We start from the raw sequence: 57570 nt of genomic DNA on the forward strand, positions 1-57570 counted from the left end.
TTCTGCGGAATTTTCTAGTTATTATTCTCCTTCTTCCGCCACATTTCGTCCCGCTACTATCCCGAAGCGTTGCCAACACCGCAACACATTACAACACCGACAGTGGGTTATTGATCGGGAATGGTGTGCTATGTAGTTTCAACCAGGTTTGCCGCGTGGTTTCCGAAATCGGCAAAAATATGGCAAAAATCTCTCATTGACTTGATGGGAAATGTTCAGGAAATCTCAACATCGCTCAAAACTCCCCTCTTTGGGACCGTGCTGCATCGCCATACTTTAACGTAGAAACATGATTAAAAGTTTAAACCGACGACAAGACTTTGGCGTTTATTGGGCTGAATGGGCGTTCAGATATCAAGCACGGTTTCTCCAGAATCCCAGTTTACGTATCGTCCCGTTTTCAGACCGGCTCAGATTTTCCAATGTGTGTGTATGTGGCGGAATGTTCAGAGCTAGAGTGGGGGACAGAGTGGGGGACTGCGGTACGAATATCTGGAAGTTTCTCAAACAAATGTCTCTCTCTCCTCCAGTTTTCAATCTTTAGACTTCATTATTGGTCAAAATGTAGGGAATCTTGTTCCGGTCGCAGACATGTAACTATGGAGTCTGTCGGACTTAAATTGTTGGCTGTGGTCTACCAACTGTCGAGAGAAATCATGGGAAAACCATTCAGCTGGGGACGATTCAATGATTTATTTCCCCAAACAAATTGCTCTCTCTCCTCCAGTTTTAACTTGTTAGACATCTTAGTTGGTCAAAATGTAGGGAATCTTGTGCCGATCGCAAACATGTAACTATGGAGTCTATCGGACTAAAACTTTTTGCGCTGGGCTCACCAACTGCAGATATAGACATTGAAAGAAAGACTCTGGCCCGTACTCAAAAATCACCATAGCAACAGGTTTTGTTACTGAGAGGAGAGAGGGGGGGCTGCAGGACGATGCTCTGAACAAACAAATGTCTCTCTCTCCTCTCCAGTTTTAATTCTTCAGACATAATTTTTGGTCGAAATGTAGGAAATCTTGTTCAGGTCGCAGACGTGTAACTATGGAGTATATCAGACTTAAAGTTTTCACGCTAGGGAACCAACTGCCAATACAACACATTGAAAACGGCTCAGACACACACACCCCTATCATGACCCTGTTCCCTGGCGGCCATGTTGACCAACTGACTCCTAACTGATGTTTCCAATGTGTGTGTGTGTGTGTGGATGGGCCCCAATAGCAGGCACACTGATAAAATTTCTGCGGAATTTTCTAGTTATATATTATTATATATAATAAATATGAACGTCCTTCTCTCCTGTGGAAGGATGAGAACAGGAAACCCTCCCGCTGAGAAATGACCTCCTTCCTTTCTGTGTGTGTGTGTGTGTGTGCGTTTGTGTGTCTCTATGTGTGTGTGCGCGCTTGCGTTTGGGTGTGTGTGTGGTGTGCGCGGTGTGTGTGTCTCTATGTTGCGCTTTGCGTATGTGTGTGTGTGTGTGTTGGTGTGTGTGCATATGTGTGTATGTGTGCGTTTGTGTGCATGTGTGGTGTGTGCGTTTGTGTGTCTCTGTGTGTGTTGTGTGTGTGTTGTGTGTGCGTTTGTGTGTGGTGTGTGTGCGCGTGTGGTGTGTCTCTATGTGTGCGCTTGCGTATTGTGTGTGTGTTGTGTGTGGTGTGTGTGTTTGTGTGTGTGCATAGTGTGTGTGTGTGCGTTTGTGTTGGATGTGTGTGTGTGCGTTTGTGTGTCTCTGTGTGTGTGTGTGTGTGTGTGTGTGTGTGCGTTTGTGTGTGTGCATGTGTTGTGTGTGTGTCTCTATGTGTGCGCTTGCGTATGTGTGTGTGTGTGTGTGTGTGTTTGTGTGTGTGCATATGTGTGTTGTGTGCGTTTGGGTGCATGTGTGTGTGGTGCGTTTGTGTGTCTCTGTGTGTGTGTGTGTGTGTGTGTGTGTGTGTGTGTGCGTTTGTGTGTGTGCATGTGTTGTGTGTGTGTGCGCGCGCGCGAGCGCGTTTGTGTGTCTCTATGTGTGCGTTTTGTGTGTGTGTGCGTGCACGTGCGTGCGTGCATGTGCATGTGTGTGTGTGTGTATGTGTTGTTTTATTAATATATATACACTGTAAGCAATTGCTGTAAATTTACAGCCAATTTTCAACACTAAAACACTGTTTTCATGTTAAACAGTTTAGTACTGTAGTTAGCAATGCATTGTGGGCTGCTTAACTTGGAGCAACAGGACCGAGGCCCTAAACAGTATGCTGATGTTTTAAATTACAGGACGCTACAGTATTTTTTGGAGACTGAGCGTTGACCGGGGAATTTGGAGCCCGGTCAGAAGTTTGATGCAACGAACAGTGTGTTCTCCATCAACATTCACCGGGTCATGCTACAAATCAAACGGTAATTCAAATCTTATTCATTCCTATCATCATTGAGGTTTAGATTTGAATAGCCAGTTTATTACTTTTGGGTGTTTTGTTGTTTAATTTTGGTAACATTAGCCGAACGTCTACATCCGAGGAACAACACGTGCTAAACGGTAAGCGATGCTAATCGATAGACCGAGGCAGCAGGAAAATAGCATTAGGCTAATAAGCCTACATCTTGCCCGGTGATTGGTTTATTTCAACCAAACCTTAGGATTATTGGAACATCGGCTAATTTATGTTTGTGTGTTTTACGAAGAGTTGACAAGAAAATTAAGCTAATTGGTTCGGTTAAAGAGAGAAGCTTGAATCCTAAAGGCTTTGCATTTTTCAGTTTGAAAATGAAACATTGGTGTGAAAATATTGCCTTTTTAGACTCCTTGCGAATGCATTTTGGTTTTCTGTCTCTGTGCGCCCCACACCGCTACTTCTCCCAACTGTTTTAGCGTAGCCTAGGCTATAGGCTATTTGTCTAACCGTTTTGCATCCTCTGGGTGATCCGGTGTCACTGAAAAGCAGCCAGCAGCCGTACCTAATCAACACTAAGGCATGTTTGGCATGAAAAGGAACTTCTCTAGGTTACTCTCACCTAGTGTTTACCAATTATTAAAACTTTATAATTGTTTTCGTAAAAATCTTATTTTGGTAAGCTAATGTATTTGTTCCTACAGGTGTCTGCTACTGCAGCTGATGTTGACCCACTCTCAATCTTCCTGCAAGTCCTCCCCTGATACTGCCTGGTATACGTTTCATTTAGATTCATCGACAGACACATTATATATCATATCGGTCATTCATCTTAACTTTACAAATGTTTACACAAGGTAACATGTAGTCCCATGTTGCTATGACTTGAAGTATCAAGTGCAACAGATCATCTTTTGAGGGCCGTGTGATCTCTGAGGGCATCTCACCAACATTTGCAACAGAATTTGCCGCTGTGTTTGCAATCTACTACATATTCAACCTTCAGTATCAAGAAGAAGCAGCCTGCACTCTGGAATTCATTCAGAGGTAAAAACCCTTCAGTCCTTGTAATCATTACTCAGTACTGTACACATATGTCATTCATGTCCATTCTATTTGTGAAGAAAGACAAAAAATGTGATTTAATGTACACAAAACAGTATGTTGCTGCAACCCCACTCTGGTCTTATACAATTTGGATTTCAGGCGCTTCATTGGTATGAACCCAGAGAGAGGGACAAAGGCCAAAAGGGACAAGGTTGTCTCCAAGAAGAAAGGTGTGATCGTCCAGAAGAAGACTTCTGCAGTCCATACACACGTCGCCATGCTACTGAAAAATCTCCTTGACATTGAATGGAACTTCATGTAGATCGGTGAGCTCTTTAATCTCGCTCTCTTTGTTTTGACAGTCTGGCAATGCCAGATTAAGCCACAAGAGAACTGGTATTATTAACTTTATAAGCATTAGCTTGTATACTGTACATTCTGTACAGTTTATTTATCATTATGATTAAGCTTGTTTGTTGTTGTTTGACAGTGGCAACTCTCGAATAATGCTGCCGAGAGGAACAGCGGCCACCAAAATGATAGTCATCTCTCCTGGATCCACGAGAACTAAGACGTAAAAACCCTAACCTACCTCACCGGACTATTTTAAGAGGTAACCTGAAAATCTAGCTTGCAGTGGCACAGGTGCCTGCCTTACAGTTTCATCCCTAAATGATGCATATTATTGATGCATATTTTCCAAACGTTCAATTGTACTAGTTTCAAAATGGCCTAAATGCACATTTTTCAAAATGTTCTTAAGTTTTGTTTGTTTTCAGAATATTATGAAAGTGTATTACATTACATATGTGTTACATACTGTATGTAAATCTTTTAGGTTGAGTTTTTAGGAAATTTTGATCTAACATTAAGTTTATTGACATAGTCTAAAGCAGACACTACTAGGCTGTTTGTTTGCCACTAGAAATCTTTTTTTAACATTGTCCAACAGGGTTTATTTTATTTTCTTATTTAAAAGGAGCAGTATTCATGTTAAAATTGACATTGCTCTTTAAAATAAAGATATTTGATTTTCAAGTTTTTATTGATTATTTGGCATAATAGTCACAATAATGCACATCTTAACCAATTGTATAAAGCCCTAAGAATAATGAAGTCTATTGCAATTAATACTAATTCCAATGAAGGAAAATGCAATTTAGTTCAACAGAATAGTATTGTAATTTCCAAATAACAGAAATATGCTGCATTTATTTTACTGTATTAGACTGTGAAATCATTTAACAGTGTGAATACAGAAATATACTGTATTTCTGGTTTGCAGACTACTACTGTAAAGTCAGTTTACAGTATGGATAACGTAAAATTACGGTATATTGCTGGCGTCTTTGCTGCCAGCTCTTTACTGTAAATTATAGAAATACAGAAACATACAGTTTTTCTGGTTTACAGACAACTACCGTAAAGTCATTTTACGTATGAATACCGTAAAAATAACGCTAACCTGCTGGCGTCTCTGCTGCCAGCTCTTTACTGTTATTTTACAGGAAAATTATTTACAGTGTATTTACTCTACCATTTAGTCACTTTTTTAAGTTTTTTAAGTTTTTTTATTTCGAGTTTCTTGCAATTTTTTTCTGATTTTGATTTTTCGACAATTTTGTAAATTTTTTTTTACTTTAAAAAGTTGTTGCAGCTGTTTGTTGAATTATTTTTTATTTTTTTCATAGTGTGGTCAGGTTATTTTTAATGTTTTTATTGTTATTTTCTGATTTTTTTGTGTCATTTTTCAACAGTTTTGACACTTTTTTGGACATTTTAGTAGTTTTTATCTTTTATTTACTTTTATTAATAATATTATTATTATTAATATTAATCAATGATAAATGGTCATCACATCTTAACTTCTGGATCTTTCTATGCTTTCCCTTTCTCTGCCCCCCCACCCCCCCCAAATCATGACCCCCCCCCCATCTCCTCACAGCTCTGAAAAATCCTCGGAAATACCCCCCCCCCCCACCATACCAACCACCCCTCTGCAAATGGAAAAGTCCCCACCCCCCCGAACAGGAAACGTCAGCGTCTCCCCCTCCTCCTCCTCTCTCCTCCTCCTCTTCCTCCTCCTCTTCCTCCTCTCTCCTTAGAGTTATTAAGTGTCTTTTAAGAGACATTATGTCTCTTGGAAGACACATAGTGTCTCTTAAAAGACACCTAATGTCTCTTAAAAGACTAAAATGACCATTAAAGACAAACAATCACTTAAAACACACCTTATGTCTCGTATAAGACACATAATATCTCTTAAAAGACACATAATGTCTCTTGAAAGACACAGTGTGTCTTAGAAGACACCTTATGTCTCTTAAAGACACATAATGTCTCTTAAAAGAAACATAATGTCTATTAAAAGACACCTAATGTCTCTTAAAAGACACATAATGTCCCTTAGAATACATATTATGTCTCTTAAAAGACACATAATGTCTCTGAGAGGACACGCCCTCTGCCACGCCTTGCCTCCCAAACAGGAAGTAGATTATCGTCCGTCCTGACTGCAGAGGACACAACATCTGACAACTCCTCCAGCTCGGCTCGCAGCGTCCAACAGGTACAGACATGAAATTAATAAAATTAAATTAAATTAAATGATATCCTTATCTTTATCTCATCCATTCAAAAGTCATTCATCGTTTAAGAGACACTATGTGTCTTTTAAGAGACATTATGTGTCTTTTAAGAGACATTGTGTCTTTTAAGAGTCATTACGTGTCTTTTGAGAGACATTTGGTGTCTTTTAAGAGACATTATGTGTCTTTTAAGAGACATTATGTGTCTTTTGAGAGACAGTGTGTCTTTTAAGAGTCATTATGTGTCTTTTGAGAGACAGTGTGTCTTTTAAGAGTCATTATGTGTCTTTTAAGAGTCATTAGTTGTCTTTTAAGAGTCATTTGGTGTCTTTTAAGAGTCATTTGGTGTCTTCTGTGAGTCAAAATGTGTCTTTTAAGAGTCATTATGTGTCTTCTAAGAGTCATTAGGTGTTTTTAAGAGACATTGTGTCTTTTAAGAGACGTTATGTGTCTTTTGAAAGTAACATTGTGTCTTTTTAAGTGATTTTATGTCTTTTAAGGTAATTTTGAGTCTTTTTCTGGGTATTTATGGTCTAACATGAGGGTTAAACAGGAATAAAAGAACTGCAATCAGACATAGAAATGAAAATGAAATCTAACAATCACACAGCTGAACACAATATTTTACCAAGAGAATCATAAATACGTTAAAAAGATATTTTAAATCAAATGAAACTGGGTGAAGAAAGAACGTAATGACGCAGAGATTCACATTTAATAACATCATTACATAAGAAAGATTCCTTCTTTATATTTGAGTTATTATCGTGAGTTTTGTTCTGAGCTAACATGGATTTAATGAGAGTTATTTCTGGGGAAGTTGTTTTGTTTTCCAGGAAACGATGACACACCAGATATGCAAAAGCCTCAGCTGTGATCATTTGGTTTTAACGTTGCCTTCAGGCTCTCCTCATTAACTATTCCTACATCATCTCTGAGAGTACTGCATGGTACTTTCTATTCCACGTATTAATACTACGTCTTACATGCACACGTTATTACAGATAGTCAAATCAAGGTAAATGTCCATTTTACAGTGACAGCAGCTCTGTAGTTTCCTACCTATGTTTATTGTAGTTTCTCCTCTGTTTCAATTACCCACCATGCACCATGGCTCTATGTTTATTATTATTATTATTATTATCTGTATTTATGTTTTTCCATTACGATTACTAAAGACACATAATGTCTCTTAAAAGACACATAATGTCTCTTAAAAGACACATAATGTTTCTAAAAGACACATAATGTCTCTTATAAGACACCTAATGTCTCTTAAAAGACACATAATGTCTCTTGAAGACACCTAATGTCTCTTAGAAGACACCCAATGTCTCTTAGAAGACACCCAATGTCTCTTAAAAGACACATAATGTCTCTTAAAAGACACAATGTCTATTAGAAGACACTGAATGTCTCTTAGAAGACACATATCTCTAAAAGACACATAATGTCCCTTAAAATACATATAATGTCTCTTAGACACGCCCTCTGCCACGCCTCTCCTCCCAAACAGGAAGTAGATTATTGTCCGTCCTAACTGCAGAGGACACAACATCTGACAACTCCTCCAGCTCGGCTCGCAGCGTCCAACAGGTACAGACATGAAATTAATAAAATTAATGATATCCTTTATCTTTATCTCATCCATTCAAAGTCATTCATGGTTTAAGAGACCTATGTGTCTTTTAAGAGACATTGTGTCTTTTAAGAGTCATTATGTGTCTTTTAAGAGACATTGTGTCTTTTAAGAGTCATTATGTGTCTTTTGAAAGTAACATTGTGTCTTTTAAGGTAATTTTGAGTCTTTTTCTGGTTATTTATTGTCTAACATGAGGGTTAAACAGGAATAAAAGAACTGCAATCAGACATAGAAATGAAAATGAATCTAACAATCACACAGCTGAACACAATATTTTACCAAGAAATCATAAATACGTGGTTGAGTAAAAAATAAAGTTAAAAGATATTTAAATCAAATGAAACTGGGTGAATGAAGAACGTAATGACTCACTATGATTCACGTTTAACAACATCATTACATAAGAAAGATTCCTTCTTTATATTTGAGTTATTATTGTGAGTTTTGTTCTGAGCTAACATGGATTTAATGAGAGTTATTTCTGGGGAAGTTGTTTTGTTTTCCAGGAAACGATGACACACCAGATATGCAAAAGCCTCAGCTGTGATCATTTGGTTTTAACGTTGCCTTCAGGCTCTTCTCATTAACTATTCCTACATTCATCTCTGAGAGTACTGCATGGTACTTTCTATTCCACGTATTAATACTACGTCTTACATGCACACGTTATTACAGATAGTCAAATCAAGGTAAATGTCCATTTTACAGTGACAGCAGCTCTGTAGTTTCCTACCTATGTTTATTTGTAGTTTCTCCTCCTGTTTCAATTACCCACCATGCACCATGGCTCTATGTTTATTATTATTATTATTATTATCTGTATTTATGTTTTTCCATTACTATTACTAAAAGACACATAATGTCTCTTAAAAGACACATAATGTCTCTTAAAAGACACATAATGTTTCTTAAAAGACACATAATGTCTCTTATAAGACACCTAATGTCTCTTAAAAGACACATAATGTCTCTTAGAAGACACCTAATGTCTCTTAGAAGACACCCAATGTCTCTTAGAAGACACCCAATGTCTCTTAAAAGACACATAATGTCTCTTAAAAGACACAATGTCTATTAGAAGACACTGAATGTCTCTTAGAAGACACATATCTCTTAAAAGACACATAATGTCCCTTAAAATACATATAATGTCTCTTAGACACGCCCTCTGCCACGCCTCTCCTCCCAAACAGGAAGTAGATTATTGTCCGTCCTAACTGCAGAGGACACAACATCTGACAACTCCTCCAGCTCGGCTCGCAGCGTCCAACAGGTACAGACATGAAATTAATAAAATTAAATGATATCCTTTATCTTTATCTCATCCATTCAAAAGTCATTCATGGTTTAAGAGACACTATGTGTCTTTTAAGAGACATTGTGTCTTTTAAGAGTCATTATGTGTCTTTTAAGAGACATTGTGTCTTTTAAGAGTCATTATGTGTCTTTTGAAAGTAACATTGTGTCTTTTAAGGTAATTTTGAGTCTTTTTCTGGTTATTTATTGTCTAACATGAGGGTTAAACAGGAATAAAAGAACTGCAATCAGACATAGAAATGAAAATGAAATCTAACAATCACACAGCTGAACACAATATTTTACCAAGAGAATCATAAATACGTGGTTGAGTAAAAAATAAAGTTAAAAAGATATTTTAAATCAAATGAAACTGGGTGAATGAAGAACGTAATGACTCACTATGATTCACGTTTAACAACATCATTACATAAGAAAGATTCCTTCTTTATATTTGAGTTATTATTGTGAGTTTTGTTCTGAGCTAACATGGATTTAATGAGAGTTATTTCTGGGGAAGTTGTTTTGTTTTCCAGGAAACGATGACACACCAGATATGCAAAAGCCTCAGCTGTGATCATTTGGTTTTAACGTTGCCTTCAGGCTCTTCTCATTAACTATTCCTACATTCATCTCTGAGAGTACTGCATGGTACTTTCTATTCCACGTATTAATACTACGTCTTACATGCACACGTTATTACAGATAGTCAAATCAAGGTAAATGTCCATTTAACAGAGACAGCAGCTCTGTAGTTACCCACCTACAGAGTAGTGGGATGTCTACTTGTAGTTTCACTTCCAGTTTCAATTACCCACCATGCACCATGGCTCTATGTTTATTATTATTATCTGTATTTATATTTTTCCATTGCGAGTACTCCTACTTTTTCAATATTATTTAGCACTATATTGCCATATATAACACATAAAACAGTGCTTAACTGAGACAACCTTCTAGTTTGTCATTCAGTGTGCCCATGTGCTGCAATAGCAGCAATGTCTATTATTACACATACTTATTATTTTCATTCCACCAGATTTTTGATCCACTACTAGTCCCGGAGCGTTGCCAACACGCGCACACACAATACATCAAAACGTGTGTAATGATCGGGAATAGTGGGCTATGACTTTTCAACAAGATTTGCTGCGCGGTTTTCACGAAATTGGCGAAAAACGGTAAAAAACTTCTCATAGACTTTAATGGGAAATGTTCGACAACTGGCTCAACATCGCTCAAAACCCCCCCTCTTTGGAGCCGTGCTGTATAGCCATACTTTAACATAGAAACATACAGGGAGGAAAATAAGAATTTGAACACGCTGCTATTTTGCAAGTTCTCCCACTTAGAAATCATGGAGGGTCTGATGTCCTCGTAGGTGCATGTCCACTGTGAGTGACATGATCTAAAAAAACATCCAAAAATCACAATGTATGATTTTTTAACTTTTATTTATTTGTATGATACAGCTGCAAATAAGTATTTGAACACCTGAGAAGATCCATGTTAATATCTGGTCCAGCAGCCTTTGTTTCCAACGGTTCCTGTAGTTCTTCACCAGGTCTGACACCCTGCAGAAGGGATTCTGGCCCCCCCCTCCAAACAAATCTTCTCTAGACCAGTCTGGTTTCTGGGCTCCCTCCAAAGATTCTCTATTGGGTTTAGGTCTGGAGACTGGCTAGCCCCCCCCCAGAACCTTGATCTGGTTCTTCCAGAGCCCCCCCTTGGTTCTCCTGGATGTGGTCTTCGGGTCTTTGTCATGTTGGAAGACCCAGCCTCGACCCATCTTCAATGCTCTAACTGAGGGACGGAGGTTGGTCCCCAAAATCTCCTAATACATGACCCCGGTCTTCCTCTCCTTAATACAGTGCAGTCCCCCTGTCCCATGTGCAGAACCAACCCCCCCCCCCCCCCCCCCCAAAGCATGATGCTACCCCCCCCATGCTTCACAGTAGGGATGGTGGTCTTGGGATGGTCCTCATCATTCTTCTTCCTCCAAACACGGTTAGTTGAATTAGGACCAAAAAGTTCTATTCTGGTCTCATCAGACCACATGACGTCCTCCCATGACTCCTCTGGATCCTCCAGATGGTCGTTGGCAGACTTAAGACGGGCCTGGACATGGTCTGGTTTTAGCAGGGGAACCTTCCGGGCCATGCAGGATTTAAACCATGACGTCTTAGTGTATTACCAACAGTAACCTTGGAAACGGTGGTCCCAGCTCTTTCCAGGTCCTGGACCAGCTCCTCCCGTGTAGTTCTGGTCTGGTTTCTCACCTTTCTTAGGATCATTGAGACCCCACAAGGTGAGATCCTGCATGGAGCCCCAGTCCGAGGGAGACTGACAGTCATGTTTAGCTTCTTCCATTTTCTAATGATGTCTCCAACAGTGGACCTGTCTTCACCAAGCTGCTTGGACATGTCCCCGTAGTCCTGTCCAGCCTTGTGGAGGGGGACAGTTTAGTCTCTAGTGTCTTTGGACAGGTCTCTGGTCTTGGCCATGTTAGTAGTTGGATTCTTACTGATTGTATGGGGGGGACAGGTGTCTTTATGCAGCTAACGACCTCAAACAGGTGCATCTAATTTAGGATAATAAATGGAGTGGGGGGGGGGGACATTATGAAGACAGACTAACAGGTCTTTGAGGGACAGAATTCTAGCTGATGGACAGGTGTTCAGATACTTATTTACAGCTGTATCATACAAATAAATAGTTATACAATCATACATTGTAATTTCTGGATTTTTTTTGGGGATTATGTCTCTCACAGTGGACATGTCTCTCACAGTGGACATGCACCTACGGTGATGATTTCAGACCCTCCATGATTTCTAAGTGGGAGAACTTGCAAAATAGCACTGTGATCAAATACTTATTTTCCTCCCTGTAGATCCCTGAAAACATTTTAAGGAGAAATCGGACGTGCAGCTGCTGAATCTGTCTTCATCACACACACACACACACACACACACACACACACACACACACACACACACACACACACACACACATTTAAATATTTTCCTCAGATTTTGAGAGGTTCTCGTCTCGCTTGTCCAGCTCCTTGCTTCCGGGTTAGCTCTCCACCAATCAGATTGCTCATTTGAGTCTGGATGCCGGCAGTGCCCGCCTTCTGACCGAGCATGTCAGGTAAACCGCTGCAAACCGTGCAAACCAATATTTCCAAAGATCTCCACTCTGCCAGAGTTCTTAGAAAGAGATCTCCGTGTGAACAGGGCCGGTAAAACTACAAATCTGCTTAAATAAGGTCCCTGGGATATTTTTATGGTAAAATGTTGATTTATTCAAAATGTTGTGATTCCAAATGTCCCTTTCTATAATCTAATCTCCTTACCTACAGGTGACCCTCAGAAAACATGGATGTTATCAGAACTTCAAAGAGTGACAGAAACTTCACCACCTTTCCAACTCCAACTCCCAAATACATTCGAACGACCATTTCACCTTTAGGCTACAAACCCTTTAAGTACCCCAACCTCTTCATAGATTTCCATAGACTCACCACCATCCTCCCAGGCTCCAGAAATTACACCAACAGCATCTTCTCCAGTAATTACACCAACAGCACCTTCTCCAGTGATTTAACCAACAGCGCCTTCGGCTCCTTCGATGACACCAAAGCTGGATTCATCGTAGATGTGGTGATGTACATCATCATCTGCATCGGCCTTCCTCTGACCCTCGTCGCCATCTACGCTCTCTACTCTGTGGTGGGAACATTAGGAACGACACGTGTTTATTTACTGTGTGTATGTGTGTGTGTCTGCATGTCTGTGTGTGTCTGTGTGTGTGTGTCTGTGTGTGTGTGTGTGTCTGTGTGTGTGTATATCCTCTTCTTGTCCAGGGGGGTCACTTCCATGTACAGTTTGTAGCCCCATCAGGAGTAGAAGAACCAAACAGTCAGGAAGTAAAGTAACATCTGATTTGAACCCAAACAACATCATATGTAAGGGTAGCTTAGCATGATAGCATATGCTAGCCGGGGTTAGCATTGATGAGCATTCGGGTTGCCCAGTGTGTGTGGATGGTCATGTGATACGTGTTGTCAGACGTGATAACGTGCACGGAGATTAGGTCTACTGCTGGAGATAAGACTATTGGGTGCATGGAGATCTTTGAGAAGGATGTACACATGTACTCCAGGTTGTAGCCCCATCCCTGATCTTTCCCTAACTCTAAGTGGTTTCACCCTGCATGTTGAAAGACTACATGGTATGGGGGCTGATCGAGGGTCAGTATTTGAGGAGTTCTTGCGTATGAGAATGTGTTTCTGACAGCTCAAAAGAGTTTGATGAGAAATATGAAAGATAAAGCCGGCTGAGCAGAGAGTTGAGATTTCCTCTGATTTGTTTCAGGTACGCAGCGACCACGTCGTTCCCATCTACATCATCAACCTTCTGGTTACTGACCTCATCCAGCTCTGCTGCATGATCTGTGATGTGGTTAATCCTCACCGCCCGATGACATACGTTATCTACGTTAGTGTTTACAACTACAGTCTGATGACCAGTGTGGGCTTCATGGTGTGCATCGCCCTGGAAAGGTACCGGTCTCATTTCATAGGAACTGTTGTGCATCCAAACCTGTTGATGAGACCACGTTGGTCCAGCATGTGGAGCTCCTTCTGTGTCTGACTCTAGTGTTATTGAAGTTTGAAGATAGACAAGACTACGGGGGCGAGAGACAAGACTACAGGAAAGGGAAGAAGTTGAGTTAGTAACATGCATCAATGATGAGGTTGCATACAGATGGAGAGAAGGAGGAGAGAAGAGAGGAGCAAGAGAGACCAGACTACAGGAAAGGGAAGAAGTTGAGTTAGTAACATGTATTCTGGTCTGACAACCCTAAGGCCAGTGTTTTAATCCAGATTTGTGTGCATGGTGATTTATGATGCGGGGATCTGGGGGTACACCCCATGAAATATTTGAGCATTAAATACTTAGTTTCCTGCATTCTGGAGAATTTCTATGCACCTGGTGTGGGTGCGGGGGGGGGGGGGGGGGGGAGATGCATTTTAACAGCAGGAACAAACCGCCTTCGACGGGAGAACCGACTTTGACACAACGCTCAAAGTCACCTTTTGTCGGTTGAACTCAACTGATGCGACTGACAGTTATTGTCTAATCTTGTAAGACATCAGAGGAATTGTTGTGCATCCAAACCTGTTGATGAGACCACGTTGGTCCAGCATGTGGAGCTCCTTCTGTGTCTGACTCTAGTGTTGATGTTGTATTCCAGGTACCTGCTGATCGTCTTCCCCCTGTGGTACCGCTGCAGACGAACCATCCGGTCCACCGTGGTGATCTGTGTCCTGGCCTGGGTCCTTCCTTCTCTCTACCTTTTCACTCTATTTTTTGGTGGTAATTTCAACGTCCCCCAAATCATTGCCTTTGTCTTCCTCCTCCTTCCCCTCCCACTGCTCTTGTTCTTCTGCTGTGCGACTCTCAGAGCCCTGTCTGCCTCCGTCTCCATCCTGCCTGACGAAAAACGACGAATTGTAGGAACTTTGGTCATGGTGCTGCTAATTTACATGCTGCTGTTCCTGCCCAATGTTATTTTGATACTGGTAGTGAGATACACAAAACACCAATTACTAACTAATACTCTAGCCTACGTGTCTTCGGCGTTTCTTAAGCTGAATCCTCTCGCAGACCTGGTTCTGTATATCTTCATGAAGAAAGGGGCCTTAGACAAGATCTTGTCCTCTGTGCGTTGCTGCAGAGTAGAAGACAGAGATCTCAGGACGGTGTGAACTAGAAAAACGGACCCAGGCTCCATCCACCCTGCTACCATTTACCAGCAGCAGACCTAATCTCCGTGCATGTTATCACGTCTGACAACACGTATCACATGACCATCTACACACACTAAGCAACCCGAATGCTCATCAATGCTAACCCGGCTAGCATATGCTATCATGCTAAGATATCCTTACACATGACGTTGTTTTGGTTTAAATCAGACGTTACTTTACTTCCTGACTGTTTGGTTCTTGCTTCTTGTCTTTTCTGCATCGACTGTTGTCTCTGCTGCTTCTTCTACTTCTGCTTGTAGTTCTGTTCTCTTCTGTAGTTCTCTTCCTAGTTTTCAGATACATCTACCAACCCTGATACTGGCTCAGGTTTGCCTTGCACCAGTTCTTAATTATCTGCTACGTCCTGCATACCCTGCAGTGTCCTGCTATGTCCCACAGGGATCCGTGATTTCTTTTCTTCCAAAACCATGGCCTTCATGTTGCTCGTGGAGACGTGGCAGCGGGAGTTGGACTACTATCACCTGAAGGAGCTCCGTCCTGTGGACTGGACGTAGATCAGCACACCGAGACCCACGGGCCGAGGTGGAGGTCTCGCTGTGGTTTTTAAAAACATTTCATCTGCCACGTACTCTTCTTCTGAACTACAGACTACTAAAGTTGGTCCTTCAAGTACATTTTGTTGTATTTCAGGGCCAGCGACCTCTTTTCTTACTGATTGTTCTGATTTTTTATCATTCATTATAAAGCTGGACAGAGTTATTACTGTTGATTTTAATATTCATGCTTCTGAATTTGTAAATATCACTGAATCTTTTAATTGTACTCAGCATGTCTCTGGTCCTACTCACAGCAAAGGATGTACGCTTCCTCTTGTTTTGTGGTATAAACTTACTTTAATTATAATGTAATAATTTCAAAAATGTATTTGTTAGTGATCACAGATGCATCTTATTGGATCTTGTTTGTAATGAGGATCCTCTGCCTGCTCACGTTGAAAAAAGTTCAGCCGCATTAGACTCAAGCTCGGTTTTTATGTCGGACGCTCGTACGCGGCGTTTAACGATCATTGCACCCTGCTGTTGGACAACATGGCGTCTCCTAACATCAGAGAAACTCCCTCTGTTAATACCCCCCCCGTGGATGAATGACACCATTTTGCAGCTTGAGACGTGTCCGTCGGAGAACCGAGCGTCCATCGTCTGCATCTTAAAGAGCTCTTAATAAACCTGAATGAAGTGATCAAGGATGCCAGAGCCTCTTATTTTACTAATCCGATATCTTCCTGTAGAACAATCCTAAAGCTCTGTTGGAGACTCTCAACAACATTGGTGTCCTGCTGAATGTGTCCCTCTATTTTCAAATGTTGACTGCATCCACTTTCTGTCTCATTTTGAGGACAAGGTTAGAGCTGTCTGGGGGGGCGTTGTACCATCAGCAAACTCACATACAGCTACTCATCAGAGACCTTCAACGCTGGACTCCTTCTGCCCCATGTCCCTGAACAACATCATTAAGCTGGTGGGCTCGATGAAACCCTCCCAGAGCCCTGTTAAAACTGTCCCTACGTCTTTGCTTTTAGAAACCAGACATCTTCTTGGCCCATGTTTGGTTTCAATTCTAAATTTATCTCTTCAGCTGGGCCCTGGCTGTTTTAAGAATGCTCTTGTTCAGCCGATCTTGAAAAATAAGAACAATCTAGATGCAGTGTTATGGTTTGGGGTTTGGGTTGGGATTATTTTTCCCTTTTTTGCCTCCTTGTGTTTGTTTCTTAGTTTGCTCCCTGGTCTTGTGTTGGTGACCCTGTCTCGTGTTCTTTGGTAAGTGTCTGTTCTTCTTCCTGTTTTATTTTGGTAGTCTGGTTTCCTGTTCTGTCTCGTCTTGCCCAGCTTTGCTTTTTGTCAGCCTGATTGTCCCGCCCCGCCCTAATGTGTTTCACCTGATGTATCACCTGTTCCCAGTTACCTCATTACCTCACGTATTTAACCCCTGTGTTCCCTTTGTCTCTGGTTAGATCCTTGTGTCTTGTGAAGACGTCCAGCCGTTCTCCCTATATTCCCCGTGAGTTGTCCCCTGTGTTGTTAACCTGTTTTTTGACTTTTGTCTTCCCCTAGACCTTTTGTGCTTTCAGACCTTGCCTGTTCCCTGTGTTTTGCCTGGACTGTTAAAATAAACCCGTTTGCCCCTGCCCTTGCCTGCCTCCTGGTTCTCTGCGTTTGGGTCCTCCATTTTGCAGAACCATAACATGCAGCTTTGTTTAAAAACTGAAGGCCTATTTCTAAATTTTAGAAAAGGTTTTTGCAAACCAGCTAAATAATGTTTTGGGTTCTCCTAATATCTTTGATCAGTTTCAGTCTGGCTTTCGGAAAAACCATTTAACTGAGACTACTCTCCTTAAGGTCTCTGAAGATATTGTGATGGCTGCTGATGGGGGTAACTGGTGCTGGTCCTGGCCCTACTAGATCTCAGTGCGGCATTTGATACCGTTGACCACCGCACTCTGATTGATGGACTGAAAACAACTGTAGGCATCACTGGATCAGCTCTGGATTGGTTTTCTTCCTATCTTTCAGACAGGGGTGTTCCTGTGTCCATAGGAAGGAATGTCAGACTCCTCTGTCTTGTGGTGTGCCCCAAGGTTCTGTGATCGGCCCCCTATTGTTCAGTCTGTATTTCCTTCCTCTTGGAAAGATTATTGGTAGTTTTGAGGAAATATCTTACTGTTATGCTGATGACATCCAGTTATATTTCTCTTTTAGCCCTGAAACTGTCCTGCTGTACACGTGTTGATCCTCCATTAAAGCTTCAGTAGGTAACTTTAGTAAAAATGTATTTTTTACATATTTTTAATTTGGCTTTTTTTATAAGCTGTACGCCATAATCATCAAAATTATATCAAATAAAGGCTTGAAATATCTCACTTTGCATGTAATGAATCTATATAATATATTAGTTTCACCTTGTAAGTTGAATTACTGAAATGAATGAACTTTTGCACCATATGCTAATTTTTTGAGTTTCACCTATATTTCTGCTTGATTTGTTTCATTTAAGAACTACACAACTAAGATAGCGATGGTTAAAGTATCACTGGTGATGGCGCAAATCTCATTTTACTCTGTAGCTTGTTGCTAAGTCTAAGAGGACTGCTCACAACATTAGCATTTAGCCTGCTGTGTCGGCTGTTTTGTAAACCGAAGGTATTCAGAAATATGGGACTTGCAACAGCGATGTCTAGCCCCAGCAGCTGTGGACACTTCCACTATGTGAAATGACAAAACAATCCAATAAAAAAATCATTCTGGCTTTCTGGAACCATGCTGGGCGATGCTTCTCTTACATTCTGTCTGTAAATCATCTTTGCAGAGCGACATGTTGGGAGTATACAGCTTAGTTACATTTGTCTAGAATTTAAAACAGGCCTAACAAATCATGGATGGCACGGTTGCTTGTAGATGTCAGGGTGGAGCTTCGGCCATAACATCAACACCAACCAAACGTCACATGACCACACATCCTGTCCTGTCCCTGCCCTTTCCAGTATCGTTAGCGACTCATCCTCAGATTGGTAAGAAAAGGACTATGAAAGGCTATATTACTAAATTCACTGTGTTGGTTCAGGCTTTAGCAGCATCCATGGCGTGTTATTAGATGTTTGGTCTGACGGATTAGGATGTGATACATCGTAGAAACATAAGGGCAATTGAAAATTAGAGGTAAGTTGGTTGAGACGCAGCATGTAAAGTAAACTTCAACGCATGATAAATGTGTAAAAACCACCTGATTATGGTTTGACCGCCATTATTTGATTTTCTACAGAGATGATGACTTTGGGGAGGGTCTGGGCTGCAGTGAAGTTGGGGAGACTCCTATTCAGGTTTTGGAAACCAGGTGAGTCATGAAAGACTCTTTCTTTATGTCAGGATGAATTCTGGTTTGGAATAGGACAATTTAAAAAGATGTTCTTGTTGTTAGTATGTCATCGCTGGAGATTCATGATGACATAGATGAAGATGACTTCAATCACATTCAAAGCTCTGTGTAAGTAGTATTTTTACATTTTTAATCTGAGATTTGATGTGTTGAGTGTAATTGACTAATATTTTGAGCCCTCTACATGGTATTGACTGGGCTGAGGACAAGACATGGGCTCCACATGAGGATAACACAATAATAATATTAATAATCATGTCATCACAACAACAACAACAACAACACAAGTCTTTTGCATATGTCCAATAAATACTCGTTGTTCCAGTCCGAGGGGAAGTAGAAGAAGTATTTTGCATCTGTATTTGCATCTCCGTGTGTTATTATCACACGCCGACGAGTCCAAACAGCTACAGGAAGATGAAGAAAAGCACGGAGCGATGCAGAATTACCCTAAAAACCTCAATAAGACCACAAAGAAACAGAGAACAATTCAAAATGGCGACCGTTAACATGAGTCAGGTGAACCGTCCCTGGCACTCAGCCAGCGATTGGCTCTTATTATGCTTTTTTCAAATGTTTTTGTGGCATTGTTTGACGTTGTCTGTGAATCTGGAATTTGCACCGGCCCTCGAGTCGCCCACATATTGAATGTACATTTGTCTTTTAATTGTTTTTAACCCCGTGCTGATCGTTGTCTGTAACTCTTGCAGCAAAGTAAGTTGCTCAGTGTCCAAAGAAAATTTCTCCTTAGGGAGACCAATAAAAGTACTTTGACTTTGACTTAAAAGACACATAATGACTCTTAAAACACCTTATGTCTCTTAAAAGACAACTAATGTCTCTTAGAAGACACCTAATGTCTCTTAAAAGACACATAATGTCTCCAAAAAGACACGTCTCTTAGAAGACACATAATGACTCTTAAAAGACCCCTAATGTCTCTTAGAAGACCCCTAATGTCTCTTAAAAGACACCTTATGTCTCTTAAAAGACAGTCTCTTTAAAGACCCCTTATGACTCTTAAAAGACACATGACTCTTAAAAGACACATAATGACTCTTAAAAGACCCCTAATGTCTCTTAAAAGACACATAAGGACTCTTAAAAGACACATAATGTCTCTCAGAAGACACATAATGTCTCTTAAAAGACACCTAATGTCTCTTAAAAGACACCTGACTCTTAAAAGACACATAATGTCTCTTAAAAGACCACTAATGTAACTTAAAAGACAGATAATGTCTCTTAGAAGACACAAAATGTCTCTTAAAAGACCCTTGTCACAAAAGACAAATAATGTCGCTGAAAAGACACATATTGTCTCTTAAAAGACCCCTAATTTCTCTTAAAAGGAACAATGTCTCTTAAAAGACACAATGTCTCTTAAAAGACACCTAATCACTCTTAGAAAACACATAATGTCTCTTAAAAGACACTTAATCACTCTTAGAAAACACATAATGACTCTTAAAATACATATTATGTCTCTTAGAAGACACGCCCTCTGCCACGCCTCTCCTACCAAACAGGAAGTAGATTATTGTCCGTCCTGACTGCAGAGGACACAACATCTGACAACTCCTCCAGCTCGGCTCGCAGCGTTCAACAGGTACAGACATTAAATTAAATTAACTCATTTGTCATTAACCCATTTATCTTTAAATCCTTTATCTTTAACTCATTTATTTTTAAATCATTTATCTTTAAATAATTTATCTTTAAATCATTTTCTTATAACGAGAGGATATTCTGGTTGAAAGGAACTCATCTTTATGTTTTTGTTCCTTATTTTGTTGTTTTTTCAAAGGTTTTTGTCTCTTTTTAACGTGTTTTTGTAGCAACGTTTGTCGTTTTCTGCGGTTTACCCCCCCCCCACACTACTCATAAAATACTCAAAATGACCTTAAAAAACTAATAAGGACCTTAAATTACTCATGACTCTTAAAATACTCAAAATTACTTTTAAAAGACCCAAAATTTATAATTTATATAATATATATATATATATATAATATTTAATTTATAAGAACATCCACACATTAGAAAGATTCCCTGTTTTAGACATTTCTTGCACACGTTCTTCTTTTTATTTGTCTTATTGTGTCTTTTGTTCTGAGCTAACATGAATTTAATGAGGATTATTTCTGGGGATGTTGCTTTGTTTTCAGGAAACGATGACACACCAGATATGCAAAATCCTTTGTTGTGATAATTTGGTTTTAATGACCCCTTCAGGCTCTTCTCATTAACTATTCCTACATTCATCTCTGAAAAGTACAGCATGGTATTTTCCATTCTATGTACCCGTACTTCGTGTTACATGCACATAACACTGCGTGTTTTGCCATGAGTACAGAATCAATGGAAATGTACATTTTACAGTGACAGCAGCTCTGTATTTTCCTGCAGAGTAGTGGTGCAATGGCAGCAATGTCTATTATTGCCCATACTTATTATTCTTACTCCGCCAGATTTTCGTCCCGCTACTAGTCCCGGAGCGTTGCCAACACACACACACACAATACATCGAAACGTGTGTAATGATCGGGAATGGTGGGCTATGACTTTTCTAAGAGATTTGCCGCGCGGTTTTCACGAAATCGGCAAAAAACGGCGAAAGATTTCTCATAGACTTGAATGGGAAATGTTTGGGAAATCTCTCAACATCGCTCCAAACCCCCCCTCTTTGGGACCGTGCTGTATCGCCATACTTTAACGTAGAAACATGATTAAAAGTTTAAACCGAAGAGAAGACTTTGGTGTATATTGGGCTGAATGGGCGTTCAGATATCAAGCACGGTTACTCCAGAATCCCAGTTTACGTATCGTCCCGTTTTCAGACCGTCTCAGATTTTCCAATGTGTGTGTATGTGGTGAATGTTGAGAGCTAGAGTGGAGGACAGAGTGGGGAGATTAAAAAATCATCTTGGTTCTCTCTCTATAACTTGCTCCCACGCCAACAATTCTTACTTGTCATGAACAATTTATAAATCTAAATGCAGGTATTCTTGTCTAGTTTCAGCTAATGTGCGATATGAGATATGAATTATACTTTTCGCTCAGCAACCTTTCAAATGACAAGAGTTTCAAATCTTCTTCCATTAACTGCCATGTTAAACATTGTCCACATTTCTGAGCAAAATGCAGAGCAAACCACTAATTTAAATCGATGATACGCCCACATTTTTGAGTTTATCCACATCAATTTGATATCAGGACGTTCACAATGGCCTTCTGGTGCCCAGGAAAATGTTATCCTATTGATATCTTGCATCCTGTTAGTGATATGACCATTTGTTTGAGAGCTTGTTCAGTGTCTGAATAGCTGGTGACACAGCTGACAGGTACAGCAGGTGCTCCGGTCGTTAACTGATTACAGATCAAAGAGATGACATCACAGAGATCAAAGGCTTCCTAACTGTGTTTGCAAACATGGCCACTGATAGTTTGTATCCATTAGCAACCATTTCAGTCTCTGTCCTTTGCTTTGCTGTTGTCTCCACGACTCATTTTAAAACAGACAGAGAGAAAAAAGAAATTTGAGCTGTGTCACTGTGTGTGTAACAAACATAGTGTGTCCCTGTGTGTGTAACTAGTATATTGTGTGTGTGTGTGTGTGTGCGTGTGTGTGTGCGCGCATGCAAGGAATGCACACTCATGCATATCTATTATTATTATAATGCATCAAAGTTCCCTAAAACATTTTCATGCTAACATGTGGATTTCTTCTGTAACCTGCAGGTTTCCCTCTGAAGAATGGACGTCAACAACATGTCATACAACAACACGACACACAACAACATGTCATACAACAACACGTCATACAACAACCCATCACACAACAACACGTCGTTCAACAGCAGCAGCAGCGTCCTAGAAGTAGCAGAAGACGAATATGAAGAAGCACCTGGAGATCTCTTCTTCTGGGGTGATTACAGCAGCTTACACTCAGCCTCCTCTAATGTCGCCGCCCCCCCAGGCTCCTTTGCGTTAAGCGGCGTCCCCTCCGACTCCGATCATCTCCCTAACAGCACCATCAGCTTCCTTCATAGCTTCCCATCCAATAATGTAACGGTCGGCCTCCTCGGGTACCTCGATGACACGGAGGCTGGACTCATCGACAACGTGGCGACGTGCATCATCATCATCATCAGCCTTCCTCTCATCCTCATCGCCATCCACTCCCTCTACTCGCTGGTAGGAACATCACATGGGCTCATTTACTGCATATCTGTGTATATCTGTGTATATCTTTGTGTATCTGTCTATATATCTGTGTATCTGTGTGTAAAGGCTCTTCATCTGGGTTGCTCTTCTCGTCCTGGAAGACTTCAGACCCCCTGGGATTAGTTTTAGGTATGAAGTGACCACGTTGCTCCATCTACTGATTTGTTTCCCTGCAGGTACGCAGTGACCACGTTGCCCCCATCTACGTCATCAACCTTCTGACCTCTGACCTCATCCAGCTCTGCTGCATGATCTGTGAAGTCGCCCGTCCTCGGAGCCCGATGATATTCATCATCAACAAATGTATTCACAACTACAGTCTGATGACCAGTGTTGTCTTCATGGTGTGCATCGCCCTGGAAAGGTACCTGTCTATCCAGCCCCTCACCCCGTCTATTCCCCCCCCCCCATCATACCCACCCATCCAGCCAGGCAGTTCTCAGGAACCATTTGTACATATAGCTCTGAAAAGTAGAGCTCTGTAACTGACTGCACAAGACTACGGGAAAGGGAAGAAGTCGAGTTAGTAACATGCCTTAATGGGATGAGGTTACATACAGATGGAGAGGAGGAGGAGAGAGGAGAGGGGCAAGAGAGCACAAGACTACGGGGGAAATGCATTTTAACAGAAGGAAAACAGTTCTCGACGGGAGAACAGACTTTGACACGACAAGTCACCTTTTGTCGGTTGAACTCAACTGATGTGACTGACGTTTTTTGTCTAGTTTTTTGAGATATCATAGGAATTGCTGTGCATCCATTTTGGTCCAACGTCACCCAAACCTGTTGATGAGACCACGTTGGTCCAGCATGTGGAGCTCCTTCTGTGTCTGACTCTAGTGTTGATGTTGTATTCCAGGTACCTGCTGATCGTCTTCCCCCTGTGGTACCACTGCAGACAAACCATCCGGTCCACCGTGGTGATCTGTGCCCTGGCCTGGGTCCTTCCTTCTCTCTACCTTTTCACTTTATTTTTTGGTGGTAACTTCAACGTCCCCCAAATGATTGCCGTTGTCTTCCTGCTCCTTCCCCTCCCACTGCTCTTGTTCTTCTGCTGTGCGACTCTCAGAGCCCTGTCTGCCTCCGTCTCCATCCTGCCTGACGAAAAACGACGAATTGTAGGAACTTTGGTCGTGGTGCTGCTAATTTACATGCTGCTGTTCCTGCCCAATGTTATTTTGATACTGGTTGCGAGATACACAAAAGACCAATCGCTTGTTGCAACTCTCGTCTACGTGTCTGCGGTGTTTCTTAAGCTGAATCCTCTCGCAGACCTGGTTCTGTATATCTTCACGAAAAAAGGGTTCCTAGACAAGATCTTGGCCTCTGTGCGTTGCTGCAGAGTAGAAGACAGAGGTCTCAGCAGTCTGGAAACAACATTAACAGTGTAAGATTAATGTAGTCCCACAAGGGGAAATTACAATTTACACTCCGTTGTTGTTGCACATTACACACAGGCCTGAACTACACACACATGCTCAGGTCCTATACATGACCTAACCTGGCTAAGTTGACGCAGGCTACATCCACACGGCTACGTTTTGGTTTTTAATCGAATTTGAGACTAAAACGATCTCCATGCACTCAGTAGTTTTAGCTCCATTCACACACACTGGGCGTGTGTTGTTAACGCTCATCAAAGCTATCCCATGCTAACATATGCTAATATGCTAAAATACCTTTCTTTGAGCCATCATGCTAGCATATGCTGATGTGAAGGTTCTACTGGGTTTTCTATCAGTACATTTTTTTTTATCTGTATTAGTAGTAAGGTTGCTAACATATGCCAACATGCTAGCATGCATATGCTAACATATGCTAAGATAACATTTGCTAACACATTAATTCATGAAATCGTACGCTAGCATATGTTAGCATATGCTCACATTTTAACACATGCTTACATATGCTAACTTAGCATATGTTGTACACTATCATCTTATGTTAGCATATGCTAACATTCTAACCCATGCTAACATAACTTGTGCTAACATGATAACGTATGCTAACATATGTCAACAGGCTAGCATATGTTAACTTGCTCACACATGCTAACATATGCTAACGTATGCTAACATAACCAATGCTAACATACAGTGGTATGTTTTGTTTTTGTTGATTTTTAGACACTTTTGGTTGTGATGTTTTTCTATTTTTCCAAACGCCATAAAATTGAATTAAAGACCCAAATTTAAAGAAAATAAAGAACAGATCATTTAATTTACTTTTAAAGAGTAACGGTTGCAAATGGAACTGTCCCCGTTATGTTTTTGGACATTATAATAGAAAAACAAAAACAAATTTGTGATATAGAAAAATTCTGAAAATGGGTCAAATTTGACCCGAGAACAACAAGACGGTTAAAACCAGAAAAATTATCTAACACTTATAAATATTTTTTTTTTGGTAAGAACCAAATAATTTGCAGTGTACTGAGTTAAGTTGGAACCCAACCCCCCCCTCCCCCCAACCTGCCTCATTTGGGGCTCTTCTACTTCCTCCACTTACTTCCTATGGCCACTAGAGACCTAAATATGAGCTGTTATTATATAATATATTGTAGCTTCTTCTCTGTTTCAACTGATATTAATTAGATGTTTTATTAGTAAGTAGCTGTCCGTTTAGGTCTCGTTATCATCTAGAAGTAGAGCAGATATATTTTATATTCATTGAGCAGCATTTTCTAACAAATGTTTCTTTTTTTGTGTCTTATACACATTTTAATTTAGTTTTCTCCCAGTCATAACTAAAGCATCTACGTCTCAACTGGGTTCGTTTTGCTTTGGTGTTATTTTTTAAAGATAATAAATTAAAAGACAAACTGCTCGTTTGTGTTTCTTTGATAGGACTAATTTGGGGGTTTTAGTGGGAGGCGGAAGGCGGGGGGGGGGGGAACTCCTTAAAGCTGCATTATATCTGATCTCCAGCGGGGGGGGGACAGACAGACAGTGAGGAGATGTTTTTTACAGTGTGTTCTTAGTCCACTTTTACAGGAACATGTTAAAAAGACTTCCTGTTAGAACAGAAATGTTCTGGTTTTGCTCCTTTTAGATCAGATTATACTTTATTCATCCCACAACGGGGAATGTTTTTAAAAAATTTTATAGTTTACAAGTCAGAATGTTTCTCTGACCAAAGGTTATGAGGATATAAACTGTACATATCACATATCAATATAAATAACCCAGCCTCAAATGCATTTGGACATCTTTATTATATATTATTACTCCTCACCACAGTTTAAACATCATCTCAAAACACTGGGTGACCCTCTCAAAACACTGGGTGACCCATATCAAAACACTGGATTTGATTGGTTTTAGTTCTTAAAAACACGTTTTTGCCTCCAGATTATGAAACGTCCCATTTGTGCTTTGAGACGTAACGGGACGACGTGTCCATCTTCTGACCGTGTGACGCTGGCGTGTTGAAGCCAAACGTGGAGCTCATCTTCAGGAGAAGGAACAAACATTATCTGTGTCCTTTGGAAAGAGGTTGTCATGTCTTTTTCACTTTATTATTATCTCACGCAGCTTTAAAAGCATTTGAGCATGAACTCTTTAATACGTATATGAATATATATCACCTTAGTTAAAACATCCATCCCAAAACACCTGTTGTCCTAATTAAAAACACAGGATTTACCCCCTAACCTCCAGGTGGTCTCCTCAGATTACGTCTCCTAAAAACACCGTTAAAGTTCATCTTTAGAGGAACAAGGAGCAGTAAATGGGTCTTTTGGGAGGATGTGGTCTGCAGGTTTTAGTTCTCTTCACAGGAAGCCGCCGACTCCCCGGACTGGTCCGCAGACCCGTCTGAAACACAACACACATTAGTAGAGAGTAGTATGTAGAGAGACAACAGTAGAGAGACAACAGTAGAGAGTAGTATGTAGGGACATCAGTAGAGAGACAACAGTAGAGAGACATCAGTAGAGAGACATCAGTAGAGAGTACTATGTAGAGACATCAGTAGAGAGACATCAGTAGAGAGACACCAGTATCCTGCATGTTCTGCAGCGTACATGCTTGTGATTGGTTTAGAAAGACTTCAAATAAAGAAAAGAAGAAATGTTAGAGTTTGAGAAAACATGTACCGCAGTCAGATGAAGAGTCTCCTGCATCGTTAAAGTCGTTGTCATCGCTCAACGGAAGGAGTGTCAACACTTTGCCGAGTGTGAGGACACACTTTGAGACGACACCCGTCTTCGTGCCGTGGTCCCCTTTCTTCTTTCTGTGGCGGCGTCCTGTCTCCTTTAACTTCTGCTTCAGTTTATGCTCCACTAGCTTTTCTCCAATATGAAGCACGACCTCTAAACAAAACAAACACACACACACACACACACACACACACCCACACACACACACACACACACACACACACACACACACACACACACACACACACACACACACACACACACACACACACACACACACACACACACACACACACACACACACACACACACACACACACACACACACACACCCACACACACACACAACCCACACACACACACACACACACCACACACACACACACACACAACACACACACACACACACACACACACCACACACACCACACACACACCCACACACACACACACACACCACACACCCACACACACACACACACACACACACACACACACCACACACCACACACCACACACACACACACACACACACACACACACACACACACACACACACACACACACACACACACACACACACACAACACACACACACACCACACACACACACACACACACAGAACTTGTTCCATTTTTCTTCTTGTAAAAATGTGAAATGGGTCATTTTGACCTGATTACCATCCAGGGGTTAAGGAGGTTTTCACTTAAAAATTTGACCCAGAAAAACTGAATGTTGGTCAACAAGAGACAACACAAGATAGACAACTTAGTTTAAGTTAGCGATCAACATGGAATCACAAATCCGTGCCCCCCCCACACTCACCAAATCCTGCTTGGACCAGTTCCTCCATCTCTTTGTCTCTGTGTCTTTCTCTCTCGGTGTCTTGGTCTCTTGGTCTCTCGGTGTCTCAGTCTCTCGGTCTCTCGGTCTCTCGGTGTCTTGGTCTCTCGGTCTCTCGGTCTCTCGGTGTCTCAGTCTCTCGGTCTCTCGGTCTCTCGTGTCTTGGTCTCTGTGATGAGTCTCCAGGTGGTTCCTTCCCCAGGTGGATGTGATTTGAGGATGAAGCCTCTTCTATTTAAGTCGGCCCCTAGCCCAGGTATCTCTCTCCTGATTGGCTGTTGAAGAATGAGGTGAGTGTGCAGACAGGAACGACCTGCTCCTTCTGCTCTGCTTTTTACCCTCAGGCCCCTTTCACACCTGTTGTTTTTTTAAAGATTATGTTTTTAGGCATTTTAGGCCAAGGGAGAGAGAGGGAGAACAATATGGGTTAAAGGGTTAGGTTGTTGTGGTCTTCACTTCCCCGTTTGGTCGGACCCTGTAGTTTTAATTAATGTCGTCTTTGTTGTCATGTACTGTCTGTCAACGTCTTTGCTGCTGCAGCAAAAGGAATCTCCCCTCGAGGACAAATAAAGATCTTGAACCTGAACTTGAACTTAGAGGGTGTGTGATGAGGTGCGTTTGCTCACCACTTGTCCCAAACAGGTCATTAGTTACAGTAAGTAGACACACGGCTGTCGTTAGTTTGGTTCCATTTTATGAGGTTGCAGGTTTAAACCTGGTTTAAAGGTTTAAACCAGGTTTAAAGGTTTCCCTGTGTTGATACTTACAATCGTTTGTTCCTTGGTTCAGGTCCACCATGCAGGACAATTGTTTGGGGAGGGACTGGCCTAAGCATTTCCTTTTTTATAGGAAAAGGGGTTGTCAGGGATGACATCACCGGGCCAAACCAAGTAGAGGGGTTTTTTGTGTAATGGAATCTTTTCCTGAGAAGTCATTGTCTTTGTCTTTTGTGTGTTTACTGTCAGGGCCCAGGTCTGACAGTACTGCTCGAGCAATTGCAGGTTAAGCTTTAGTCCCTGTTCTGTAGGGGGCAACAGAACCAGGTCATCTGCATAGAGCAGGAACCTGATCTCAGAGTCATGTAGCTTGAGACCAGGTGCTGCTGATTTCTCTAGGATGGTGGCCAGTTATTGACCCTCTGAGACCGAGAGACTCGCCCACGAGCCTAAACAACACCTCAGATCCATCGTTTAATCAACAACCATAAAACATAGAAACTCACCAAAGGTTGCGGCTAAAATCTAACAAGTTACCGGTTACGGAGGTCTCTTCCGGGTCTCTCTAGCCTCTACAGGTGATTTTCTATCCAGCGTGGAACTTCCAACCTTTTTCGGGGTTGTTGAGCATTAAATCTAAACCGTTACATCCAAGATTGATCCACTTTATGTCCATAATTCATCATGTTTTCGCTCAATTATGCCGCTAGATCCCGCTGCTCTGTGTCTGCTCTCTGTTTACGGAAGTACAGGGACCAATTCAATTCAATTCAATTTTATTTATAGTATCAATTCATAACAAGAGTTATCTCAAGACACTTTACAGATAGACCACACTCCAGAATTTACAAGGACCCAACAGTTCTAGTAGTTTCCTCCAGAGCAGCAACAGGGCCACAGTGGAGAGGAAAAACTTCCTTTTAGGCAGAAACCTGGGACAGACCCAGACCCAGGCCCAGACCCAGGCTCTTGGTAGGCGGTGTCTGACGGGCCGGTTGGGGTTAGAATGAAGAGTGGAAATAACAAAAATAGAAAAAATTAGTAGTTTGTAGAAGTTCTTTGTAGTAGTTCATGGCATAGCAGGACGCTGTGCGGCATTACAAGGCACAGCAGGACGTAGCAGGACGTAGCAGGATGTAGCAGGACGTAGCAGGACGTAGCAGGACGTAGCAGGACGTAGCAGGACGTTGCAGGACGTAGCAGGACGCAGCAGGACGCAGCAGGACGTAGCAGGGCACAGCAGGACGTAGCAGGACGTAGCAGGATGTAGCAGGACGTAGCAGGACGTAGCAGGATGTAGCAGGACGTAGCAGGGCGTAGCAGGACGTAGCAGGACGTAGCAGGACGCAGCAGGACGTAGCAGGGCACTGCAGTGTAGCAGTTGAACATGGCATCACAGAACGTGTAGCGGGACCATGGCGACAGCTGCTACCCTGATTTCGGAGCCTCTCTGATCCGAGGGAACATGCTGGGGAAAAAAGAACATAAGGACTCCGGGGAATGACTCCCCAGAGCTAGGTTAGTAACTAGGTTAGTGACTAGGTTAGTAACTAGGTTAGGAACTAGGTTAGTAACTAGGTTAGTAACTAGGTTAGTAACTAGGTTAGTAACTAGGTTAGGAACTAGGTTAGTAACTAGGTTAGGAACTAGGTTAGGAACTAGGTTAGGAACTAGGTTAGTAACACGCATTTCTGGGACATGGATGCACATAAATGGAAAGATGGAAAGATAGAGGAGAGAGGAGCTCAGTGTATCAAAATAAGTCCCCAGCTGTCTAAAACTATTACAACAAAACCAAGAGAGACGAGGTAAAGAGAGCTCCAGCCCGGCCGGGCCAGAACTCTCCCCAACCGGATCGGGCTGTATGCCAAGTCTCCCTTTAGTTATATTATATTCTTGATTATATGATAGATAAATCTGAAAACTATGTGACTAACTACTACTCCCTAACAATATTCGATTCTATGCCCTAACTATAAGCTTTATCAAAAAGGAAAGTCTTAAGCCTACTCTTAAATGTGGAGAAGGTGTCTGCCTCCCGGACCCAAACTGGAACCTGGTTCCACAGGAGAGGAGCCTGATAGCTGAACGCTCTGGCTCCCGTTCTACTTTTAGAGACTCTAGGAACCACCAGTAACCCTGCATTCTGGGAGCGTAGTTCTCTCCTAGGGTTGTAAGGTACTATGAGCTCTTTAAGATAAGATGGAGCCTGACCATGAAGAGCTTTGTAGGTGAGAAGAAGGATTTTAAATTCTATTCTAAATTTTACAGGAAGCCAATGCAGAGAAGCTAAAACAGGAGAGATGTGATCTCTTTTCCTGGTTCCTGTCAGAACACGTGCTGCAGCATTCTGGATCAGCTGTAGAGTCTTTATGGATTTTTTCGAGCAGCCTGATAGTAAAGAATTGCAGTAATCCAACCTAGAAGTAACAAATGCATGGACTAGTTTTTCTGCATCATTTTTAGACAGGATATTCCTGATTTTTGCAATATTACGTAGGTAAAAAAGGCGATCCTTGAAATTTGCTTTAAGTGGGAATTAAAGGACATGTCCTGATCAAAGATGACTCCAAGATTCCTCACAGTGGTGCTGGAGGCCAGGGTGGTGCTGGAGGCCAGGGTGGGGCTGGAGGCCAGGGTGGTGCTGGAGGCCAGGGTGGTGCTGGAGGCCAGGGTGGGGCTGGAGGCAAGGGTGATGCTGGAGGCCAGGGTGATGCTGGAGGCCAGGGTGGTGCTGGAGGCCAGGGTGATGCTGGAGGCCAGGTTGGTGCTGGAGGCAAGGGTGATGCTGGAGGCCAGGGTGGTGCTGGAGGCAAGGGTGATGCTGGAGGCCAGGGTGGGGCTGGAGGCCAGGGTGATGCCGGAGGCCAGGGTGGTGCTGGAGGCCAGGGTGGGGCTGGAGGCCAGGGTGATGCCGGAGGCCAGGGTGGTGCTGGAGGCCAGGGTGGTGCTGGAGGCCAGGGGGGTGCTGGAGGCCAGGGTGGTGCTGGAGGCCAGGGTGATGCCATCCAGAGTAACTATCTCTTTGGATAGTGCGTCACGGAGGTGCTTGGGTCCGAGAGCAATAACTTCAGTTTTATCTGAGTTTAACATTAGAAAATTACAGGTCATCCAGGTTTTAATATCCTGAAGGCACGTTTGAAGTTTAGCTAACTGATTAGTTTCATCCGGCTTGATTGATAGATATAACCGAGTATCATCTGCATAACAATGAAAGTTTATGGAGTGTTTCTTAACAATACTGCCTAAAGGAAGCATATATAACCAGCATGCCCATATATGGCAGACTGCGTCAGCCAAAGAGTATGGAATGTGGACAACGTCACAAACATGGTATGGAGGGTGAATAGTGCCCTCCACCCAGTCAGAGTAGTCTAGTATGCAATCAGAGATACCATAGTGCACAAGATAGATATCTACAGAGGAAACTGGCCCCACTGGTTTGAGATTTTGCATATGTTTGGGCCTTTTTTTGAAGAAATGTAAATAGTATGGGCTTTATATGAGTTATAATGTTTATTAGGTTTATTTTAGCATTTAGGAGAACGGTTTTAGACACACAAATGCTTGTGTAGCATTGCTGTGGGTGTAATATCAATAAATGTGACATTATTATGTTGATTATTGGCATAAGTAAATGTCAGGAGGCCAAAAGCGTCTGGACTTTCTTTGAAATAATGCATGTATTTTGTCATCTGTATAAGTTATGATGATTATTTCTTCACAGTGTGACTCCCAAGACATATGAGAAGTGTTTTAGAAAGGAAAATGGCTTATTCATTACTTATCTGTCTGTGATATCAATACATATCTGGAAGATTCATGTTCCGTTTTATTTATTTATTTGTCTTTAAGGTCCTACAACCATTTCTAACATTCAAGTGACCTCACTGCAACCCAAATATTCTAATAACCCAGTTTGTCCTGAAAAAAATGATGTTGATATCTTGACTGTAGACAACAGGGTTGATGTTTTACAAGTTATTATAAAATAAATCCAGACGGAAATTAAACTGTAAATATGGCCTCAAGTCTCAGAGGGTTAATACAGATGTTGAATAGAGAGGGACTCAGCCAGCATAGAGACCAGTTGGTTAATACAGATGTTGAATAGAGGACTCAGACAGCATAGAGACCAGTTGGTTAATATAGATGATGAATAGAGGACTCAGACAGCATAGAGACCAGTTGGTTAATACAGATGTTGAATAGAGGACTCAGACAGCATAGAGACCAGTTGGTTAATACAGATGTTGAATAGAGGACTCAGACAGCATAGAGACCAGTTGGTTAATACAGATGTTGAATAGAGGACTCAGACAGCATAGAGACCAGTTGGTTAATACAGATGTTGAATAGAGGATTCAGACAGCAGCCCTGTTCTGTAGGGGACAACAGAACCAGATCGTCTGCATAGAGCAGGAAGTTCAAGTTGTCTGTCTCTCTGTGATGAGAGAGCCTCCGGCGGGTTTTCTTTCTGACAGGTTGATGTGAGTCTGACGCCTCTTTTCTTTGGGCCCTGGTATTTTTCTCCTAAGCGGCCTTTGAGGTTTGAGTTGCGTGTCGAGATGGACCGACCTGTTCCTCCTGCTCTGCTTTCTCCTCTCAGGGTACTTTCACTTTTCCTGAAGTCACGTTGGTACATTTCTCAAATCATTGCTAACTTTTGCAAACCAGTAAGTTGATTTCACTAGCATGTACCACGCCACAACCATGTGTTAGTTAAAGATTTAATAAACCTCTCAGAGTGGAGGTTCCGTCTCGTCTTTTACAGATCCCCAAAAGTGTCAGATTGTGTAGTACTGAGTTGTGCGTGGGCTTGACTGAGATTGTCGATTGTTTGTGACTGTAAGATCGGTATGCTTGGGATCATAAATAAACTGTACAATCAGGCATGTACAGTATACAAGCTAATTCTTATAAAGTTTTCAGTAGCATGCGACGTGTGTATGGACTGCAGAAGTCTTCTTCTGGACGATCACACCTTTCTTCTTGGAGACAACCTTGTCCCTTTTGGCCTTTGTCCCTCTCTCTGGGTTCATACCAATGAAGCGCCTGAAATCCAAATTGTATAAGACCAGAGTGGGGTTGCAGCAGCATACTGTTTTGTGTACATTAAATCACATTTTTTGTCTTTCTTCACAAATAGAATGGACATGAATGACATATGTGTACAGTACTGAGTAATGATTACAAGGACTGAAGGGTTTTTACCTCTGAATGAATTCCAGAGTGCAGGCTGCTTCATCTTGATACTGAAGGTTGAAGATGTAGTAGATTGCAAACACAGCGGCAAATTCTGTTGCAAATGTTGGTGAGATGCCCTCAGAGATCACACGGCCCTCAAAGCTGATCACCCAACCTCTAAATGGGACTTGCCCTGTTGCACTTGATACTTCAAGTCATAGCAACATGGGACTACATGTTACCTTGTGTAAACATTTGTAAAGTTAAGATGAATGACCGATATGATATATAATGTGTCTGTCGATGAATCTAAATGAAACGTATACCAGGCAGTATCAGGGGAGGACTTGCAGGAAGATTGAGAGTGGTCTCAACATCAGCTGCAGTAGCAGACACCTGTAGGGAACAATTACATCATGCTTACCATAATAAGATTTTTATGAAAACAATTACAAAAAATGTAATAATTGGTAAACACTAGGCGAGAGTAACCTAGAGAAGTTCCTTTTCATGCCAAACATGCCTTAGTGTTGATTAGGCTACGGCTGCTGGCTGCTTTTCAGTGACACCGGATCACCCAGAGGATGCAAAACGGTTAGACAAATAGCCTATAGCCTAGGCTACGCTAAAACAGTTGGGAGAAGTAGCGGTGTGGGGCGCACAGAGACAGAAAACCAAAATGCATTCGCAAGGAGTCTAAAAAGGCAATATCTTCACACCAATGTTTCATTTTCAAACTGAAAAATGCAAAGCCTTTAGGATTCAAGCTTCTCTCTTTAACCGAACCAATTAGCTTAATTTTCTTGTCAACTCTTTGTAAAACACACAAACACAAATTAGCCGATGTTCCAATAATCCTAAGGTTTGGTTGAAATAAACCAATCACCGGGCAAGATGTAGGCTTATTAGCCTAATGCTATTTTCTTGCTGCCTCGGTCTATCGATTAGCATCGCTTACCGTTTAGCACGTGTTGTTCCTCGGATGTAGGCGTTCGGCTAATGTTACCAAAATTAAACAACAAAACACCCAAAAGTAATAAACTGGCTATTCAAATCTAAACCTCAATGATGATAGGAATGAATAAGATTTGAATTACCGTTTGATTTGTAGCATGACCCGGTGAATGTTGATGGAGAACACACTGTTCGTTGCATCAAACTTCTGACCGGGCTCCAAATTCCCCGGTCAACGCTCAGTCTCCAAAAAATACTGTAGCGTCCTGTAATTTAAAACATCAGCATACTGTTTAGGGCCTCGGTCCTGTTGCTCCAAGTTAAGCAGCCCACAATGCATTGCTAACTACAGTACTAAACTGTTTAACATGAAAACTGTATTTTAGTGTTGAAAATTGGCTGTAAATTTACAGCAATTGCTTACAGTGTAATAGCAAGATGGAGGTCTACGCCAGCCTTAGATGGAGGTCTACGCCAGCCTTAGATGGAGGTCTACGCCAGCCTTAGATGGAGGTCTACGCCAGCCTTAAATGGACTACTGCAGCAAAAGGGACAAATACTCGTCGCATCGTTTCAAACTGACTGGTACGGAAGAAGAGATGTGGCTATGTGGCCGTGCTAACAGTGAGCGGCGGGTCCTCTACGGGGTCCTGGGATCTGAACAGTCAGCGGCTGGACCACTACGGGGTCCTGGATCTGAACAGTCAGCGGCTGGACCTCTACGGGGTCCTGGATCTGAACAGTCAGCGGCTGGACCTCTACGGGGTCCTGGATCTGAACAACCTGCCCGCAGCTTTAACCAAGCAGGAAAAGCCGTCAGCTCATATAACACCGGCAACTACAGCTTCGCACATTTTCCACCCTGAAACGGATCAAAACATCCAGTCGGAACCGGACCGGGCCAGCAGGTCTTTCAGCCTAGCCATTCTGTCTATTGAGAGTCAGAGACGATGCGAACTGAAGGCCCGTAAAGACGAGTTTTACAACGCTGGGATCGACGCCTTCACGAGGACGCGTCGGATGGATTTTATGTACAAATCTACCGACTGGTGAGTCAGAAAATATTTTGGGTTTAGTGGGATTGAACTAATGCTGCTAGCCATCTGCCTTCATATTCAGTTGAGCAGTGTGTGTTTTCATTGTTGCTGACTGGGACTGACAAACATAACTGGCCGCTGTGCAATAATTAGAACAAAGATGGAGAGAGAGAGAGAGAGAGAGAGAGAATATGTCACCCAGAGTATTTGTCTGAAATCTTAACTTTTCAGGAACACACTGTCATTGCGGTCTTCAAATCAGCTGGTTTTAGAAGTCCTAAGGTCCAGTATAAACGGTGGGGGGGGTCAGGCTTTTGCGGTTGCTCCCCCGAGACTCTGGAACAAGTTACCCCCCCAGGGCCGGCCTGTGGCTTAGGCAGTATAGGCAAATGCTAAGGGCGCAAACCTCCAGGGGGCGCCCGGCCTGTGCTGTACCTATAACGGCAGGGCTGCCAACTCTCACGCAGTGGCCGTGAGACACACGCATTTGACCGGTTTCACACGCTCACACGCCACCCCCCCGATTTCTCACGCTGAAGTGTCAGCCCGGTCGGTCAAATTTCTGAAGATAAGTTATCTATAGATCTGGCTGTTGAGCCGCTCGTGATCGACTAGTTGTGCTTTCAGAGACTGTGAGGGGTTCAAGAGCGCTCCCTGTCTGTGGAAGTTTCAAACTGTCGCAAAATGAGAACCTTTTTTTCCCGATCCATCCCAGGTGCATTTCCCCAGCTTCAGGTATGAGCTCTGAGCATCACAGACCGTCCGTCGCTTCGTGACCACTCTCTCTGTAAAGCTAGAGGTGAGCATTGCGGCTGGTGGACCCGCTCTGCTGTGGACAGTGACGCGTTGGATCCGTGCGTAGACCTCCGATAATGAGCAGCGTACAGCCTCCTCTAAACTTTGTCAGAGACCAGAGACCCGAATGAGCCTCTATGTCTGTCAGACGGTCTGAGTGAGATCCACCTTATCAGCGGAGCAATGACATGCACAGCAGACTATATTACAACTCTCCTAATCTCGGACAACAGAGATAGGAGTAGTTATATTTTGGGGCCCAGAGGATGAGGGCAAAACATTACTGAACATTGCACAAAGGTTAAAGGATTAGAATTTATGTAAAACAGTGGTTCTCATTCTTTAGAATTTCAATGGTCTAGTTGATCCCTCAACATTAAATTAACTTTGGGTCCCTGGTCCCTACTCCAGGCAGGGACCCCTGGACCTGTTCACCATAGACCCAAATCTTCTCAGCTGTTGCTGACATATGCTCCTGTCTCTTCATGTTGTTCATTATGTTTGGCACATCGTCCGGTTAGTTCTCATATCATAAGAATTAATAATGTATATAATGTAAATGCTGAATGCCCTAAAACCTGTTGATACTACAACAATGCAAGGTTCTTAACCCTACAGTTTTGCACATATCATGTAAGACTTGATGTCTTGATCTCTCCATTTTGCGAAAAAACTCTCCAGAAAGTGCCATTTAATGTTTGTTTTTTTTCAATTTTTTTTACAAATCCCAATTTAAACCCTAAAGGATGAAGACCCAAAGAAATTGCTTTGTACGCGGCAAAATATCGGTTGGCCCCCCCAAATCTCACTCCAAGGTTTTTGGAAAAGTTGGCAGCCCTGATAACGTCACCTTAATTAAAAAAAATACAAGCCCAACTTCTTTTACCTGCATCTAAATCTCATAATGTCAAAGCGTCCTAAACTGTCTGGTGCCCAGGGGAGGAAAAAAAGAGAAGAAGAGGAGGAAAAACGTGGCAAAGACAGAGGTAATGTTACAGTAAAGGTGATGATGATAATGATATTATGTTGCTGTTGCAGAACAATGATCGATAATAGCATTAGCCGTTAGCATGACATAGTTGGCTAATCAATAAATAGCGAGCGCTATCTGTTAGTTTTAACATCAGTTAACTGTACAGTGATGCAAGGGGGCGCCACCTAAAATCTTGCCTAGGGCACCAAATTGTTTAGGGCCGGGCCTGACCCCCCCGATATTCGCACTATTACAGATGTGGCTCTTTTTAGGTCCAAATTCAAGACATATCTGTTGAGTCAGGCTTTTAATCCGTAGCTGTGGTGGGACAGTTTCATTCTTTTGTTTCTTTGAGACCTTTTCTGATTTTACTGTTCGCTATGTTCTCTCTTTCTATTGGATGACGTCATTATACTGTTTCTATGTTCACTCTTTCTATTGGATGATGTAATTATACTCATTCTGTTAAGCACCGTAGCCTGCTGGTTGCTGTAAAGTGTTATATAATTACATTAGATTGATTTTGATTGATAGATTAATTGGAAATGTCTTGCTATCGACCGCGCGTGTGTGCCGCGCTTGTGCGTAACGTTTTGATTATTAGCCTAAACAATAAATTAGGTAATCTGGCTTTCATAACTCAGTGCCTACCCTCTTACTGACATCACCGCACGTCACTGCCAACGTGACTTCAGGAAAAGTGAAAGTACCCTGAGAGGAGAAAGCAGAGCAGGAGGAACAGGTCGATCCATCTCGACACGCAACTCAAACCTCAAAGGCCACTTGGGAGAAAAATACCAGGGCCCAAAGAAAAGAGGCGTCAGACTCACATCAACCTGTCAGAAAGAAAACCCGCCGGAGGCTCTCTCATCACAGAGAGACAGACAACTTGAACTTCCTGCTCTATGCAGACGATCTGGTTCTGTTGCCCCCTACAGAACAGGGCTGCTGTCTGAGTCCTCTATTCAACATCTGTATTAACCAACTGGTCTCTATGCTGTCTGGGTCCTCTATTCAACATCTGTATTAACCAACTGGTCTCTATGCTGTCTGAGTCCCACTCTATTAAAAAAATGTGTATATACACTACCGTTCAAAAGTTTGGGGTCACCCAAACAATTTAGTGTTTTCCTGAAGAGTCCCACTTCTTCACCACCATACGTTGTGACATGAATAGAAAATAGAGTCAAGACATTGACAAGGTTAGAAATAATTATTTGTGTTTGAAATTAGATTTTTTTTACATCAAACTTTGCTTTCATCAAAGAATCCTCCATTTGCAGCAGTTCCAGCGTTGCAGACCTTTGGCATTCTAGCTGTTAATCTGTTGAGGTAATCTGGAGAAATGCCCCCCCACGCTTCCAGAAGCAGCTCCACCAGTGGGATTGGTTGGATGGGCACTTCCTGGTACCATACGGTCCAGCTGCTCCCACAACAGCTCCATGGGGTTCAGGTCTGGGGACTGCCTGGCCCCTCCATCACCGATAGAAGACCAGCTGCCTGCTTCTGCTCTAAATAGTTCTTCACCATGTGGAGGTGTGTTCAGGGTCATGGTCCTGTTGTAGGATGAAACTGGCTCCAATCAAGCGCTGTCCACTGGGTATGGCATGGCGTTGCAAAATGGAGTGCTAGCCTTCCTTATTCAGAATCCCTTTTACCCTGAACACATCTCCACCTTACCAGCACCACAGCACCCCCAGACATCATGTTACCTCCACCATGCTGAACAGATGGCGTCAGCCATTCTTCCAGCATCTTCTACTTTGTTCTGCGTCTCACAAACGTTCTTCTTTGGGATCCAAACACCTCAAACTTGGATTCATCCGTCCACAACACTTGTTTCCAGTCTTCCTCTGTCCAGTGTCTGTGTTCTTTTGCCCATCTTCATCTTTTTCTTCTATTGGCCAGTCTCAGATATGGCTTTTTTCTTTGCCCCTCTGCCCTGAAGCCCAGAATCCCGCAGCCGCCTCTTCACTGTAGATGTTGACCCTGGTGTTTAGCGGGTACTATTTAATGAAGATGCCAGTTGGGGACCTGTGAGGCGTCTGGTTCTCAGACTAGAGACTCTAATGTCCTTATCTTCTGGCCTCCCACTTCTTCTTCTGCTCTGGTTAGAGCCTGTTTGTGCTGTCCTCTGAAGGGAGTAGTACACACCGTTGTAGGAAATCTTCAATTTCTTAGCAATGTCTCGCATGGAATAGCCTTCATTTCTAAGGACAAGAACAGACTGTCGAGTTCCAGATGAAAGTTCTCTTTTTTTGGCCATTTGGAGCGTTTAATTGACCCCACAAATGTGATGCTCCAGAAACTCACTCTGCTCAAAGGAAGGTCAGTTTTGGAGCTTCTGTAACGACCTAAACTGTTTCCAGATGTGTGAACATGATTGCACGAGGGTTTTCTAATCGTCAATTAGCCTTCTGAGCCAATGAGCAAACACATTGGACCATTAGACCACTGGAGTGGTAGTTGCTCTATCCACCTATGGAGATGTTCACCAACAACCAGACATCTGCAGCTAGAATATCATTTACCACATTAGCAATGTAGAGAGTGGATTTCCTCAACGTTAAGACTAGTTTAAAGTTATCTTCACTGGAAAGTACAGTGCTTTTCCTTCAAAAATAAGTACATTTCAATGTAACCCCAAACTTTTGAACGGTAGTGTATATATATATTCATATGTATGTATGTATGTAGGCTATATATATATATATATATATATATTCATATGTATAAAAAAACATAAAGTGAAGCCTTAATAATTTCATAGACACTCACATCATAGGAAGGTTTTCCAGGAGAACTTTGCACCACCATCTCCTTGTTTTGTTCCCCAAACCATAGTTTAGTTCTGCTCATAACACGAGGCCGAATATTTCACAATTCTGTTGAATTGTTTTAAGTGTTCAACCTCACTGCCGACAGTCTGAATCAACGATGACGTCTGCCATGTGAAACCAGACAGAAGTTATTTCCTCCCGAGACGAGCTGTCACTTTAGTGTAATAATTCATGTCGTAGACATGTTTAACAAAAGGAAATGAATCACATTAACAAGCCCTGAAGCATCATTGGCCGTAACAAGAGAAAACCACGGGGGAAAAAACCTGTTTACAGTAACAGCTGATAAAGAAACGCACCTGCAGCTCTGTAGCTTTATGAATCGATTATTTTAATCCTATATCTCATATAACGACATAATACAATACAGACAGATCGCCTTCACACACCTTGCTGTTCCTCTGGCGGTCCTACGCAATAAAACTCCCTAAAACAGAAGACCACAGGTGGAGTTTAGGGCTCATTCACTGGAGACAGATCTACACTGGAGACATATCTACACTGGAGACAGATCTACACTGGAGACAGATCTACACTGGAGACAGATCTACACTGGAGACATATCTACACTGGAGACAGATCTACACTGGAGACATTTTTGGATTCATAAATCTAAAAATAAACTTTGCCTGCTCTTCACCATTTCCTGCATATCTTGACACTTATATTTTTATTTTAATACAGCGCCAGCAACGATTGACTCACTTAACAACCTTCTAATTGAAGAACATTTAAATGTTACTTTTCAAATGTCAAGAAAATTTGACTAAATTCATTTATAATTATAGTTTTTTGGGATAACCTTTTGCTAAAATCTCACGTACCCCCTGCAGTCCTCCAGGTCCCCTATGGGTACGCCTACCACCATTTGAGAAACAGTGAGCTGGATGCCAGCCTTTAGACCTCCTGCTGCGTGCTGACGTATCGAGACATGAGGGTCCTGCCTGGGGGACGGGTTAGACCGGCGGGACAGGTTAGACCAGGGGAGACAGGTCTCCTCTGCAGAGACAGTCTCCTAGTGGCACACAACGGTTTGTTGAATGAAGCTGGAGACAACGACATCGGGACAAGAGCCGGTGAGTAGGGGACACCGTGGGGGGAAGAGAGCAGATAATAGACGAAGAAGAGCAGATAATAGATGAAGAAGAGCAGATAGTAGATGATGAAGAGCAGATAGTAGATGAAGAAGAGCAGATAATAGATGAAGAAGAGCAGCTAATAGATGAAGAAGAGCAGATAATAGATGAAGAAGAGCAGATAATAGATGAAGAAGAGCAGATAATAGATGAAGAAGAGCAGCTAATAGATGAAGAAGAGCAGATAATAGATGAAGAACATGAGTCGTTGGATCTGATAAAAAGTTGTTTTTTTACTTTCATTCTTCTCGGATGCTGAACCTTAAAATAAAAATGGAAATCCCTGAACTGAAAACCCAAACGCTCAAATTAATTAATTGGAATAAGTAATGTCAACTTCAGAAGTTCTTACTTAAAACTGTTGAGTACCAGTAACATTTACTATCTTTTGAGTTCAGTTAACTCTTATTTTTTGATTCAAATGAAGTTTTGTTAACTGGAAATACTATGTTTTTATACATGGGGGGGGGCATTAGTGCATGTATAGCACCTGATATTTGAGTTGGTTTAATTAAATCTTTAATTTAACGGTAAACCAAGAAACTGCAAGTTCATGTTACTCCAAATATTTAAGCTCTAACGACCTCAGACCTTTGGGTTGATAAACTTAATTTTACTGCTTATTTAATCAGTGTAAAGAAAACTACTTTCTTATTTACTGACGTTCTTATTTGTCGTTTTCTTCTATAATTCTTGTTTTTCACCATTTGGTTTAATTTCTTTTTGGAATTGTTTTTGAAGCTCAAACTCAAAACTCTCCGATGGAAAAGTGAAAAGCCCGAAGCCGTGTGCTCGTTACGGTTTCCATTTCATATTCTAGGACTGTTTGCACTTCTTCTGTTCTAGATGATAAATGTCCAGCTACGTCCTGCAGAGGAATAAAAACACCTCCCTAATGTCCCCAAAACGCTTGTTACCAACCCTAACCCCCTAAACCTAACCCTAACCCCCTAAACCTAACCCTAACCCCTAACCCCTAAAACCTAACCCCTAACCCTAACCCCCTAACCCCCTAAACTAACCCTAACCCCTAACCCCCTAAACCTAACCCTAACCCTAACCCCCTAACCCCCTAAACCTAACCCTAACCCTAACCCCCTAACCCCTAACCTAACCCTAACCCCCTAAACCTAACCCTAACCCCTAATCCCCTAAACCTAACCCCTAACCCTAACCCCCTAAACCTAACCCCTAACCCTAACCCCTAAACCTAACCCTAACCCCCTAAACCTAACCCTAACCCTAACCCCCTAAACCTAACCCCGAAACCCTAACCCCCTAACCCCTTAACCTAACCCTAACCCCCTAACCCTAACCCCCAACCCTAACCCCATAACCCCATAACCCCCTAACCCTGACCCTAACCCCCTAACCCCCTAACCCCCTGACCCTAACCCCCTAACCCTGACCCTAACCCCCTAGACTAACCCTAACCCCTAACCCTAACCCCCTAAGGTCCCTGGTGACGTCTCCGGTTTCTCCCTTAAAGAGTTTTTCCTCAACACTGTCACGCTAAATGCTTCCTCATAGTTACATTACTGGAATGTGTGTGTGTGTGTGTGTGTGTGTGTGTGTGTGTGTGTGTGGTGAGAGTTTTTTTTAACTTCAAAGGAAGTCCCCAACCCTCGGGGAAATCCCTCGTCATGTGAAATGTTCCAACTCATCTAAACACTTTGTGATCTATCCAACTCATCTTTCTCATTTTGATTCTGAGAAATAAGTCTGGTTGTAGAATTAACAAGGGACGGGGGTCATGGTCCTCCTCTCCCAGTCTTCAGTCTTTGGGTCCTGACACACCAACCAGACGGCCGACCGTCGGCAGAAAAGGCCGTCAGACCGATTTATTTGGGGTTTTACTTCATAATCTATTGACAAATATTGTCTTTATCTCAATTTCAAACAATTGACACAACATCTATGTTTAGGGAATGCAATCAGTCTCTACTAGAACACAATTACAAATGGAAGTGGGGTTCCTTTTTTATCATAAGGTTAAAATTCAGGTTAAAAATCCACTATGGAAACAACACAATTGGTCATGTCCAGAATACATTTCTGAATTGAGGCAGGAACACATGTTTATCACAGAAAATAAGGTAAGGCCGTTGACTTTCCGTTAGAAAACATGGAACTTGTTCCGTTTTTCTTCAAATTGGAAATGGGTCAGTTTGACCCTAATACCACACAAGGGTTAATCTTCATCTTACACACACACACACACACACACACACACACACACACACACACACACACACACACAGCTGCGGAATCTGTCTTCATCTCAACACACACACACACAACACACACACACACACACACACACACACACACACACACAGCTGTTGAATCTTCATCTCTTGACAGATTTTGAGAGGTTCTCGTCTCGCTCGTCCTGCTCCTCGTTTCCGGGTTAGCTCTCCACCAATCAGATTGCTCATTTGAGTCTGGATGCCGGCAGTGCCCGCCTACTGACCGAGCAAGTCAGGTCGGCCACCAGCCCCCCCCCCCCATGGAAGACGCCACGAAACACTCAGAAAAGATGTCAACAATGACACCGTGCACTTCATTGTGTTCGGATCAAGAGCCAAACCTGTTGGTGGCAATAAGAAACTCAACCCCCGTTAGCCAATCAGAATCACTTCCTCTCTTCCTTTGTCTCAGTTTACGTGCAAACCAATATTTCCAAAGATCTCCACTCTGCCAGAGTTCTTAGAAAGAGATCTCCGTGTGAACAGGGCCGGTAAAACTACAAATCTGCTTAATAAGGTCCCTGGGATATTTTCATGATAAAATGTTGATTTATTCCAAAATGTTGTGATTCCAAATGTCCCTTTCTATAATCTAATCTCCTTACCTACAGGTGACCCTCTGGAAACATGGACGTTATCAGCACTATAGAAGATGACAGCAACTTCACCACCCCACCTTTCCAACTACAACTCCAACAGTCAAAAATTGTGGATATTCCACTTTAGGCATCCTACCCTATGATCCAACCTCCTCCAGGCTCCAGTGATTACACCACCAGCACCTTCTCCAGTAATTTCACCAACAGCATCTTCTTCAGTGATTCACCAACGGCTCCTTAGATGACGCCAAAGCTAGAATCATCACAGATGTGGTGACGTACATCATCATCTGCATCGGCCTTCCTCTGCCCTCGTCGCCATCTACGCTCTCTACTCTGTGGTGGGAACATAGGAACGACACGTGTTTATTTACTGTGTGTCTGTGTGTGTGTGTGTGTGTCTGTGTGTGTGTGTGTGTGTGTGTGTCTGCATGTCTGTGTGTGTCTGTGTGTGTATATCCTCTTCTTGTCCAGGGGGGTCACTTCCATGTACAGTTTGTAGCCCCATCAGGAGTAGAAGAACCAAACAGTCAGGAAGTAAAGTAACGTCTGATTTGAACCCAAACAACATCATATGTAAGGGTAGCTTAGCATGATAGCATATGCTAGCCGGGGTTAGCATTGATGAGCATTCGGGTTGCCCAGTGTGTAGGGATGGTCATGTGATACGTGTTGTCAGACGTGATAACATGCACGGAGATTAGGTCTGCTGCTGGAGATAAGACTATTGGGTGCATGGAGATCTTTGAGAAGGATGTACACATGTACTCCAGGTTGTAGCCCCATCCCTGATCTTTCCCTAACTCTAAGTGGTTTCACCCTGCATGTTGAAAGACTACACGGTATGGGGGCTGACCAAGGGTCAGTATTTGAGGAGTTCTTGCGTATGAGAATGTGTTTCTGACAGAACAAAAGACTTTGATGAGAAATATGAAAGATAAAGCCGGCTGAGCAGAGAGTTGAGATTTCCTCTGATTTGTTTCAGGTACGCAGCGACCACGTCGTTCCCATCTACGTCATCAACCTTCTGGTTACTGACCTCATCCAGCTCTGCTGCATGATCTGTGATGTGGTCCATCCTCACCGCCCCATGATATACCTTGCCTACGTTAGTGTTTACAACTACAGTCTTATGACCAGTGTGGGCTTCATGGTGTGCATCGCCCTGGAAAGGTACCGGTCTCATATCATAGGAACTGTTGTGCATCCAAACCTGTTGATGAGAACACGTTGGTCCAGCATGTGGAGCTCCTTCTGTGTCTAGACAATTGAGATGCATGCATTTTAACAGCAGGAACAAACAGTTTTCGACAGGAGATCAGACTTTGATACAACGCTCAAAGTCGTTTGAGCGTCGTTTTGTCGGTTGAACTCAACTGATGCGACTGACAGTTTTTGTCTAATCTTGTAAGACATCATAGGAATTGTTGTGCATCCATTTTTGTAAAATATCCCCCAAACCTGTTGATGAGACCACGTTGGTCCAGCATGTGGAGCTCCTTCTGTGTCTGACTGTAGTGTTGATGTTGTATTCCAGGTACCTGCTGATCGTCTTCCCCCTGTGGTACCGCTGCAGACGAACCATCCGGTCCACCGTGGTGATCTGTGTCCTGGCCTGGGTCCTTCCTTCTCTCTACCTTTTCACTCTATTTTTTGTTGGTAACTTCAACGTCCCCCAAATGATTGCCATTGTCTTCCTGCTCCTTCCCCTCCCACTGCTCTTGTTCTTCTGCTGTGCGACTCTCAGAGCCCTGTCTGCCTCCGTCTCCGTCCTGCCTGACGAAAAACAACGAATTGTAGGAACTTTGGTCCTGGTTCTGCTAATTTACATGCTGCTGTTCCTGCCCAACATCATTTTGATAATGGTAGTGAGATACACAAAAGACCGATCACTAACTAAAACTCTCTTCTACGTGTCTTCGGTGTTTCTTAAGCTGAATCCTCTTGTAGACATGGTTCTGTATATCTTCATGAAGAAAGGGGCCCTAGACAAGATCTTGTCCTCTGTGCGTTGCTGCAGAGTAGAAGACAGAGGTCTCAGGAGTCTGGAAAACAACGGTGTGAACTAGAAAAACGGACCCAGGCTCCATCCACCCTGCTACCATTTGTCAGAGGCATTTGAAGACAAAAATCTCAAAGATCTCCATGCACCCAATAGTCTTATCTCCAGCAGCAGACCTAATCTCCGTGCATGTTATCACGTCTGACAACACGTATCACATGACCATCCACACACACCGGGCAACCCGAATGCTTATCAATGCTAACCCCGGCTAGCATATGCTATCATTCTAAGCTATCCTTACACATGATGTTGTTTTGGTTCAAATCAGACGTTCCTTTACTTCCTGACTGTTTGGTTCTTGCTTCTTGTCTTTTCTGCATGGACTGTTGTCTCTGCTGCTTCTTCTACTTCTGCTTTGAAGTTCTGTTCTCTTCTTTAGTTCTCTTCGTAGTTTTCAGATACATCTACCAACCCTGATAGGACTGGCTGAGGTTTCCCTTGCACCAGTTCTTAATCATCTGCCATGCCCTGCTACGCCTTACTAACTCTGTAGTGTCCTGCTATGTCCCACAGTGATCCGTGATTTATTTTCTTCCTTCATGTTGCTCGTGGAGACATGGCAGTGGGGAGTTGGACTACTATCACCTGAAGGAGCTCCGTCCTGTGGACGGGACGTAGATCAGCACACCGAGACCCACGGGCCGAGGTGGAGGTCTCGCTGTGGTTTTTAAAAAACATTTCATCTGCCACGTCCTCTTCTTCTGAACTACAGACTACTAAAGTTGGTCCTTCAAGTACATTTTGTTGTATTTCAGGGCCGGTGGCCTCTTTTCTTACTGATTGTTCTGATTTCTTATGATTCATTATTAAGCTGGACTGAGTTATTACTGTTGGTGATTTTAATATTCATGCTTCTGAACGTGTAAATATCACTGAATCTTTTAATTGTACTCAGCATGTCTCTGGTCCTACACACAGCAAAGGATATACACTTCATCTTGTTTTTCTTATGGTATAAACATACTTTTTTACAATGTAATAATTTCAAAAATGTATTTGTTAGTGATCACAGATGCATCTTATTTGATCTTGTTTGTAACGAGGATCCTCTGCCTGCTCACGTTGAAAAACGTTCAGCCGCATTCGACTCAAGCTTGGTTATTATTTGGGACGCTCGTACGCGGGCGTTTAATGATTGATCATCATCAGACAAACTCCTCTGTTAATACCCCCCCCCCCCCCCCCCCCCCCCCGTGGATGAATGACACCATTTTGCAGCTTGAGACGTGTCCGTCGGAGAACCGAGCGTCCATCGCCTGCATCTTAAAGAGCTCTTAATAAACCTGAATGAAGTGATCAAGGATGCCAGAGCCTCTTATTTTACTAATCTGATATCTTCCTGTAGAACAATCCTAAAGCTCAGTTTGACACTTTTAACAACATTGGTGTCCCTGCTGAATGTGTCCCTGTGTTTTCAAATGTTGACTGCATCCACTTTCTGTCTCATTTTGAGGACAAGGTTAGAGCTGTCTGGGGGGGCGTTGGACCATCAGCAAACTCACATATAGCTACTCATCAGAGACCTTCAACGCTGGACTCCTTCTGCCCCATGTCCCTGAACAACATCATTAAGCTGGTGGGCTCGATGAAACCCTCCCAGAGCCCTGTTAAAACTGTCCCTACGTCTTTGCTTTTAGAAACCAGACATCTTCTTGGCCCATGTTTGGTTTCAATTCTAAATTTATCTCTTCAGCTGGGCCCTGGCTGTTTTAAGCATGCTCTTGTTCAGCCGATCTTGAAAAATAAGAACAATCCAGATGCAGTGTTATGGTTTGGGGTTTGGGTCGGGATTATTTTTCCCTTTTTTGCCTCCTTGTGTTTGTTTCTTAGTTTGTTCCCTGGTCTTGTGTTGGTGACCCTGTCTCGTGTTCCCCGGTAAGTGTCTGTTCTTCTTCCTGTTTTATTTTGGTAGTCTGGTTTCCTGTTCTGTCTCGTCTCGCCCAGCTTTGCTTTTTGTCGGCCTGATTGTCCAGCCCCGCCCTAATGTGTTTCACCTGATGTATCACCTGTTCCCAGTTACCTCATTACCTCACGTATTTAACCCCTGTGTTCCCTTTGTCTCTGGTTAGATCCTTGTGTCTTGTGAAGACGTCCAGCCGTTCTCCCTATATTCCCCGTGAGTTGTCCCCTGTGTTGTTAACCTGTTTTTTGACTTTTGTCTTCCCCTAGACCTTTTGTGCTTTCAGACCTTGCCTGTTCCCTGTGTTTTGCCTGGACTGTTAAAATAAACCCGTTTGCCCCTGCCCTTGCCTGCCTCCTGGTTCTCTGCGTTTGGGTCCTCCATTTTGCAGAACCATAACATGCAGCTTTGTTTAAAAACTGAAGGCCTATTTCTAAATTTTAGAAAAGGTTTTTGCAAACCAGCTAAATAATGTTTTGGGTTCTCCTAATATCTTTGATCAGTTTCAGTCTGGCTTTCGGAAAAACCATTTAACTGAGACTACTCTCCTTAAGGTCTCTGAAGATATTGTGATGGCTGCTGATGGGGGTAACTGGTGCTGGTCCTGGCCCTACTAGATCTCAGTGCGGCATTTGATACCGTTGACCACCGCACTCTGATTGATGGACTGAAAACAACTGTAGGCATCACTGGATCAGCTCTGGATTGGTTTTCTTCCTATCTTTCAGACAGGGGTGTTCCTGTGTCCATAGGAAGGAATGTCAGACTCCTCTGTCTTGTGGTGTGCCCAAGGTTCTGTGATCGGCCCCCTATTGTTCAGTCTGTATTTCCTTCCTCTTGGAAAGATTATTGGTAGTTTTGAGGAAATATCTTACTGTTATGCTGATGACATCCAGTTATATTTCTCTTTTAGCCCTGAAACTGTCCTGCTGTACACGTGTTGATCCTCCATTAAGCTTCAGTAGGTAACTTTAGTAAAAATGTATTTTTTACATATTTTTAATTTGGCTTTTTTTATAAGCTGTACGCCATAATCATCAAAATTATATCAAATAAAGGCTTGAAATATCTCACTTTGCATGTAATGAATCTATATAATATATTAGTTTCACCTTGTAAGTTGAATTACTGAAATGAATGAACTTTTGCACCATATGCTAATTTTTTGAGTTTCACCTATATTTCTGCTTGATTTGTTTCATTTAAGAACTACACAACTAAGATAGCGATGGTTAAAGTATCACTGGTGATGGCGCAAATCTCATTTTACTCTGTAGCTTGTTGCTAAGTCTAAGAGGACTGCTCACAACATTAGCATTTAGCCTGCTGTGTCGGCTGTTTTGTAAACCGAAGGTATTCAGAAATATGGGACTTGCAACAGCGATGTCTAGCCCCAGCAGCTGTGGACACTTCCACTATGTGAAATGACAAAACAATCCAATAAAAAAATCATTCTGGCTTTCTGGAACCATGCTGGGCGATGCTTCTCTTACATTCTGTCTGTAAATCATCTTTGCAGAGCGACATGTTGGGAGTATACAGCTTAGTTACATTTGTCTAGAATTTAAAAACAGGCCTAACAAATCATGGATGGCACGGTTGCTTGTAGATGTCAGGGTGGAGCTTCGGCCATAACATCAACACCAACCAAACGTCACATGACCACACATCCTGTCCTGTCCCTGCCCTTTCCAGTATCGTTAGCGACTCATCCTCAGATTGGTAAGAAAAGGACTATGAAAGGCTATATTACTAAATTCACTGTGTTGGTTCAGGCTTTAGCAGCATCCATGGCGTGTTATTAGATGTTTGGTCTGACGGATTAGGATGTGATACATCGTAGAAACATAAGGGCAATTGAAAATTAGAGGTAAGTTGGTTGAGACGCAGCATGTAAAGTAAACTTCAACGCATGATAAATGTGTAAAAACCACCTGATTATGGTTTGACCGCCATTATTTGATTTTCTACAGAGATGATGACTTTGGGGAGGGTCTGGGCTGCAGTGAAGTTGGGGAGACTCCTATTCAGGTTTTGGAAACCAGGTGAGTCATGAAAGACTCTTTCTTTATGTCAGGATGAATTCTGGTTTGGAATAGGACAATTTAAAAAGATGTTCTTGTTGTTAGTATGTCATCGCTGGAGATTCATGATGACATAGATGAAGATGACTTCAATCACATTCAAAGCTCTGTGTAAGTAGTATTTTTACATTTTTAATCTGAGATTTGATGTGTTGAGTGTAATTGACTAATATTTTGAGCCCTCTACATGGTATTGACTGGGCTGAGGACAAGACATGGGCTCCACATGAGGATAACACAATAATAATATAATAATCATGTCATCACAAACAACAACAACAACAACACAAGTCTTTTGCATATGTCCAATAAATACTCGTTGTTCCAGTCCGAGGGGAAGTAGAAGAAGTATTTTGCATCTGTATTTGCATCTCCGTGTGTTATTATCACACGCCGACGAGTCCAAACAGCTACAGGAAGATGAAGAAAAGCACGGAGCGATGCAGAATTACCCTAAAAACCTCAATAAGACCACAAAGAAACAGAGAACAATTCAAAATGGCGACCGTTAACATGAGTCAGGTGAACCGTCCCTGGCACTCAGCCAGCGATTGGCTCTTATTATGCTTTTTTCAAATGTTTTTGTGGCATTGTTTGACGTTGTCTGTGAATCTGGAATTTGCACCGGCCCTCGAGTCGCCCACATATTGAATGTACATTTGTCTTTTAATTGTTTTTAACCCCGTGCTGATCGTTGTCTGTAACTCTTGCAGCAAAGTAAGTTGCTCAGTGTCCAAAGAAAATTTCTCCTTAGGGAGACCAATAAAAGTACTTTGACTTTGACTTAAAAGACACATAATGACTCTTAAAACACCTTATGTCTCTTAAAAGACAACTAATGTCTCTTAGAAGACACCTAATGTCTCTTAAAAGACACATAATGTCTCCAAAAAGACACGTCTCTTAGAAGACACATAATGACTCTTAAAAGACCCTAATGTCTCTTAGAAGACCCCTAATGTCTCTTAAAAGACACCTTATGTCTCTTAAAAGACAGTCTCTTTAAAGACCCTTATGACTCTTAAAAGACACATGACTCTTAAAAGACACATAATGACTCTTAAAAGACCCCTAATGTCTCTTAAAAGACACATAAGGACTCTTAAAAGACACATAATGTCTCTCAGAAGACACATAATGTCTCTTAAAAGACACCTAATGTCTCTTAAAAGACACCTGACTCTTAAAAGACACATAATGTCTCTTAAAAGACCACTAATGTAACTTAAAAGACAGATAATGTCTCTTAGAAGACACAAAATGTCTCTTAAAAGACCCTTGTCACAAAAGACAAATAATGTCGCTGAAAAGACACATATTGTCTCTTAAAAGACCCCTAATTTCTCTTAAAAGGAACAATGTCTCTTAAAAGACACAATGTCTCTTAAAAGACACCTAATCACTCTTAGAAAACACATAATGTCTCTTAAAAGACACTTAATCACTCTTAAAAACACATAATGACTCTTAAAATACATATTATGTCTCTTAGAAGACACGCCCTCTGCCACGCCTCTCCTACCAAACAGGAAGTAGATTATTGTCCGTCCTGACTGCAGAGGACACAACATCTGACAACTCCTCCAGCTCGGCTCGCAGCGTTCAACAGGTACAGACATTAAATTAAATTAACTCATTTGTCATTAACCCATTTATCTTTAAATCCTTTATCTTTAACTCATTTATTTTTAAATCATTTATCTTTAAATAATTTATCTTAAATCATTTTCTTATAACGAGAGGATATTCTGGTTGAAAGGAACTCATCTTTATGTTTTTGTTCCTTATTTGTTGTTTTTTCAAAGGTTTTTGTCTCTTTTTAACGTGTTTTTGTAGCAACGTTTGTCGTTTTCTGCGGTTTACCCCCCCCCCCCCACACTACTCATAAAATACTCAAAATGACCTTAAAAAACTAATAAGGACCTTAAATTACTCATGACTCTTAAAATACTCAAAATTACTTTTAAAAGACCCAAAATTTATAATTTATATAATATATATATAATATATATAATATTTAATTTATAAGAACATCCACACATTAGAAAGATTCCCTGTTTTAGACATTTCTTGCACACGTTCTTCTTTTTATTTGTCTTATTGTGTCTTTTGTTCTGAGCTAACATGAATTTAATGAGGATTATTTCTGGGGATGTTGCTTTGTTTTCAGGAAACGATGACACACCAGATATGCAAAATCCTTTGTTGTGATAATTTGGTTTTAATGACCCCTTCAGGCTCTTCTCATTAACTATTCCTACATTCATCTCTGAAAAGTACAGCATGGTATTTTCCATTCTATGTACCCGTACTTCGTGTTACATGCACATAACACTGCGTGTTTTGCCATGAGTACAGAATCAATGGAAATGTACATTTTACAGTGACAGCAGCTCTGTATTTTCCTGCAGAGTAGTGGTGCAATGGCAGCAATGTCTATTATTGCCCATACTTATTATTGTCACTCCGCCAGATTTTCGTCCCGCTACTAGTCCCGGAGCGTTGCCAACAGACACACACACAATACATCGAAACATGTGTAATGATCGTGAATGGTGGGCTATGACTTTTCTAAGAGATTTGCCACGCGGTTTTTACGAAATCGGCAAAAAACGGCGAAAGATTTCTCATAGACTTGAATGGGAAATGTTTGGGAAATCTCTCAACATCGCTCCAAACCCCCCCTCTTTGGGACCGTGCTGTATCGCCATACTTTAACGTAGAAACATGATTAAAAGTTTAAACCGAAGAGAAGACTTTGGTGTATATTGGGCTGAATGGGCGTTCAGATATCAAGCACGGTTACTCCAGAATCCCAGTTTACGTATCGTCCCGTTTTCAGACCGTCTCAGATTTTCCAATGTGTGTGTATGTGGTGAATGTTGAGAGCTAGAGTGGAGGACAGAGTGGGGAGATTAAAAAATCATCTTGGTTCTCTCTCTATAACTTGCTCCCACGCCAACAATTCTTACTTGTCATGAACAATTTATAAATCTAAATGCAGGTATTCTTGTCTAGTTTCAGCTAATGTGCGATATGAGATATGAATTATACTTTTCGCTCAGCAACCTTTCAAATGACAAGAGTTTCAAATCTTCTTCCATTAACTGCCATGTTAAACATTGTCCACATTTCTGAGCAAAATGCAGAGCAAACCACTAATTTAAATCGATGATACGCCCACATTTTTGAGTTTATCCACATCAATTTGATATCAGGACGTTCACAATGGCCTTCTGGTGCCCAGGAAAATGTTATCCTATTGATATCTTGCATCCTGTTAGTGATATGACCATTTGTTTGAGAGCTTGTTCAGTGTCTGAATAGCTGGTGACACAGCTGACAGGTACAGCAGGTGCTCCGGTCGTTAACTGATTACAGATCAAAGAGATGACATCACAGAGATCAAAGGCTTCCTAACTGTGTTTGCAAACATGGCCACTGATAGTTTGTATCCATTAGCAACCATTTCAGTCTCTGTCCTTTGCTTTGCTGTTGTCTCCACGACTCATTTTAAAACAGACAGAGAGAAAAAAGAAATTTGAGCTGTGTCACTGTGTGTGTAACAAACATAGTGTGTCCCTGTGTGTGTAACTAGTATATTGTGTGTGTGTGTGTGTGCGTGTGTGTGTGCGCGCATGCAAGGAATGCACACTCATGCATATCTATTATTATTATAATGCATCAAAGTTCCCTAAAACATTTCATGCTAACATGTGGATTTCTTCTGTAACCTGCAGGTTTCCCTCTGAAGAATGGACGTCAACAACATGTCATACAACAACACGACACACAAACATGTCATACAACAACACGTCATACAACAACCCATCACACAACAACACGTCGTTCAACAGCAGCAGCAGCGTCCTAGAAGTAGCAGAAGACGAATATGAAGAAGCACCTGGAGATCTCTTCTTCTGGGGTGATTACAGCAGCTTACACTCAGCCTCCTCTAATGTCGCCGCCCCCCAGGCTCCTTTGCGTTAAGCGGCGTCCCCTCCGACTCCGATCATCTCCCTAACAGCACCATCAGCTTCCTTCATAGCTTCCCATCCAATAATGTAACGGTCGGCCTCCTCGGGTACCTCGATGACACGGAGGCTGGACTCATCGACAACGTGGCGACGTGCATCATCATCATCATCAGCCTTCCTCTCATCCTCATCGCCATCCACTCCCTCTACTCGCTGGTAGGAACATCACATGGGCTCATTTACTGCATATCTGTGTATATCTGTGTATATCTGTGTATATCTGTGTATATCTGTGTATATCTGTGTATATCTTTGTGTATCTGTCTATATATCTGTGTATCTGTGTGTAAAGGCTCTTCATCTGGGTTGCTCTTCTCGTCCTGGAAGACTTCAGACCCCCTGGGATTAGTTTTAGGTATGAAGTGACCACGTTGCTCCATCTACTGATTTGTTTCCCTGCAGGTACGCAGTGACCACGTTGCCCCCATCTACGTCATCAACCTTCTGACCTCTGACCTCATCCAGCTCTGCTGCATGATCTGTGAAGTCGCCCGTCCTCGGAGCCCGATGATATTCATCATCAACAAATGTATTCACAACTACAGTCTGATGACCAGTGTTGTCTTCATGGTGTGCATCGCCCTGGAAAGGTACCTGTCTATCCAGCCCTCACCCCGTCTATTCCCCCCCCCCATCATACCCACCCATCCAGCCAGGCAGTTCTCAGGAACCATTTGTACATATAGCTCTGAAAAGTAGAGCTCTGTAACTGACTGCACAAGACTACGGGAAAGGGAAGAAGTCGAGTTAGTAACATGCCTTAATGGGATGAGGTTACATACAGATGGAGAGGAGGAGGAGAGGAGAGGGGCAAGAGAGCACAGACTACGGGGGAAATGCATTTTAACAGAAGGAAAACAGTTCTCGACGGGAGAACAGACTTTGACACGACAAGTCACCTTTTGTCGGTTTGAACTCAACTGATGTGACTGACGTTTTTTGTCTAGTTTTTTGAGATATCATAGGAATTGCTGTGCATCCATTTTGGTCCAACGTCACCCAAACCTGTTGATGAGACCACGTTGGTCCAGCATGTGGAGCTCCTTCTGTGTCTGACTCTAGTGTTGATGTTGTATTCCAGGTACCTGCTGATCGTCTTCCCCCTGTGGTACCACTGCAGACAAACCATCGGTCCACCGTGGTGATCTGTGCCCTGGCCTGGGTCCTTCCTTCTCTCTACCTTTTCACTTTATTTTTTGGTGGTAACTTCAACGTCCCCCAAATGATTGCCGTTGTCTTCCTGCTCCTTCCCCTCCCACTGCTCTTGTTCTTCTGCTGTGCGACTCTCAGAGCCCTGTCTGCCTCCGTCTCCATCCTGCCTGACGAAAAACGACGAATTGTAGGAACTTTGGTCGTGGTGCTGCTAATTTACATGCTGCTGTTCCTGCCCAATGTTATTTTGATACTGGTTGCGAGATACACAAAAGACCAATCGCTTGTTGCAACTCTCGTCTACGTGTCTGCGGTGTTTCTTAAGCTGAATCCTCTCGCAGACCTGGTTCTGTATATCTTCACGAAAAAAAGGGTTCCTAGACAAGATCTTGCCTCTGTGCGTTGCTGCAGAGTAGAAGACAGAGGTCTCAGCAGTCTGGAAACAACATTAACAGTGTAAGATTAATGTAGTCCCACAAGGGGAAATTACAATTTACACTCCGTTGTTGTTGCACATTACACACAGGCCTGAACTACACACACATGCTCAGGTCCTATACATGACCTAACCTGGCTAAGTTGACGCAGGCTACATCCACACGGCTACGTTTTGGTTTTTAATCGAATTTGAGACTAAAACGATCTCCATGCACTCAGTAGTTTTAGCTCCATTCACACACACTGGGCGTGTGTTGTTAACGCTCATCAAAGCTATCCCATGCTAACATATGCTAATATGCTAAAATACCTTTCTTTGAGCCATCATGCTAGCATATGCTGATGTGAAGGTTCTACTGGGTTTTCTATCAGTACATTTTTTTTATCTGTATTAGTAGTAAGGTTGCTAACATATGCCAACATGCTAGCATGCATATGCTAACATATGCTAAGATAACATTGCTAACACATTAATTCATGAAATCGTACGCTAGCATATGTTAGCATATGCTCACATTTTAACACATGCTTACATATGCTAACTTAGCATATGTTGTACACTATCATCTATGTAGCATATGCTAACATTCTAACCCATGCTAACATAACTTGTGCTACATGATAACGTATGCTAACATATGTCAACAGGCTAGCATATGTTAACTTGCTCACACATGCTAACATATGCTAACGTATGCTACCATAACCAATGCTAACATACAGTGGTATGTTTTGTTTTTGTTGATTTTTAGACACTTTGGTTGTGATGTTTTTCTATTTTTCCAACGCCATAAAATTGAATTAAAGACCCAAATTTAAAGAAAATAAAGAACAGATCATTAATTTACTTTTAAAGAGTAACGGTTGCAATGGAACTGTCCCCGTTATGTTTTGGACATTATAATAGAAAAACCAAAAACAAATTTGTGATATAGAAAAATTCTGAAAAGGGGTCAAATTTGACCCGAGAACAACAAGACGGTTAAACCAGAAAAATTATCTAACACTTATAAATATTTTTTTTTGGTAAGAACCAAATAATTTGCAGTGTACTGAGTTAGTTGGAACCCAACCCCCCCTCCCCCCAACCTGCCTCATTTGGGGCTCTTCTACTTCCTCCACTTACTTCCTATGGCCACTAGAGACCTAAATATGAGCTGTTATTATATAATATAGTAGCTTCTTCTCTGTTTCAACTGATATTAATTAGATGTTTTATTAGTAAGTAGCTGTCCGTTTAGGTCTCGTTATCATCTAGAAGTAGAGCAGATATATTTTATATTCATTGAGCAGCATTTTCTAACAAATGTTTCTTTTTTTGTGTCTTATCACATTTTATTTAGTTTTCTCCCAGTCATAACTAAAGCATCTACGTCTCAACTGGGTTCGTTTGCTTTGGTGTATTTTTTAAAGATAATAAATTAAAAGAAAACTGCTCGTTTTGTGTTTCTTGATAGGACTAATTTGGGGGTTTTAGTGGGAGGCGGAAGGCGGTGGGGGGGGAACTCCTTAAGCTGC

At 42.1% G+C, this 57570-nt stretch overlaps 4 protein-coding genes across 4 annotated transcripts; all 4 read left to right on the forward strand.

Annotated features, from left to right (window-relative positions):
• Positions 1–12331: 12331 nt before the first annotated feature.
• Positions 12332–14727, forward strand: LOC116679066 (mas-related G-protein coupled receptor member X4-like). Its single transcript, XM_032508797.1, has 3 exons — positions 12332–12685; positions 13331–13518; positions 14214–14727. Exons 1-3 carry the CDS (start codon positions 12332–12334, stop codon positions 14725–14727), a joined length of 1056 nt encoding a protein of 351 aa, XP_032364688.1.
• A 470-nt stretch (positions 14728–15197) lies between these two features.
• On the forward strand, positions 15198–24278 carry LOC116679063 (mas-related G-protein coupled receptor member X3-like). The gene is made up of 5 exons (XM_032508793.1): positions 15198–15280; positions 18547–18618; positions 22416–22857; positions 23064–23251; positions 23747–24278. The coding sequence occupies exons 1-5, from the start codon at positions 15198–15200 to the stop codon at positions 24276–24278; spliced, it is 1317 nt and encodes a 438-aa protein (XP_032364684.1).
• Positions 24279–45111: 20833 nt separating this feature from the next.
• LOC116679064 (mas-related G-protein coupled receptor member A4-like) lies at positions 45112–46445 on the forward strand. The gene is made up of 3 exons (XM_032508794.1): positions 45112–45132; positions 45362–45549; positions 45914–46445. The coding sequence occupies exons 1-3, from the start codon at positions 45112–45114 to the stop codon at positions 46443–46445; spliced, it is 741 nt and encodes a 246-aa protein (XP_032364685.1).
• A 7778-nt stretch (positions 46446–54223) lies between these two features.
• Positions 54224–56074, forward strand: LOC116679065 (mas-related G-protein coupled receptor member A8-like). The gene is given in 5 exon segments (XM_032508795.1): positions 54224–54350; positions 54401–54618; positions 54865–55052; positions 55544–55590; positions 55593–56074. Coding segments are annotated over 5 exon segments (1062 nt in total).
• Positions 56075–57570: the final 1496 nt, after the last annotated feature.

Source organism: Etheostoma spectabile, unplaced genomic scaffold, assembly GCF_008692095.1.
Source record: "Etheostoma spectabile isolate EspeVRDwgs_2016 unplaced genomic scaffold, UIUC_Espe_1.0 scaffold00009273, whole genome shotgun sequence".
Classification (NCBI taxonomy): domain Eukaryota; kingdom Metazoa; phylum Chordata; class Actinopteri; order Perciformes; family Percidae; genus Etheostoma; species Etheostoma spectabile.

Coding starts and splice junctions, on each gene's coding strand:
- LOC116679063 (XM_032508793.1), top strand. CDS start 15,198: ATGGCCTTCATGTTGCTCGTGGAGACGTGGCAGCGGGAGTTGGACTAC. Junction 15,281..18,546: donor CTCCGTCCTGTGGACTGGAC/GTAGATCAGCAC, acceptor GATTTTCTACAG/AGATGATGACTTTGGGGAGG. Junction 23,252..23,746: donor GTGTGCATCGCCCTGGAAAG/GTACCTGTCTAT, acceptor GTTGTATTCCAG/GTACCTGCTGATCGTCTTCC.
- LOC116679066 (XM_032508797.1), top strand. CDS start 12,332: ATGGATGTTATCAGAACTTCAAAGAGTGACAGAAACTTCACCACCTTT. Junction 12,686..13,330: donor TCTACGCTCTCTACTCTGTG/GTGGGAACATTA, acceptor GATTTGTTTCAG/GTACGCAGCGACCACGTCGT. Junction 13,519..14,213: donor GTGTGCATCGCCCTGGAAAG/GTACCGGTCTCA, acceptor GTTGTATTCCAG/GTACCTGCTGATCGTCTTCC.
- LOC116679064 (XM_032508794.1), top strand. CDS start 45,112: ATGGAGATCTTTGAGAAGGAT. Junction 45,133..45,361: donor TGGAGATCTTTGAGAAGGAT/GTACACATGTAC, acceptor GATTTGTTTCAG/GTACGCAGCGACCACGTCGT. Junction 45,550..45,913: donor GTGTGCATCGCCCTGGAAAG/GTACCGGTCTCA, acceptor GTTGTATTCCAG/GTACCTGCTGATCGTCTTCC.